At 34.1% G+C, this 69,545-nt stretch overlaps 10 protein-coding genes and 1 pseudogene across 15 annotated transcripts; 3 read left to right on the top strand and 8 right to left on the bottom strand.

The window, feature by feature from the left end:
* Positions 1–5,350: 5,350 nt before the first annotated feature.
* On the bottom strand, positions 5,351–5,996 carry LOC119634204. Its single transcript, XM_038028237.1, has 3 exons — positions 5,923–5,996; positions 5,610–5,733; positions 5,351–5,550 (listed from the first exon to the last, which is right to left on the bottom strand). Exons 1-3 carry the CDS (start codon positions 5,994–5,996, stop codon positions 5,374–5,376), a joined length of 375 nt encoding a protein of 124 aa, XP_037884165.1. The 3' UTR covers positions 5,351–5,373.
* A 4,055-nt stretch (positions 5,997–10,051) lies between these two features.
* LOC119633698 (sodium-coupled monocarboxylate transporter 1-like) lies at positions 10,052–25,206 on the bottom strand. Of its 2 annotated transcripts, XM_038027383.1 has the most exons (11): positions 23,977–25,206; positions 15,875–15,987; positions 15,628–15,777; positions 15,396–15,555; positions 13,193–13,258; positions 11,938–11,989; positions 11,802–11,869; positions 11,570–11,724; positions 11,249–11,507; positions 10,488–11,179; positions 10,052–10,431 (listed from the first exon to the last, which is right to left on the bottom strand). In XM_038027383.1, the coding sequence occupies exons 2-11, from the start codon at positions 15,985–15,987 to the stop codon at positions 10,287–10,289; spliced, it is 1,860 nt and encodes a 619-aa protein (XP_037883311.1). In that variant the 5' UTR covers positions 23,977–25,206; the 3' UTR covers positions 10,052–10,286. The 2 variants fall into 2 exon arrangements, with proteins under 2 accessions (XP_037883311.1, XP_037883312.1); XM_038027384.1 differs by lacking the exons at positions 15,875–15,987; positions 23,977–25,206 and having other exon boundaries at positions 10,056–10,431; positions 15,632–15,647.
* Positions 25,207–25,283: 77 nt separating this feature from the next.
* Positions 25,284–29,503, top strand: LOC119633145 (metallophosphoesterase 1 homolog). Of its 3 annotated transcripts, none has more exons than XM_038026463.1 (7): positions 25,284–25,484; positions 25,624–26,097; positions 27,313–28,561; positions 28,621–28,787; positions 28,855–29,061; positions 29,116–29,252; positions 29,312–29,503. In XM_038026463.1, exons 3-7 carry the CDS (start codon positions 28,134–28,136, stop codon positions 29,465–29,467), a joined length of 1,095 nt encoding a protein of 364 aa, XP_037882391.1. In that variant the 5' UTR covers positions 25,284–25,484; positions 25,624–26,097; positions 27,313–28,133; the 3' UTR covers positions 29,468–29,503. The 3 variants fall into 3 exon arrangements, with proteins under 3 accessions (XP_037882391.1, XP_037882390.1, XP_037882389.1); XM_038026462.1 differs by lacking the exon at positions 25,284–25,484 and having other exon boundaries at positions 25,493–26,097; positions 27,313–27,692; positions 27,761–28,561; XM_038026461.1 differs by lacking the exon at positions 25,284–25,484 and having other exon boundaries at positions 25,493–26,097.
* Positions 29,504–29,597: 94 nt separating this feature from the next.
* On the bottom strand, positions 29,598–35,136 carry LOC119633025 (sodium-coupled monocarboxylate transporter 1-like). Its single transcript, XM_038026216.1, is given in 13 exon segments — positions 29,598–29,689; positions 30,653–30,789; positions 30,791–31,339; positions 31,403–31,661; positions 31,729–31,883; positions 31,954–32,021; positions 32,082–32,133; positions 32,945–33,010; positions 33,069–33,228; positions 33,293–33,445; positions 33,495–33,607; positions 33,679–33,681; positions 35,104–35,136. Coding segments are annotated over 13 exon segments (1,803 nt in total). The 3' UTR covers positions 29,598–29,634.
* A 1,949-nt stretch (positions 35,137–37,085) lies between these two features.
* Positions 37,086–39,223, bottom strand: LOC119633146. Its single transcript, XM_038026464.1, is given in 3 exon segments — positions 37,086–37,584; positions 37,659–38,606; positions 38,608–39,223. Coding segments are annotated over 3 exon segments (1,866 nt in total). The 5' UTR covers positions 39,211–39,223; the 3' UTR covers positions 37,086–37,269.
* A 2,368-nt stretch (positions 39,224–41,591) lies between these two features.
* Positions 41,592–44,720, bottom strand: LOC119633143 (ATP-dependent RNA helicase WM6). 3 transcript variants are annotated; one of them, XM_038026457.1, is made up of 8 exons: positions 44,562–44,720; positions 44,090–44,361; positions 43,813–44,033; positions 43,569–43,752; positions 43,394–43,512; positions 42,507–42,638; positions 42,040–42,442; positions 41,592–41,845 (listed from the first exon to the last, which is right to left on the bottom strand). In XM_038026457.1, the coding sequence occupies exons 2-8, from the start codon at positions 44,286–44,288 to the stop codon at positions 41,832–41,834; spliced, it is 1,272 nt and encodes a 423-aa protein (XP_037882385.1). In that variant the 5' UTR covers positions 44,289–44,361; positions 44,562–44,720; the 3' UTR covers positions 41,592–41,831. The 3 variants fall into 3 exon arrangements, with proteins under 3 accessions (XP_037882385.1, XP_037882384.1, XP_037882387.1); XM_038026456.1 differs by having other exon boundaries at positions 44,090–44,340; XM_038026459.1 differs by lacking the exon at positions 44,562–44,720 and adding an exon at positions 44,500–44,519 and having other exon boundaries at positions 44,090–44,340.
* A 775-nt stretch (positions 44,721–45,495) lies between these two features.
* On the bottom strand, positions 45,496–47,000 carry LOC119633144 (chitinase domain-containing protein 1). Its single transcript, XM_038026460.1, has 4 exons — positions 46,673–47,000; positions 46,449–46,614; positions 45,759–46,362; positions 45,496–45,695 (listed from the first exon to the last, which is right to left on the bottom strand). The coding sequence occupies exons 1-4, from the start codon at positions 46,934–46,936 to the stop codon at positions 45,554–45,556; spliced, it is 1,176 nt and encodes a 391-aa protein (XP_037882388.1). The 5' UTR covers positions 46,937–47,000; the 3' UTR covers positions 45,496–45,553.
* A 6,096-nt stretch (positions 47,001–53,096) lies between these two features.
* LOC119633360 (putative uncharacterized protein DDB_G0271606) lies at positions 53,097–58,298 on the bottom strand. Its single transcript, XM_038026882.1, has 4 exons — positions 58,118–58,298; positions 56,053–57,566; positions 55,804–55,990; positions 53,097–55,737 (listed from the first exon to the last, which is right to left on the bottom strand). Exons 2-4 carry the CDS (start codon positions 57,508–57,510, stop codon positions 53,381–53,383), a joined length of 4,002 nt encoding a protein of 1,333 aa, XP_037882810.1. The 5' UTR covers positions 57,511–57,566; positions 58,118–58,298; the 3' UTR covers positions 53,097–53,380.
* An 889-nt stretch (positions 58,299–59,187) lies between these two features.
* On the top strand, positions 59,188–64,517 carry LOC119633361 (chitin deacetylase 1). The gene is made up of 5 exons (XM_038026883.1): positions 59,188–59,526; positions 62,751–62,987; positions 63,062–63,533; positions 63,607–64,129; positions 64,189–64,517. Exons 1-5 carry the CDS (start codon positions 59,298–59,300, stop codon positions 64,465–64,467), a joined length of 1,740 nt encoding a protein of 579 aa, XP_037882811.1. The 5' UTR covers positions 59,188–59,297; the 3' UTR covers positions 64,468–64,517.
* Positions 64,518–64,559: 42 nt separating this feature from the next.
* LOC119633362 (U6 snRNA-associated Sm-like protein LSm7) lies at positions 64,560–65,192 on the bottom strand. The gene is made up of 2 exons (XM_038026884.1): positions 65,005–65,192; positions 64,560–64,948 (listed from the first exon to the last, which is right to left on the bottom strand). The coding sequence occupies exons 1-2, from the start codon at positions 65,020–65,022 to the stop codon at positions 64,637–64,639; spliced, it is 330 nt and encodes a 109-aa protein (XP_037882812.1). The 5' UTR covers positions 65,023–65,192; the 3' UTR covers positions 64,560–64,636.
* Positions 65,193–65,521: 329 nt separating this feature from the next.
* LOC119633879 lies at positions 65,522–67,144 on the top strand (annotated as a pseudogene).
* Positions 67,145–69,545: the final 2,401 nt, after the last annotated feature.

Below are 69,545 nucleotides of genomic sequence, written 5' to 3'. Positions count from 1 at the left end.
TTTTGATTATAAAATGTTGCTGTTACTTAAGCTAATAAATAACTTAAGCCAAACGAACAAACCGTATGGAATCAATTTTTATGTGTTTGTATTCACTTGGCTTAAGTAATCTACCGCTCATTACGCATAAATTATTAGATATAGAAACAAAAAAAAAAAAAAATGAAAGCACCCTTCTCAAGCATTGAAGCATAGTTTTCATATTCAGATGACGAAAAGAGAAAACTCGTACGCGCCCCGATAATAAATGCTTCGTGGCATTTTACACTGTATTGAAAATTGAAAATAAAAGGAAAGAGAAAACATATATGAAAAATGTACTGCAAGTGAACACAATATTGATCGATTCAGTTCGAGAAACAGACTAAGGTGACTACTCGATCGGAAGAACGATTATCAATTAGTAATATTCACCTGTCGCGTAACAAATCGTAACTGAATGCTTGAATTTTTTTCGGGTAAAGTTGAAAACACTTCGGTAGAGTTAGACGATATCAGTAGAAAAAAAGCATGCATTACATACAAATACAATAAAAACTAGAACTAATATCACAAATATACCTCTATATGTATAAACACATGTGTAAGTAGATAGAACCTTTTATTTTTCTTTAAAAAACAATAAGTATAGCAACAATAGAACATACATAATAATAAATAATAAACACAGAAAAGAAAAAAAAAAAAAAAAATGAAAAACTCATCGAGTAAAATAAATGAAAACAAAAAAAAAAAAAATTATAAAAATTAATATTGAATATGGAGCGTGAACCATCATCAGATGGTTACATGTATATATCATGGTAACGTTGTTAAGAAAACATTTTCGAGATATGACGGTTTTGTTAACAACAACAATAACAACAATGAAAACATACCACTTTCAACAATAACTACAACCACGAAAGTGTGTTACGATCAGTTGAAAACTTTGAAAAATTTTATGTCAAATTAATGAACGCATATAAGACTCGGTAAATGGAGAAAAGCTATTAAGCGTAAATAATTCGCTAAAAACAAAAGTCTTCAACCAAAATATATTAATTTACGATTAAAGTCGAATCTTTTGACACTTAATTACTTAACATTATGACAATCTAATTAGAATTGAAATCAGTATACATATATCAGGCATTGCAACATAGTATTGATGAGAGAGATAGGAGACAGATGAATATGCATATGTCAGATATTGCAACATAATGATAAGAGATTTTTGAAAAAAAAAAACGCAAGAATATAAAAAATTTATTTTAATTTTAAAAATTTGTCTTAATCAAAATTAACAAATTTTAACAATAACAATTTTAAATAGCTGAAACCGAAAGAAGAAAGAAGATCTGAAAGTTATGAAAGTTGTTTGGTGAAAGGAAAAGCGTAAAATATTTAAACTTAATTTTTCAATAATATGTCTCTCTTAGATGTTAAAGTAATTAGAAATAAGAAAATAAAAGTAAAAATATTATATTATTAGAGCTTTGGTGTCTTGTAAGAAAGAGTATTCTATTTATTTGTCCGTGACTGTACCTAGGTAGCAAGCTTCAATTTTCCTTGTCCTTGTTTACCACTTCGTGACTTTCACTAACAGACATTCCCCTGGTAGATAAGCAAATGATCGCGGGTGCAGTTTCGATAGCCGTCAAAAACGTTTGCATCCAAGGTTTTGCTTTGAACTTTTGCGACCCTGTGTGTTCCAATAACACGCGCTATTCAGCCTAATGAAGGAACGTACGCAGCTAAATGCTAAAATATCTTTTCGTATTTGGATAAATAGGGAACATCCCACCCTCCTTTGGCAAGATCAAAGAAAGAAGAAGAAGAAGAAGAATCAGCACACGTTGATGTTTTCGGTACGAGAGCGCAAAGTAATGTACATTGAGTAGAATGTGTACGTATGAAAGAAGCAGTAAAGGGTGTAAGCTTGGATTAATGCTTAAAGCCATATACGTCGATTTTGTCGCTTATTTGGATCCTTCACATATCCGTCCAAAATCAAAGTGCAATTTGCATGTTTAAACGCGAGCCCTCGACTGCGCAAAGCGAAGATTTCGGATTCTGGTGAGTGACGAGAGTGTTTTCAGCATCGTAGATACTACGTATCACCAGACGTGCTATGCCATAGCATACAAAAAGAATTCTCCAAAAATAAAGGAGATTTGTCCACTAATCAAGCACTTTAATTGAACCGCTCGGCTTTCTCAGCGCTTCAAGACATTCGTCCTAGATCTGTTTCACACATTTCCCAACATTCTATCATGACTCTCCGTCCCTTTTCCTCGTCCCTATATACGCCTTTGAAACAATTTGCTGGCAGCGATCTTCCCCGAACGTATCCACTTTCAAGTCAACCGCATAAAAAGAGTACTTAGTGTTTCCTCGCTCATCTAGCTATGATTCTTCTCGGCCACCAACCTCATTACGTATAACACATCTCCACAGTAGTTGCTCAACAGTAAAAAGAAGAATAATTGTCGACCGTGACGGCTTTAATTGCACTCGTTATTCAGGCTGACGGATAAGCGGGCGCAGTGTGCGCTTTCGAATAATAAGCGCGAAACATTTAAATGGACGGGTGGACGGTCGGATGATTATCGGTAAAATGGCTTCGAATCTTACGCTTTTTAAAAATATATAAACTCTGTGGGATAGGTAAAGTGCACTTCTCAGCATCAAGAAAGGTGAAGTGACAGCGAACTCTCCTCTATCTTATGGGAGTGTGAAATTTGCAATGACACTTGTTCTGAATCAACGAATATGCTTACTCGCTACAGATCAAATTATTCACTTTAAATAGCGCTCAAACTCTCCCTGCCTAAAGGGTAACATTTCATAATTCGTTTACTTTTGTCACTCGTTGTTTGCACAATTGTTTCTCACTATAACCATGAATTGTACGGTACGTCTCAATGCATTGGAATCGATGTAAGCTACAGACGATTCAATATTCGGTTTTATCTAAAATTAACTAAACTTTGTTAAAGAGGAAAAAGAGCACATCTGTGCATAGAATGCTTGTTTAGTGTTACGGTTCTCATCGGAATATGGGAAATGCAAACGCAAGCGATGCTAAGTAAATCTCATCAGTCATTCACTTATCATCGAAAATCTTGCATTTTCACGGAAAAGAGCGAATAATAAAATTGACAGCAGCCGCGTACATGCATATGACTACGAAGCAAAAAAAAAAAACAAGCATAAACATTGTAGTAGGGCAAGGGCAACCACTTCCTCCAAAGGCATTCCGTCATTTATTTTCACGATCAAGTCTCAAAATGGTACTTTGTTTCCCTGTAAATACAAACCATTCATGGAAGCCTTACTAAGGGAAGCGACCCAAGGCCTGAACTGGTGCAATACAAATATAGCGGAATTTAATTTTTTTCTCATAGATCTTGTAACTCTTCATCGGTTTGCGTTCTGAACTGTTGCTAAATAGTATTTTTTGCCATCTACAAGGTCACTTTTCATGAGAATCCTTATGTGAGGTGGAGTTCAAAAATATGGTCTACGTGGTCCACGTATAAGTTTATAAACTAACATTAATAGCACTGGTTCACCGCTGAATTCTAGAGCTGCTGTGAATCAACAACACATCAACACATTAAAGATAAATTCGATAAATTATTTTCATTTATTTAGAGAAATACAAGAAATTTGGACTTTTTGTGATAATAAATCATAAAAACCCTCAGCATAGCTTTGTCTATATCCCTGGTAGTGAGAAATAAAATCCAAGTTCATCGTCATTTGTTATGTCAAATTACTGTTATGAGTCAAGCTTAGTTGGTAAGACATTAAAAATGGAAATTTACCGCCGCATTAAGGGTTACTTCTCCCACCAGTAGTCATATAGGAGCGGACTCCCAAAATTGGTCTCTCCGATGGTACACGTTCACCTTCATTTAGTATATCTAATGCTTATACTCAACGCTCTTTCTCGAGAAACTTTAAATATTTCAATCTTTCTTTCATATAACGATTCTTCCAAAGAAAGAGGTTATAAGGGCAATCAATGGTGGTGAAAATCATTTTCATTTATGTGAAAATCTGTTACTGTAGTATATTTCATTAAAATGTCCCAAAAGCTTTCGATTTTTGAGTTGAACACAACTCATTGGTCAGATGGATAGGTAGACTGACAGAATTAAATCGATACAGAAAACGATTTTCAATCATTGGTGTAATAAAAGATGGGTCCGCCATATGTCGCTCTTGATGTTACACACATTCAAGTAAGCTTAATGTGCCGCGTGTCATAACTTTTCTATGATCAGCCACGAAGGGATGGTGATGATCAGGAAGGGTTATAGAAAGAGTGAGGTGAAGAAGGGGAGTAGTGTTTGCGAACATTCGACTTGAAAATAGAAATATCACAGACCCCAGTTATATAACAATAAATAAGAGGAGAGACAACGACTTTAATTAAAGTCACACAGTTACACTTCTATTGAAGTGAGAGATATCAAGCACGCAAGTCTGTTAAAGTGTGAGAAATCGAGATTGCGTTTTTTTTTTAGATGAGAATTATGCTATACATTTATATTAGACATTAAGTTGGATTGCTTAAAAGCAAGCCTCACCAAACTCAAGTGCGCAAAATTAATCAAAAATTCCAAAATGTAATTAAACACATGTTGATGAGAGCATTGCTGGTGTGTGGGTGAAGACGCTAAGAAAGACACAGGCCCGTTGAAAGATCTGATTGGTGCGCATATCTTTTTTATATCCGTAGAACGCTTGCGCTCAACACAACCGACATTACGTCGATGATCAAAGGTGTCCAGAGTTTTGGACACCCGTCGCCCATGAACACCGGAACCTTAGAATCCTACCAACCAGACGTGCGAGTTATACTCTAATTTTGGCTAGATATAGGCGGCGCAAGTGGCAAGCACATCAACTCATGCAGACAAAATATAAAAATGATGAAGCCTATGGAAAACGAAGAGAAGATAAAGAAATATGAGAGAAAGAGAAAAATCGAAATAGTGAGCAAATGAGGAAACCATAGTCGTATACGGGTGAATCCTGGCTGGGTTAGGCTCTGATTAAACGTGTCAATGAAACGTCTGAATCCATTTTCATGACGATATTCTACTTTCTAAGGCTTCTAAGCGCTTCTGAATACCTTTTAGAAATTTGGAATTATTCTTTAGCCCACTATATATATCAAATCTATATATCTCTTTATATCAAATTTATATATAACTCTTTAATTTTAAATACGGAAATTTTATTACAAGAATAACTAAACTATTTAGAGAAAAAAATTGATGAATGAAAAGTAGTGAAGCTGCCAGATCTTGATTTGATGTGTCGACTATTTCCTTGAAGATGAAAAATTTATGTTCTTGAAGTTTTTCCCAAGTATGTTTAGTTCATGTGATCATAAGTATCATCATTTAAAGTTTCCCCGGTTTCGTTTGTGTTATTGGCATCGAAAGACATTTGAAATTCTCTTTCGAAATTTTCGAGAGCCTTTCTCAAAATTCCTTCAACTGGCGAATAAGTCGAACGTGATCGTAAACGTGCTTTCGCTATTTCCAAAGACTACAAATGCATAAGTAATACATACGCGTAAAAAGATGAAGAATTCATTTTTTCGAAACCTTTAATAAGTTGTTGTTACGAGCCAAAGCCTCCTCATAGGATAATATTTTAATTGTTTGCTGCGCTGATGATTTTTCCAGACTGCATGCATTTTGTTTAGCCAACTTATTCTCTTCACGTTTTCTTAATATGGAAAGAAGGAAAGTCTTTTAGTATGTTTTTTTTTTCTTTGAAATTCTAAAGGTTCATTCTAATAAGCACACACATCTATGTGCACACATGTATTGTCTGAAGACTTCTTGAAAGATTTTTTCAAATCGAAGCGACCGTTACACGCAGCACTGTAAGTGCATTACTAACTTACTAACTTACATTATATCCAATTGTTTATCGACCTCTGACTCTAGTGCTGAATATTTTGAATGTATTTCTTTAATAATGTCCATTTAATTGCTAGCTTAACGTAAATCCGCGCACATTTCATGATACATTTGATGCGTTACTTAGGAGACGGAAAAAACATACCGCTGCGTGTTGCCCTGGATTTGCTGTTCTATGCAGTAACTTGCTGTAATTCACAGTTTTTGTTTAAATGAGAGTTAGTAAATTAAATCAAAAATAAAATCAAGGGCTATATTAAATGTCCAACAACATTTGTGCACCTCCGACAAACATATTAATGTAATTTAATAACAAACTCTTGCTCCACCTCCGACAAATATTTTAAAGTAATTTAACAGTATAACCTCATGGAGTAACAGAAAATAAGTAAGAAAGTTATATGCGGCGGGGGCCGAATCTCGCATACCCGCCACTATGCTTTTCGCATTCTACTCTCCAAATTATTTTACTTGATACCCATATCTCTGGCATTGTTAAGAAAAAATTAACCACGGTGTCTACCATATTCATTTTAGAATTAACCTATGTTTAGGCAGATAATATATCTTCCTTTGAGGAGTATACAAAATAGTGTTAAACGTTTTGCGTTTTCAATAAAGTGAAAAAAATTAAATTTAATTATTCGTAACTTTTTGGGGCTAGAGAGTAAAGTGCAAGTGCAAGTAACGAGCAAAAATCCAAAAATTTTTCTTTAAAAAACCGGAGTTGCGTTCAGTTTACCCTCCACTGCGCGCTTCTGCTCAGACCAATTTGGCGCATTTTCAATATCAATCTGCGTGCAGAAACTTCCAATATTTCTACCAAATTTGAAGTCGATAGCTTCATTTTTGCGACCAGGAGATTGCTAAGAATCCACACCACACAGATGGACAGATCAATGGCCATATCAACTCCGAATTTCACGCCGATCAAGAATATATGCGTACTGCCGACCTTTTCCCTTTTGTTGCTACAAGATCACCCATAGGAAAAGAGATGAAAATTTTTATCCATGTATCGAAGCATCATCTTTCTTATCATCATCATCATCATCATCATCCTGCCTGTGTTGCAAAGCACGTTTTGCACGTTTTGTGTCCACTAAAGTTAAAAATAAATAATAAAGGCAAAGCTTTTTGTGCGGAAGTATGGAATTCAGTATTTTTTACTGTCTTATGCAAAAAAACCACATAAAAAGGGATATATTTTCTAATCATCTTCTAATCATTGAGAGATTGCAAGACCCCACAGATATATAAAGAGCTATTCACTGTATTAATTTTGAATAAGTAATCATTACATCTCGTGTAATTAAACATCAACATGTTAGTAAGGCAAATACTGTCACATCAATTTTTATTTATTTGTGGAAATAAATGAAACGAAAAAAAAATGATTGTAAAGCGAATAAGACCGATTTACTGTCTGACACTGTAAGGAATTTCTCTTGAGGATGAGTACTCGCTTATTACAATTATACGCAATTATAACGATTGGCCGAAAATATGCAATATTTTAAAAAACAAAATTTTTTCCCAAAAATATCACGATTTATGCAACATTTTTCCACAAATGCACGTTTTGTTTCTTCGCGGCTTGTTTTTGGCCTCATGTAAAGGAGAAAACATCGTCAGGATGGCGTGAGGAAAAAGCAACATTTTCTTAAAAGAGCTTAAGTAAAAAGTCTCTCTTTTTTTTTAGAGAATACAAAGAAAAATTATCTACCAATCCATTCAATCTAATAGACAGCAATTACGATAAAGATTTCCCGGCAATGAAGACTGAATGAATAAGAGATTCGACTCTAAAGTCAAACAATATTTTAGTTAAAAATCAAAAATTTGCTAAATACCCTCCTAACATATCTAATTTCGACGAATTTAAGCTATCCCAAAAAGTATGGAAAACGCGGTTAGAAAAGCCAAGACAACACACAACAAATGCTCTCAATATTCTCTCGCTTAACTTGCAGGTGGAAGACATCTCTGCATTTTCATTGGAAGAACTTTTACATATTCTTAAATCAAAAAAGAAATCTACGGCAGCTGGTCATGATGGTATTAAATACGAAATGGTAAAAGTTCTTTCCACTTCAAGCCTTTCGACTATAAATGATCGCTGGATGACTAACATGACATGATGACATTTCTAGCTTCTCATTTATAGAGTATCCAAATTTACTTTTAGGAAAATTCAAAGTTCTGCAAGAGTTATCATCCATCTTCATTGAACTTCTGTCTATCAGACAGGCAATCCTCTTTACAACGATTCTTTTTAAATTATATTCTCAAAAACGACAAGAAAAGGTAGAAAGCGAAATGGAAAAAAAAGTAGAAAGGACAATTAGAGATAAGAAAAGCAACTACTTTATTAACAAACAAATTATAAATAAAATTAAAGCAAATTATAATTGAAATTATAAATACATTGGATCAAATTATAAATTAAATTTACAAATTAAAATTTAGAAATATGAATACAAATTATAATAAGGGAGGCAAGTCGGGAATACCTTCCGTGCAGCTTTTAAGTGGCGATGTCATTAGAAAAAAAAAAAAAAATAGAAATATAGCAAATAGGGATCAAATTGAAAGTAAAAACCAAAACCATCAACCAGCTGCCCAACTATAAATAATAATTCATCAGTTATCCTTAGGGACAAACAAATTACCAATAACAACGGTAATATTATCATCTCCCACAATGAATCAATCAAACAAAGATGAGTCGGTTTATCATTAGCACGCGTAAGTGATGAAGTAACTTCCTTCGAAAATGGAAACGTAAGTTTAAAAAATTCAATCTGGTTTTTTGTCCCAATCTTTGTTATCTATAAGTTTTTTTTTTCCGCGAAATTTTGCATTTTCATTGCATTTTCAAATCTTAAGTACAGTAGAGTTTTTTTTGATGCTAGCGCTTTAAGAGAAAAAAATTTATTCTCTGGCCAAATTTATAATAATAATAATAATAATAATTTTACAAGTTAGCCTAAAATTAGACTGCCATAATTTTTATTATCAAATTAAACAACGCCCTCGCTAAATTCCCTGTTGAAAGTCAAAGCACAGAATCGCTTATAATAAATAAATGGTTAAAAGCCTAACTTAATAACTTAAACGGTAATATCAATCAGCTATGTTAAATGACCAACTTAACAGGAAACAAAGATTCAATTCTGTTAAATAACAGAGAAAACAGATTCAATTCTGTTACATAACAGACAAAACAGATTCAATTCTGTTTAAAAAAATGTAATTTACCAATCCTAAAATTATGTTATTCTATTCTTATAATTTTAAATATTAAGCAACAAAATTTTCTTTCGCCTTAGGAGTCGTTTTTGTGAAAGCCAAGGCTCGTTTTCGTTGGACTGCATTGTTCTTAGATAGAAAGCCAAGGATTTCACCAACATCTGAGACTACCGACTTTATTAAAAACTCTATCGCACATGAGATTCGAACCCACGCGTATCAAACTATTTATTTTGCATATGATTAGACACGTTCCGCATATGAAGATATGAAATTTCTCGTATAATTAGGTTTTTTTTTTTTTTTAAATAGACTTAGCAGGTAGTTATCTATCTATCATCTTACTTGCGGGGCAGAGCAGTGTTATCTTTACAAATTTTGTTGTTTTAATAATAAAACTCTTATCAACGAAAAATGACGTATGTTCGCCCCTTTTATTAGAGTTTGATTTTTTTGAACAAAAAAGTACCAACAGTTAACAGTACCTCACAGGTATTTGCATAAAATAAATCGATTTCAGGTCAATTGATTGAATTTTCTTGCGTTGACCTGTCTACAAACACTACTGTAAGAATAATGCCATTCTTACAAAATAACCTTACACGTTTTAATATAATTTTGTATATACATCATCTCTTAATAGCATCCAACCACATTTCTTTTAAATTAGGAAAGAATTATTTAATCATAATCTATAAATACTACAGAACTATTTTATGTGATAAAAATAAATTCTTAATGAGCTGTGAAATGTGTTTTCAAAATTTAGTGGCAACATATATATATATACGTTATGAAATGTATGTAAATTAGAAAATTGTGAAACTTTACAAAAAAAATTTTTTTTTTTTAGTTTCGTTTTTAAGCATAATCGTTGGTTTTTTATTTGTCTATAAAACAAAATTATTTAAACTTATCAGTAACTAATCAGTAATAACATTAACCTATAGTTTGTTTTGATAAACTAATCAATAAGGTAAAGTGCATGAATTTGAACTGACTTAATTATCGCCGCTTAAACTGGCGGATTGTACAGATTCAGACTACGTTTGGCAAAACACTTTATTTAGGAATTTTTTGTTTCTATTCAACATTTAAATTACATTAATATTTTCCACTATTATCACTGCTCTCACCAGTTTCACTACCGCCTTTTCCGCGACCATCATTTAACAGATGAGTAGCGGTATTTTCTCTTGTCATCTCGTTAGTAATACTAGATGGCGGGAAGCATTCTTTTGGCAAATACCTGCAAAAAAAACTCAATCATAATTAATGCTTTAAATGACTTATTTAACCAGCCACCTATGTAGAACGGGAGATATTAGTTCAGCATCTAGTTTTTTGAGTACCGTCGGTCCGGATATAAATGATACTATAGTCCCTACCAGAACAGTAGTGAGAACTCCAATAGGATTAATCCAATGAAAAGAGAGCCTATGCAATGGGAATACGTCCGATTCGTCAATGTAAACATTGTCGGGCATAGTGACGTTTCCCGGGCAATCTTCCACTGATATTTCTAGTTTATGGGGTGTTACATAGCCGTTAGCAAAAGCGATTTGCGAGCCGAAAGATATCCAACCAGATATACACGCACCAGCAATAGCACCCACTAGTGCACCAATACTGTTGCTCCACGGCACCAACATGCCTAATGTGAATAGACCGCAAGTAGTACCGGCCGCAATTGCAGTGACGGATGTGGCTACGCTCAATATGCCACTTAATTGCTCCAACACGAATACCAAAGCGACGGCTACAACTCCCAATATCAAAATACAGCCCTTGACTAGAATAGTCGAGCTACGTTCCGTTAATTTCAGACGTAAACAACCTTTCACTATATCCTCCAGCATCACCAAGGCGGTAGAATTTAACACAACTGACAGCGAGCTTAGAGCAGCACCGAACACACCAGCTATAAAAAGTCCCGGCACACCATAATAATGGCCAACGGTTTGCATTACAAAAACCGGCAAAAGTTGATCATCGTGCTGCAAAATAGTCGTTCGCTAAGTAATTCCAAAAATTTATAAACATTTCTTTAACATAAGACCACCTACCGTTATTAAACCAGCGCTCATGGGATCACATTTGGTATAGAACTCATACACCAAGAGGCCGGCAAAACAACAGACTGATATGAAAGCTATTATGCCTATAGTAAAAATAAATATGGACCATTGAGCCTTTCTCAAGGATGGTAATGACATATAACGTTGGACCATAGTTTGATTTACCGCATTGAAAGAGGTCCAATAAAAAAAGCCACCAATCAGAACACCCCATAACGTTTGCCGCTGATACATGGACGGATTAATGCTATAGTAAAACTTCAAAAATTGAAATCAATTAATTAATATTAATGAAATGAATACACTTACTCGGCAAATATTAGACGACCACCCTCGGAGGCCGTTTGAAAGACGTCCCCAATGCTGCCCGCTTTGAAGCAACCAATTGTCACGACTACCATCACAGACACAAACATTACTAAAATTTGCCAGGCATCCGTATGAACGACTGCCTTAATGCCGCCCTACGCCCATAAATAGCATAACATATCAAGGAAATTCAACAACAATTTAGGTCGAAGGATCTTTACAATATACCTACCAATATTGTATAAATCACACATATGATGCAGATTACTGTGCTGATTACGTGCACATTGATGCCAGTAACTGAAAGAATATACAGACGAGACATTGTGAATTGGTATAAAGCGAAAAAAATTGACAAAGCGCTTTACCTTGGTTGAAGGCTATCGAAGGCACGTAGAGAACGATTGGTAAGAAGAACATCTGCAAGGAAAATCGAAAGAAGGAAAAAGACCATGAAGAACTACAGTTAGCCGGAGATAGCGGAAGACGATCTCAAGGAAAACTAATATAGGAAGAGTAAGCTCTCACCTACAAAACGTCCCTCATCTGCCATTATATCTGATACCATTTGTGGTACGCGGATATGTTAAGATTTTGAAAAACTTGAGATTTTTTTATTATATCGATCGATTCTCGATATAATTCTCAGTTTGTCTGTCTGTCTGTCCGTCTGTCTGTCTGCCTTGTTTCTTCGTTTCAATCTGCCGATCACTATTTTTGACATATTTCGATCAAATTTTATACACTTGCATGTTTTGGCCCAGTGGCAAACTCTATTGAAAATGAAATTAAGCGAACTGATGTGAGGTATTTAAGCTTGGGGCGCGTCTCACTTTAGCATTTTTTTTCCTACCTTCGAAAATCGTTCTAAACGCATTCTATTGAATCACTTTCTATCATCATGTTACTCAGTATAATTAATTCGATGTTCACTGAAGTCTGAAGCAATCATTCTAGCGATCGACGAATTTCATAGTAACATTAGTAGAAAAAATATAGAATGCAACCATTTTGAGGAAGAAACGTTAGAAACAATTTAAAATTAAAACTTATATGTATTTAGTGTGTAAGGTGTTAAAAATGTAGAGATGAAAGTTCTATTGATTCTAAATGACAGGCCACCCGTAAAATGCGAGAATATTACATGAAAACGTCATGAAGAAGTTTTATAAACAATTGCATAAATAATATTTTTTAGGACCACCCAAACGGCCTATATAGGTTAATATTAGTAACTTTACAAAACAAACATACTCATGGTTAGCGTAAGACTTTGTTTCGATTTACTCGGCTTTTCAACCCCGTCGACTGTCGTTTTAATGCTCGTGTCCTTGTAAAAATTGAAAGACAAGAACGAAACTTCGTGTCGTGACTCCAAATTACGTCCAGTTGTCCATAGTTGGACGCATAAGCCAGTGCATAACCAGTCAAACGGGAGCGACAAATATGAAACTTTTCATCTACAGAGAATGCTAATGTAAAACTCGCTTCAGGGACTTATTGAGAGAAATTGAAAATTTTTAAAGCATTTAACAATTTTTTTCGTATATGGGGTTTTGAGATGTAGGATAGTTTAAGAATAATATCCAAGGAAAGTATAATTTTTCCCGCCGCATTACTTACCTCGTCCATTACAAACATGATTGAAGCCAGGCTTCGTATTGCAGGACTAAATCGCATTTCCAAGTACTAAAAAAAAAAAAAAAAGAAAAGAAATCCAGATTGAGAATTATGAATAGCAGCCTACAGGTTCAAACCGATGAAAATTTGGTTTGTATGCAAGCTAGCAAGTATGTACGTAGGCATAAGTAAGTGAAAGAGTAAAATTTGCAACATCGGGAGGAAGCTTCAGAGACCCTATAAAGCCTATATATTTATATTAATTATCATATTCTGAATCAATCCATGCATCACTCTCTGTTCATTTTGCCATTTTTGTAAGGACTCGAAATTTGGCAAAAATACTAAGATTTCTTACACGCAGATTGCTATTGAGAACATGTCAAAATGAACATGGATGAATGCATGCAGTGCGAAATAAACTAAGAATACATTTCTTTTCAAAAACAAGAAGAAAAAAAGCTCAAGTCTTCGGCTCTTTGCTCATAAACTACAAGATATAAAAGGACAGATAAATGATATGCAAGAAAAAAAAAAAAAAAAAATGAAAAACCGGTCTGTGCCCACGCATTATTCCAAAGGCTCGAAGATATAAGTGGTGGATATAAAAGTTTCGACCACAGCCGAGTATAAATTTCTTAGTTGATATTTTTTTTTTTTTTTTCATTTATCAACACTCAATTAAAGAATTGCTAATAACAAGTACGTAAATTGATTGGCAATGGAAATGATATCTTTGCCGAGTGCTTGGACAAAGTCCAGTCCATTTATTAGCAACAATAAGTGACAATTTACAATAAAAAGAAGAAGGGGAAAAACAAATTACATCACGGCTTAGACCAAACCTTTTGGTAATCATCGCTCTCTTGTTGTTGTTTTTTTACTTTTATTTTTGTTCATTTATTTATTTTTTTTTTTCTAAATATCGCATAACGTGAAACCGTTTGTCTTATCAAATAGATTCGCGAACAATTCAATAGTAACGTGCTGTGTAACGGCGTGAATATGCGGTATATGTATATAAGCGAGAGATCACACATTTTATCTTGAACATTCAAAAAAACAAATGTAATAACATAGGACAAAGTATTTTGAGGAGAGAACACTAAACTGCGACAAATTAACATCAATCCTAGGGGATGTAAGAGAATCAAGAGAAACTTTCAATATCAAAATTGATATTTCAGGCAATATGTCGAGGCTGTTCTGGTGCTATTTCGACGCAAAGATTGATAAGCTTAGGAAGAGATCTGGTTTTTGTATGCCGTGGTTGCTTCAGATATAACTCGAAACGCAAAATTCTTTTGGAATCAATGATTGGCAACACAATAGTTTCTCTTATATGATTGCACACGTGGTTTGTCAAAGAATCAAAGGTTAAACAAGGCCAACGTACGACATATGAATTCCTTCAAAGTGACCAAAGAAGGGTTTGCCTAAGAAGGGTTTGCCTATTTTGTCGTATGAATGCAGTAGTGCTGAGCTACTTTTCCCTATCTATATAATACATATGGTTGGCCATACAATACATTGGAGCTATGAAGAGATAAAAAATTTGCGCAAAATTGACATACAATATATGAATTTCATGAAAGCAAGTAAAGAAGAAATTCGTTTAAAGTAAGAACTTCAACATTCATCTCCTCTGTTGATTGAATGAATGATCTTGCGGTTTCAACTTGACAATACGCTCTCATATATAGTGCCAGTGCACATATTTGGGATATAATTGGATAGCAACTGCAAGCGTGCTGGTCTTGATGCACTCTATTGCTAGCATGCTATAATATACTCTGTTTTCATTATGTGAAGCGTATTAAGCGTATAATTTCCTATAATGACATAGTTGTTAAACAATAGCTAGCTCTAGCTGCTGAACAGCCTTCCACCTATTTTCAATGGTTGGGGCAAATTAAATTTACCGTTAGACATGTCACACAACGCACTTTGCTTAACCAAGTTCGTAAAAATAATAACAAAATAGTTATTAATATTTTACGGTGAGTCCAAAAAAATGTTTGTAATCATATTAGATTCAGTTAGAAATTTTACTTGGTCATTTAGAATGATTGATAACCATTTAATTAAACATGTGATAAGTGAAGAAAAAACCACTTGCTTGCAAGCATGTTTGAAAAAAACCATTCATTTACTTAACATATTGTATTCGTTGAAAGAGAAAATTTTTTTTTTTTTACATACATACCTCATAGGATGAATTCACACGTAAAACGGAAAAAACTGGTAAGTAAATTTTTGATACAGCTACAGCCATAAATACAATAGAAATCACGATCATCCAATATTGAGTGCCGAAATAATAAATTTCTGATACGGTACCGAGTATAGTGACACCAGATACATAACTGCAATGCAAATGATAAGAAAATGTATACATTATTGCAGTAAGATGCTGGTGAATTATTTCAATTACTTACCTACCGACCAAACTCATCGATACCGGAAATATTTTTAATTTTCTTGAACCCAATAAATATTCGTTCATATTCGATGTATCAAAATCATTTTTCCTTCTCTTCTCCCCGCTATCAATATCTTGCTGTCCTAATTCAATAGCTTTTTCTTTTCTAAAATTCAAAAAATCGGGAAAGTATATATATATCTATATCTATTAAATATTTATGCCTAATATATAGATCGATAGATATGGACCTTGTTACTTACTTGTAAAATGCAAAGAAGAGACCGGTACCAGTTGATAAAAAAATCATTGCTGCAAACACTAAATAGTCAGCCCAATGGAAGTGAAATGTTTGAAAATCGATGTATTTTTTCATCTAAAAGATTAATGAAAACTCGAAATCTCAACATTTTCTAATAAAATAAAAACTTTTAACTCTATATGAAGCGAATTTTATTTATTTACAAGATCGCTTGGATTTGATAATTTTCCCCTTATCAACGCATTAGTTGGAACTATTTGTGTTTACCAAACTTTATAAATTAAATAAATGGCAAATTCTGAATCGATATATATATATCTATATCTATCGGTTACAAGCTATAAAGATAACAATGTTTTTTTAAATAATTTTTGGTTTATTTTTTAAACAAATTTTGACGATCGTAAATTTAACCGTTTACATTGATCGTTGTGACCTTGAGAATTCCGAAATCCTAACTGAGGCGACTGAGACGATTTAAAACCCTACAGAAGTATGTGTGTGTACTGAATTCAAGCAATCAATGGATTGTTGATGATGATCACAAAAAATCTCCTAACTTAAATCTTATACATCCGTATATTGCATATACATCATCAAGAGTCGATTGCATTTATTTACTTTCTTTCGCATCTCAAATGTGCTACAGACTATGCAAACTATTTATGATTTACTTATATTTACTTTATTTAAGTTAACTTTTTCAAGATTATGACTATCGACTCGATTCAGTTGCGGTAATGGAAAACCTTAATCTACAAATCGCTTTGAGAGGCTGTTCTTATAGAGTACTTTTCTCGTTTCTCTAACCACCTTGAGGACTTTGCGCTGAGGATTGGTTTGTGTTACTAAAATAACGACTACGCACCATCATACGTCTTTGGACAATGTTCTTCAGTTTTAAATATATATATGTTATATTATGTATACATATTATGTGCAACAATCAGAACGACTTGCGATAAACCTATCTTTTCTTATACCGGTCTAAGCGTACCTGCCCGTCTGATGACTGCTCATCTATATTTTGAAGTAATTTGGTACACCGACGTATTTTGGCCCAAAGACGAAAACTATTGCTCGGGTCACGTCTTGTTTTGAAAAGTCGATATATGAATAACTGTATTACGTGAAATGATGGACTGTTGCCGCCCACAAAGTTTTTATTTCTTTTAAGAAATTTTTTTCCAAATTTTAGGGAGAGAATAGAGATACCAAACATCTACTACGTCAGGCCATGGAGGCGAAATCACTTTGGCTAATGTACTTAAACAAATCGAGAAAATCCTGTTAGTCATGTTAACATAAAGTATATCACATTATAATTGTAAAATAAACGAGACTTCAAAAATTTGCATTTTTTAAAATAATATAAAAAATATGAAATTGATTTTCATATGCGGAGAGTAAGGTTATAAGCTATAAGTTCTAGAATCTCATCTCTGCTCATGAGGGCTACAAGTTTCGGGAACTAACACTTCAAAGCCAATTTATTGAGTATATGATATTATTACTTTTATTTGATCGTTTTGATCGGATTTTATATATATCTTGGATTTTATCACCGGCAGAAAGCTTCGACATTCCAATGAATAAATTTGTTTGCAGTTTTGCGAAATTGCGAAAGACTCTACAGAAAGCTGCTGGTGAATATTAAAGGCAGCTTAGGGAAAACATGTTTGATCCGAGTCTATACGTAAGAACCTAAGAACCTTTTGAATAGAGATGAATGATCTTATGGATTAGTAAAAAAAAAAGCTGGGTAAAATTGAAAAATTTCAAAGCCTTGCCATGAAACAAGCGCTCTATTGAAATCATCAACGGCCTTAAGCGTTGATACTTGTCAAATGTGTAAAGATGAAAGGAATCATACACAAACAGAACAATTTTAAAAAAAGATTCATCCGCCTGAGTGGCCGAGTAGGCGAGAGACTCGACGAGCAACTCAATAGTCGTGGGTTCAAACCTCAAGTGCGGTAGAGTTTTTAATAAGAAGCCGATAGCCCTAGATGCTAGTGCTTTAAGACTTTAGTCTTAGAATTTATTCTCTGGCTAAATTTATAATAATAATAATAATAATAATAAATAAAAAAAGATTCTTTTTCGCATTGTACTCTCCAAGTTCTTTTATTTGAAACCCATGTCGCTAGTATTATTAAGGAAAAATTAATCGCGGAGCCTTACCGGCAGATAATATATCTTCATTTAAGGAGTGAACAAAAAAATAGTTTTGAAGTCTTGTTTGCAGATACACAGGCGGATAGACATGGCTAAATCAACTCAGAGCTTCACGCTGATCAAGAATGCATAGGAATAAGAGTATACTTTAGAGATTCTCTGAAATTTCCTATTGGGTGTTAGTTATAAGTATGGAAAAAAACAAAATGACCATACCCACATCTTAGAGTGATGGATGTAAAAAGAAATGTTTCTCGATTCTTCATTTGAAATTCATGTCTTTCGTATATTATTCACTTCCTTCATGCGAGACACCGCCCCATATAAGTGGGTTTGAGTGAACGTCTGTCTGATAAATGTCAGTTTTTATTAATGCATCAATGCTCTCCTCTCCTTGGACGGAGTGCTTCTTAACATCGTACTGTCTTACAGTCGAACACTGCTGCACTCTTCAAGTCAGGTGACAAGCCGCTGGAGCAACTTTTTCAACTAAACCGCTTTGCAGCTACGCTGTGTACTCCCCGTTAGCCCTACTGCACCTTAGAACAACCTCAGAATTTCTGTTTTGTAAATATTTATAAAATTATTAAATACAATTTCACCCAATTATTGATACAAAGTTACCTAAAACAATATGTCAATTTGATATTGTATTCCAGCCCTACATGTGCATATAAATTGAACAAGATTGTGCGTCAACCAATCACTAACTCCATTAAGTATTAAAAATAGTTATGTAAACAATAAGGAAACAAAAGCAATATGACACACTTCCACATTCATTTCATTTTAATATGTTAAAAATGTGTGAAAAATCAACGAATGCAAAAAAATTACATTCGGCTTACAGTTCTTAATAAATAAATTTGATAATAACTTCAAGCATTTTTTTTTTTTTTAATTGATTTCATCATTGTGACCACTTTTAACAGACTCCGGCCACTTTTGACATTTTTATATTATTAAAGAGATCAAGGCCAGGAACAACGGACGGACATCAGCGTAAACTTACCAATCAGCATAGAATTATGCTGATATTCTATGTATGTATGTATGTATGTATGTATGTATGTATGTAGAATTTAGTTGGGTACATAATCCGTTGAGTGCAAGTTTTCCACAAATTCCTTTCATGTAAATTTTATTGAATATTAGTTGCACGGAGCTTACATTATTATTAGCTAACGCTATGCAAAGACATATCGTTATAAAAAAGTGCCGTTAAATCAATATAATTATATTTTTAAAAACGATGTTAGCTAATGACGAACACTACGAACCATATCTATATACCTTTTAAATAGATATTAAAGATAGCGCATATTCTATATTGAATATAATGAATCGTGGAAACCCATCATTGAAGTTCCAATGTATATAAAATGCAACAAGTACATTACGTTCACCAGAACATTGTTTACACGAGATGTATTTGCTAAGCCGCACTTTGTAAAAAAACTAAAACGCATTTCTTAAATTAACAAAAAAACCTCAACTTACCCCTTATATATGAGAGAGATTATATAAATATATTTGAAGTTTATTTTTCGCTTACCAAACCCCTTGTTCTAAGGTTAAATATATTTTATTTAAATACGCTTGCAAAAGATCAGGGGAGTAGATAAGAAGACGCGGGGAATAGATAGGTAAGCTTTGCAAAGCCTAAATAGATAAAATGAGCAACGGGTCAGAAGTAGTGTAAGTCAGATAAAACGGCCTTGTAACTAACTGTGCTCCTAGGCAGATATCTATCGTCGGGGGCAACAGGCGTCGACTAATTTCAATGGTTTATCTCAATTTTAGCTCTTGCGAAGATATTAACAAGTAAGAAAATTATATTCAGTCCTGATCGAATCTTTTGTAGCCATCATGGTTATCCTAATAAAGACGAACAAGTAAAAGAAATAAATTTTCATGTTCTATAATCGGTAGTAGGTGCGGCTGATTTTCTCTATTTTCGAAATAAAAGTTTTTGTCGGATATAGGTGTGGGCGTAATAGATGTGCCCGTTCTTCGATCATTCTTTTGAAAATTTTTACGCGATATTTTCATTTTCGCTAACCGGAAATTATTTGCCACAAATACTACAAAGTCCCGCAGACAAATGGGCAGACGAATAGACGGGCATGTTTATATGCATTCCAAATTTGAAACTGGCCAAAAATCTGCACAATTTATGGGGCTTTTGAAGCTTGTTTCTGCACGTTATAAAGCTATTGAAAAAACAATTAAATTTTGATACCCTATAAAATTAGGCGTGGTCAGTTTGTTAAATTTTTATGCAGAAATGTTACAGCAACGCTCATAGAATACCCGTTCAAGTTTTTGTACATTTATTTGCATTAGTTTATGAATAATGAGTAAAAAACCAATTTTTTATTCCCTTTAAAAAACAGAGGTGTTCTCAGTTTACGTGGTACTGTGGGCGTGCCCTTCGACCGAATTGTCTTATTTTTAATGCCTGCCTGCGTACGAAAACAATCACTGCTTTTAACAAATTTCAAGTCGATAGCTTTATTTTTACGGCATTTACCGACAGATGATTGGACGGATAGACGGATGTGTTCAAATCGTTGATGCTAATCAAAACGATTGTTACGAAAATCCCAAATCCAGTTAATGTCAGCTAAGTAATTTTTGTAATAATAAATTCGCTCAAGAAGGAAAAACCAAATGAGCATTCGCAGGCGCCTCATGCAGCTGCAGGCCGGTGAAAACGATTAGCGGAAAAGCAGGCTGGGATTAGAAATAAAACCATAAATTTAGGTAGGGTAACATGCTTGTAAAAATGTACATAAATAGAATATTTGTGGAAGGGAGAGTTAGTCGGGCAAGAGCATTTGAGCTGAGAGTACGGCCAAAAGAAATTATAAATAATCCTACATGTAAGAAATATAATGTAAATAAATATTCCTACTGCTGTGAAAGACAAAATAGTAAAATAAAAGAGCTTTGAAGTGTATTTCTCTTGATCAAATTATCCACGATCCAATGATACGGACTGTAGCTTAGTAATGCGAATTTCATAACAATATATATATACTTTGTGGCGTCTTTGATGCTTCTTACTGAGCGTTGCAAACGTTTTGACAAAATTAGTAAGCGACCGCATAGGTGAACATTAGTAGACCAAATTAGAATTTTAACAAAACAAAACATGAGTACCTCGTAAGATCTATTAAGCAAGTACGCCTATCCTTCAAACGAAGTGATAAAATTCATACACATGAACTATGATATGGACTTAACAACCGCAAAACACTTCGATATACAAATTAACGTAAAAATTAAAAAATACTTCTACTAAAGTGACAAGCAACAGCGCCAGCATTTAAAAGATCAAAAATATATGGAAATAGAAATTTCATTTATACCGTTCTGTTTTTATTGTTTTGTTTTTTACACCCATCAGTGAAGAATGCGGAGTGTGTTGATTTTGTTGAAACTTTTGCGACATGCAGAAGGAGGCATCAGAAACCCCTCAAAATATACGTGCTCTTGATCAGAATCAACTCCTACAACAACACTGTGATACTAGATCGGTGTGATCAATTTTCCCCATTTTTGTACGAGAGCTGAAGCATCGTCCAGAGAACGTGCGATCAAATTTTTGTACATTTATCTGATACAACGCTTTTTTGGTACTTTTGAAAAACAGAGAGATTCTCAGTTTACGTGATACTGCGCGCGTGTGCTTGCACCAATTTAAGCCATTTTCAATATTACTCTGCGTGCAAGGCCTCCAACGTTTCTGCTAAATTTGAGATTGATGGCTTTATTTTTCCGGTCAGGACAATGTTTACAACAGACATTACACAGATGGACAGACGGACTTCCTTAAATTGATTTAGAAGTTGATTCGGATCAAGAATATATATATACTTTGTGAGGTCTCCCATCATAATTCAGTGATTCAGTGATGGGTAAACAAAATCGGCCGCACCCACACAACATTATAAAGTATAAAAATTTAGTTCTTTCGTCCTTTTCTTTAGTCTTTCTTAAGATAACGGTGATGCGTATAAAAGATTCGTTCGCGAACTAATATATTTTCCGTGTTTTTTTTTTTTAATTTAATGCTTTTTTTTAAGTAATTCGGCATTATTTTGCTCATAAATCCCAAAACAATTAGCGATTTGCGTTTATTATGACGATCTAGTAAAGGAATATTTAAAAAAAATGAGAATAAATTTCCTAAATCTACCACTCGCTGGTGTTACATATGGAAACTTAAAATTGCAAAAAAATATTCTTCAATTATTTTAAAAATAAAATGAAAGTGTGAGAGATCTCGTAAAATCAAAAAAAAAATTGTTCTCTTTCGACGGCCTCTCTTGCCTCTGCAAGAGCAGCGAGCCAAGACTTTTTATAATATAATTCGAAATCAAGTAATCACCGTTTTCAAAAAAAAATTACTTCATAAAAATGACACGTAAGTCCGCCGGCCATAGAACTGAAATATCTTATTTCACTGGAAAAATGCAAACAGTGAAGGTTAGGAAGCCTTATTTAATGCACCAGTTAATATTTTACATCAACCGGGGCAAAATTGAACGAGAAAGTGTTAAAAAGCGTGAGTTCGAAAGAAATGCGTTTAAAGTGTTAGTTTTAAAAAGATTTTCCGTTCGCCTCTAACCATGCAGGCTTGGAATTAATCTCGTCCTAGCTAAATCATCCAATACGCTTAGAAATGCTTATATATTATACATGCATTTATGTAAAAAAATTATTAATTAGTTTTAGCGAATCATTTGCTTGTCAACAACAACAGCTGTTTTTCTTATTATTGACTATAAATGAGTGACTGAGTGATTAATAGTCGCATGTGTGTTCATTGTGATTTCACTTTCAACTATATAATCTGCCATACATCTGCTAATCTTTATATATTTGGATGTTCACTTCGGGACCCTTTACCCTCTGAACATTTCCATTAATTCTTCAATTCTGTGCCGTTTCATTCAGCGATCATCGTTAAAGTCCTGCCAGAGTCTATTTTTTATCGCGCTCTTCGCATATGCTAAGTATTTAAGTTTAAGAATGTATCATATGAAGGCTCATCAGGAACAAAGCAGTGCATCTATAATTTTGTAACCTACATCTATTCTTAACTGCCTTTGCTAAGTTTACTATCACGCTTTTTAAAGCTTATTTTTTGGATTACTGCGGTGATCATTTTGTTAATCCAAATAGGTTCAACTTTGTTACAAAAAAAATTGTTCTGATTCAAATCGGAGAAAAATATAGATAATCTGCGCAATTCTTCAAAGAGTTTATTATCTAGCCTCTGTATTCTCTTTCATTTGTAAAAATGCTCAGAATGAAGGTTTTCAGTTTGTCCCGCATTCGGAATTTTTCAAAATTGTAAAAAGGCACACCCATCATAAAACGGACACATGGACTTACAAACATATTACACAAAAAAAAAAGGTGGACATTTTAACACGCTCTGCTGCTTATAGAGAGTTCCAAAATTTAAACGCTAGCTTCTTCTAACATTGGGTCCGTTCAATTTAATTGTAAGCATTCGTTCGGTAATTTTCTCCTCAACACCCGACATAATGGAGACGCATTCTTCACAATGGAAACTTTCAATTTAGTACTTTATTTATAGTTTGAATCCCAAGATCTTCTCTTATCAGGAATTAAAGTTGTGTGCTTCAAAGCAACTTGCGATGAAGCTATTGGAACGTGGTATGTTTCACAATTTAAATAATCTATATATATATATATATATATATATATACGTACATATGTATATTCGTAAAGATCAACCTACTTAATAATCATTAACATAATATATTATACGGTTATTGCAACAGAAGAAGTATTTTCGAAACAGCCGCTACAGTATAAGTGAAATACTTGACATTTACGTGTAAATTAAAATGAAGATTTACATAAACCCATTCAACGAATGTTTACCTTTTAGACTCGGGTTACGTTCAAAGGGATTAAATTGGAATTTTTAGTGTTTGTTTTATTTATTAATGTTTGGAATCCGTAAATGCACGCACACGCAGCCACTTTCCTATCGGAAATATTTATAATTTATCACGTCGTTTACTCACAAAAACAATCGATTAAACTTTTACGCGGTCATACGAAAGAGTGGTCAAAAAGAAAACGAAAATTGCCAACGGTTACCTATCATCGAAGTAATAATTCCAGGGCGAGTTCTCGTTAAAGCAAATTGTTCATTGTAAACGTCTTTTAATCTAAAACCGCGTAGAATTTATTATCTAATTATTTATTAAATATTGAAAAAATAAAACCAAATACAATAAGAAAAAAAATACGAGAGACAATTGACAGACTTTACAGTTATTTGTTTATAATTTCTATTATTGTTATTATTTTTATAACAATTTATTAGTTTGTACTGCAGTTGTCAGCGTTATATGTACGTATGTAGTTGGTGATCATTTGATTGTTTATATTTTTAGAGCATTGTCGTTAGATTCCATTTATTCTTTTTTATTTTTACTTAGTTCAATTTATATATAAATATAGGGTATTGCAGGGCACTGTTTAGATGTGTTGAACATGAGACATGCGTTCGTTATCAGCTCTGCAATCAATTCAAAGGAAGATAGAGTGCGCAGATAATAAAATTTATTCACATTTGTAACAATCAAAAAGCTCGGGCATAGAAACGTTTATTTACGCGTTTTCAAAACTATTACGTATTCATAATATTGAAATCGAAAATAATGATGATAATAAACGAAGCGAAAATTACACCACACACAGCTATAAAACCGCAAGGAAAAAAGAATCGAAAAGCAGGAAAAAATCACTTCGAAGCTTAATAAGCGCCGGTTTAACAAGAAAATATAACGAACGAAATTATATATTTATACATTTATGTATATATTTATACATATGCGTAGTAGCATCGTGTGCACATATATATTTTTGAAACGATCTCTGTCTTCTAAACAAATCTATTTTAGCTTTCCTTCTGTGAGATTTCTACTAAGTTATTTAAGCAATCAAAGAAAATATGCGCTGAACTTTGCGTTACTGATCAACGACGATCTGCTGAAGAAATGACTTTTTCCACAAGTTTTTTTTCTTTTCAAGTTCTCATTACGAAATCATCCGCAGTCGCTTTTACCGATTTCAATGTGCCCAAGCCAACAACAAGAAATAAACTGGAAATTTTTTAAAATGCAATACAATAACGTTAACGCCGTCTGCTGTTCGCAATTATTTTTTTCGATCATTTCTTTTTATTTAACATAAAACACACGGAACACAGAGATGGCAATAAAATCTTCGATTGTTGATTCGTTCAATAGCAGGAGAAGAACAAAACATAACACACACCTGTAACTAGAGAACTGAAACACATGATTCTGAAACATATGTTTAAGCAAATTTCATTTATTATTTTTCAAAGAGTGATTAAAGCATTTCAATTTTTCAAAGTGAGAAAGAATTTTTATTATTTATTTCGGAAATGAGAAGAGTGAAAATTAAAACCTTTTACTCTTTTCTTTTTAGAAAGGTTTTCAATTATTTTGTATTACAACGCCTTTATAATTTTTAGTATTCCTATATTTTTAGTATTATTGTTTGATAATGGTGGGGAGAAAAGTGTGCATAGTATGCAAATATTATAGAGGTAAATCTGTTGAAAACAGATGTGTATTTAAAATCCCTGCAAATAAATTACAAAATTGGCTAACCATATTAAACGCTTCAAATGATAAAAAAAACTATTATATTTGCGATAAGCATTTTTTACAACAATATATAAAACATACCGCCCGTAATACTGTATTGGCCATAGATGCCGTCCCAACACTCCACCTAGACACTTATAAAAAGAACAGCCCATTAAAAAGCAAAGTGGAAGTAATGGAACAGGACGACAACAATATTGCATCAACATCAAAAAGCTTAGGGAAAACCTTGGATTATAATAGCCCAAATATATCAGAAAATACAGAAAATACAATACAGTTTCCGGAAGAGGGAAACCATCAAAATGCAATACAGTCCCCGGAAGAGGGAAACGCAATAGTGGAAAATTCAATTGTAAGTAATGAAGATGAATTACTTGTTTTACAGCAACAACCACACTCGATACACTCGGTACTACTTTTACAGCAACAAAATACGTCTTACCACTGAAATGTAAACAGTAACACGTGCATGGCAAATGTAAACAAAAATTAGAATTTGCAACAATAAAATACACTGGATTTAAAGCTACGACACACACACAAAATTAAGAGACTCTGAGTACAATTTACAATGGGCTACATTTCTTATCGAGTCCCTAAAAAAAGGGCTGAGAATGTGAAACGCAACTTCTGAGAGTAAAGTCAACCTTTTGTACATTTCTTAATGCATTTGAGATTTTTCGAATATTTTTTAAACGAATGTGATATTGCTGGTTGATGATGAACTATAAATTATAAAAAAAAGGTTAAATGATAAAGCTAATACGCAGAACTAAGGAAATATAAAAAATGTTTAATCTTTATTTATGTAAAGAATTCATATTGAATTTAAGTCTCTCTTTGAAAGTAAATTAAAATTTTACAATAACAAACACCTTAATAGTGCCAAGTGATCGTGAGAGAGAGGGGGAGAGAGAGAGAGCATAGCAAGCAAAGAAATCCCTTAGAATTCATGTACTCATGTTTAATTTAACATTAAATGTGCTCGAAACCAATAATTTTTGCTTTTTGCGCTTCTTGTTGCATTCATATTGAAATCACTTAAAAAATGAAAAGAACATGTACTTCTAACTTAAGTGCAAATATAACAATTACTATCGTTATAAAAAAAACAAAACGTTGAACAAACTTATAATTGTGTTTTAAATGAAGACAAACTTAAGCAAAAAGCGAGAAAAGCATCTGAGTTTTTTTAATTAACAAATATTTGCTAAGCTTTAAATAACTTTGTTTTAGGTTAGGAGGGTATAGATACATATAGTTAGATATGCGCAGAAAACTTGCTTCATTCTACAAATCACTTCTTAATCTTTTTAGCTTTTCATCAATTGCTTCTAAAAATGAATTACTAAGTTTGAAAAATTAGAAGTAGAATTACAATTCACCTTCAAGTTAAATATGTGTATTTGTGCAGTTAATTCTTAATTTATTAAAATAATTTTCTAGGCAAGCTCTGTTAGTCATTTTTACCTAATCGTTACATAATTTTTATAAAAAACGTCTTTTTTTACAACGTCTGTTAATACAACACTGTGCTTGTTTTTCCTCACTTGTATTTTATTTTTAGCTTTTGCATTCATCACCCCTTTTATAACTAAATGCAGCGAGCTAAGGTGACCAGATTTCGCAGTTCTAAATTCGGTGAAATAATTATATAATGTTTTAAATAAGCTTTTGCTGCATTTTGATGCAAAGACCATGAATTCGGGACCAAAAAGGAACTTGTAAAAAGCCACTTCAATTTGTGTTATTTTTCAAAAAAATTACTTTAAACCTTAAAGAAGCACAGAGTACACAAAAAGCAACAATATGCCGATACATTTACTACGACTAATTCTAACATTGAGTATTTAAGGCAAAAACGATAAAAAGAGTTGGAAATAATTTGACATATACTGAAATTTTTACTCAAAAGGGATTGACATACTTGCTGGCTGAAGAGTTTTTGTACGTCTAATAGTAAACTAGCTATCACTTTAACTTTCAGTTGCTAGAAATTCTTTTCCATTTTTCAGAAATTCATTTACATTCTTCAGGAATTGCATTTTGGAAATAGAAAAGCATGACATCTAAGTTCGCTTACCTTTTGACTTTATTGATCTCGCCAAACATGCAAGAAAATTGACTTTCGACAATAAAATCGCAGAACACAAATCATAAGATATGAATGCAAAAGAAAAGAACAAAATTTGCATCACTTTTTTTTAATCCTGAAAATAAATGCAAAATGATAAAAATTGTAAAAAAAATAATTCCGCTCGTAACGTAAAAGTAAACATGAAATACTTTTGAACAGCTGTTTTAGTCGATTCATTTAGCGGCTGGTAGGACTTGCAGTATTTGCGAAAATTTTGCCGAGTACTCTACGAAAATATAATAAAAAACAAAATGGGTTTGCGAAGGAAAAAATTGTACATTTATTTTCTCATTGTGTTCGGTTCGATATTTTATTGTGAATTTCTGGCCGATTATATTACGTTGTGGAAATGTGAATGGCCACCACTTCCACAAGATAAAGATGTCCCAAGTTTAAGGGCTATGATTTTAGCCGATGTTCACTTACTAGGACCTGTAAACGGCCATTGGTTAGATAAATTGTATCGTGAATGGCATATGAGACGGGCGTTTCAAGCGTCTTTAACTATACATTATCCCGATGTTGTTTTCATTTTAGGAGATCTGTTTGATGAAGGTTATTTTGTCAACCAACATTATTTTCGAGAATATATTCGACGCTTTCGTAGCTACTTTCATACACCTCAACATATACGATTGATAAGTATAGCCGGGAACCATGATATTGGTTTTCATTATAGGTGTAATTCATGTACATATGAAGGTCGTTGTGTGTGGATATTAAAGTTTGAATTTGTAGGATGCAGCCCTATGTCGTAAATCGTTTCAAAAGGCATCTCAATTATACCGGAATCCACTTATATACCGTAAACAAAGTACATTTTATCTTAATCAACTCAATGGCTATGGAAAACGATGGTTGCAGTTTCTGCAAAAATGCCCTAAAAGACCTGCATAATATAAAAGGTATTGATATGAAAGACATTGCTATATAGCATGTGAAAAAATAATATTTCAACATGTCCTTTTTTAGATAAGTTGGATTGTTTACGAAATGTACACACTTGCTCGGACATGGAAACGATTCAAAATCACCACTATTATAGCCGACCTATAATTATGCAACATTTCCCAACATATCGTATATCGGATAAGTCGTGTACAGAACATGATTCCTTAGAAATAGAAGAGTACCGGGAAAAATGGGAAGTTTTATCGAGGAATTCCACAGACTGGTTGGGTATACATACATGCCAATTTAATTTAATCCAAATACAATCGTCTGTATTGACAGGGGAACTGCTGCAACCTCGTTTATCATTTGCGGGCCATAGTCACCATTATTGTCATTCAATCAATCGTTGGGGCGTGGATGAATATACCTTAGCCTCATTTAATTGGCGCAATAAAATTAATCCAAGTTTCCTAATGGTTATTTACAATGCGATTAATTTGCTTTTGACTCTAACATTTCCAATTTTTAATTTTAGGCTACCTTAACTTCGGAAAATCATTGGGTTTCCAAGTGTAATATGCTAAAACAGGAAACTGTTGTCAATGTGTATTTATGCGCAATTTTTCTCCTTACCGTTGGATTGGTGAGAGATACTCACAGGTGGTTTCTTCAGAAAATTAAGCTCCTTTAGAACAAAAATTCTCCCTCGTTGTATTTATTTTATTCATATAAAGCAAAAAAAAATAAAAAATAAAATAGAATAGGAATGACAGGACACTTCAAGTTGCGCATGTCTTTCACATTCAATGCAATGCCTTTTATTCATAATACCTTCTGTCGACAGCAATAGAGGCAGTTTCAAGTAACAGGCTCAGTGTTATCTTGCGGTTTTGCCATAAACTTGCGAAAGAATCTGAAAATATTTGCAAAGCCTTCAGAGGTTCTTTCAAAAATCTTTGAGGAAAAATTTATTTAATTACGTAGTTATTCGTTTATGACAATTTAAATACATGGTGGCTACTACACATTTCGATCCTCGTAATCGGAAAAATATTTACTACATATTTCAAAGCCCTTTGAAATGCTATATGGTATTACTCTTTGCCATAAAATGTAAAACAATGACCAAGGAATCCCTTTTTGCGTTTCTTCCCAACAAATCTATTGTCGGTCATGCATAATTGGGCATCTTAGGAAGTGAAGATTTTACGCTTTAGCTTCAAACAAACAATAATGAAAGAGTCAGGGAAGATGTCTTTAAATATAAAATGTCCTGTCTCTAAATGTTTTGCCAATAATTGGTTACTAAGAAGCTGTGACCGAATCAAGTTTAACAATATTTCTCGATATTTTGAAGCATATTTTAAAATGAGCGAAGATTTTTTGCATTCGTGATAAATCTCAAATGAAATTAAGCTATTTATTTGACTGGGCTCATGTATGAGGCACCTTTAAGTTACACAATTATTTTTGCGATATGCACTATGGCATGTGCGTATAAAGGGAACATGCGAATATAACATTCAGACGTTCATATTCACCCTCTTTTGAAGTTGGAGACATGTGAATATGTCCAGTGATCAAATCTTTAATTCCCTCTATTCTTGTTACTGTTCTTTTGTGTGTTATTTCTTCTCTTTACCAAAAATTGTTAATTTGCGTTTATTACCTTTTCAATAATCTGCTAAATAATATTTTTCTGTCAAACATCGTCGAAAAATTTACCGAAATAACACTGATAATTGTTCATTTCTAAAAGATCTTTGATAAGTCTTGCAATTGTCGGTCTTTTAAAATGTAAGTCGGCATTTAATAATGTAGAAATATAGGGAATCAAATTGATTGAAATTATTCCGTTTGAAGTGCTTCAAGTTACCTGTGGGTAAAAGGTGCCAGATAGTCCATATTGATTTCTTCTAATTTCGTTGGTTTTGTTGCCAATGATACAATTGCTCCAACGAGAAGGGTAGTGCCCACTCCAATAGGATTTGTCCAGTGGTATGACATTAAAAAAAACCGGATTTATGTCGGTTTGTTCTTGAGGTTCCATTAGAGTAGCATTAAAAGGACATTCCGAGACGCTAAGAGGGAGTTTGTCGCGTACGAGTAAATCCATGTAAGAGGCAATCTGTATACCAAAGACAATCCAACCGCCCATTAAATAACCAATTATTCCGCCGGTTAATGCGCCTATACTGTTCGTCCAAGGGAATAACATTCCGAGTGTGAACATACCGAATTGGGCACTTGAAGCGAGACCGGTCAGCGACGTGGCTACGCTTAAAATACCCTCCAAATGTTGAAAGAGGAAAGACAATGCAAGGCCGACAAGACCTAAAATAAGTACAGAGCCTTTGACTAGGCGATTTGCCGTTTTAGGAGACAATTCTATTTTTATGACATTCTTCACGATATCCTCCATTATGACCAAAGCAGTGGAATTTAGAACAGTCGATAGGGAGCTTAAAGCAGCTCCAAAGACACCAGCTACAAATAAACCTGGCATGCCGGGTAAATTTCCGACCGTTTGTATTACATAAATTGGGAAGATTTGATCGTCTTGCTACACGAACGCATTATGAAATGTTTACTGTAAACTCGTTGGACTTTAGCAAAACAAACTTACCTCTATTAATTTCGCTGAAAGGGGATCGCAGTGTGCATAAGCCTGGTATACTAACAATCCACCAATGCATAAAAAAATGATGAAAAAAACAATGCTTGCCGTAAATACTAGAATACTTAGACGAGCTTTTTTTAGCGAGGATAGTGATAGATATCTTTGCACCATTGTTTGGTTAACCGAATTGAAGGAAGTCCAATAAGAAAAGCCTCCAATTAACACGGCCCATAGTGTTTGCCTCTCCAGCAACGATGGATTAACACTAATATTAATAATATAAAACTAATTACCTAACCTTAGCCTTAGCCTTTGTGTCCCTTTATACGTACTTAGCAAATATGAGGCGACCACCTTCAGAAGCAGCTTCACCAATCGGGCCGAAACCACCTCCATAAACGATTCCAATAATCACTACAGTTATAACAGTCCAAAACATAACAAAAACTTGCCAAGCGTCAGTGTAAACAACGGCTTTTATGCCACCCTGCAGATGCATGTGGGGATGATGTTAGTACTATTCGCGACCAATTACTGCAAACATTCAAAGAACTTACAACAAGAGTATACGCGACACACAACGCACACATTATCGTACTAACAATGAGTGCATGAACACCAGTTACTAAAATTAAGGAAAAGAAATGAAATGAAAACTTTCTCGGGTCACGATATAATTGATTACCTTGCTGGAAAGTTATAGATGGAACATGGACAACCATCGGTAGGAAGAATATCTATAAATAGAAAATCAAACAAGTTGAAATGTTGTAATGCGATGAGGTCAGCCATTTAATATTCTATCTAGACCACTTCACAAAGACTTGCTCAAAGTACAGAAAAATGCTTCCATTTAAACCATTTCCGATTCGATTTGTCCTTGAACGAAAACATGCCAGTCCGCGAGATGTAATCGAAATAATTCAAGTTGAACATAAAACGAACATCAATCGATTGGTATCGGTCGGAAGGACAGACAATCAGGCTTTAATTCAGATTTACAGATGTCTCAAGTAATTCGAGATGTCGCATACGTCCGTCCAAAGTAACATATTTGCTACTACAAGCCTCTTAGCGTATATAAATGATGAAAAATAATATAGAAACGAATTTGACATAGATGGGAGCTGTGATCGCCGCCACTTCCCTATTCTCCGTTTCTCTTTTGCAAATAAATTTAGATTTGAAATTATGTATATGTGTATATATATATGTAAATATTTTGGATGACGTCTTTATTAAAGAGAAGGCGACGTTATCGCAACTCTTTCGAGCATAAGGCAGCTGCTGTGAAGCGCCAACATGATAATCACGGCTTCGCCGTTCATCGCAACAAAACATTCTACGTTAGGGGTAAAATATTACCTATCATATATATTAGGGCAATTTTGTGTGTGCATTTACAAATTTCTAATAATTCTCTGACGGTTTAACCTGATAACAATTAAGGGGCCAAATTTGTTTAAGAGTCACGTAAGCAAGAAAAGTGTAAACTTATGCATTGTACCGAACCTATTAGAGTTAAAATTAAGTTGAATACGTTCTCACCTCGTCCAATATAAAGAATACGGAACAAAGGGTTCGTACAGCGTTATTAAATCGCATTCCCAGGTACTACGAATGATATTAAGAAAGACAATTGCAAAAAACACGCGGAATTCAACGGACAAACCTCGTAAGACGAATGCACGCCGAGTACATAAAAAACGGGTACATAGATGTATGCCACGGGAAATGCCATTGCAATTATAGCAACAGCAATCAGCGAATACTGAGTGCCATAATAATAAATTTCTGATACCGTACCCAATATAGTGACGCCAGAGACATAGCTGTAACGTTATTATTTTTGAAAATCATCAACTAAAGAATGCGTAGATAATTAATTGCACTTACCTGCCAACTAAACTCATGGCGACTGGCAAAACGCTTAGTGTTCGTGAACCAAGGAGATATTCATTCATTTTCGTTGAACCATAATCAATTTGCTCAACATCACTTACTCGTTCCTTGCCTCTATAAAATTGCAGTTTATATAAGAGTTTTATTCTATCAAAAAAAAACAAAATAATTATAATATGAATCGTGCGTCGAATACTTGTAAAATTTGGCGATATAAAATCCGGTTCCAGTTGATAACAAAACAAGCGCTATGCAAACCACATAATCGGCCCAATGGAAGCGAAACGAACTGAAATTAACCAGATCATCCTAAAAGCAATTTTCGTTAAAATAAATAATTTATAATATAAATCATTAATCTGGACTTGCCGAATATTTACCATCTAAATTTTTTTATATCAATATCGAATAAAAATTTCAATTTTAAATTGTTATTAAATAAACAACAATATATTTTTCTAATAAACAAATATCAAAAATGAATTTGAAAATAAATCAGAATTTTCGACAACTAATGCTAATCTTAACAAAAAAAAAAAAAAAAGAAAAAATTTTAGTTTATTTATTTTGTTTTTGCAGTGCAAAAATCTGTTATTATTATTTGAAATACCCAATCTCATCCTACAGTGCTAACGTGTTTAGACGTAGTGGACATGGTGGCATAAGAGGCAAGAGATTATTGCCGAGGGATTAAAGATATACAAAAAGTTTCTTGCTGAGTTGGACAGCTTAACTTGGTCGTGTAATAACATAATTATACACACTACACCACTTATGGCACAGGGTATATTAAGTTAGTGTCTTCGTATGTAACACGCGGAAGGGCTTAAGATTAACCCAACTTTTATTATACCGATCGATTCTGATTTGATGTACGCTTGTATGTTTGTCCGTCCGTGTGATGTCTGTCCATGTAATTTTGTGTTCAAGTTACACATCTAAATTTTTAAGATAATTTGTTAAAGATTGGTATAATAGCGTATTTTGACCCAAAGACGAACGCTATTGCAAATGATTCGGATCGGTCAACTTCCACATTTTTATGTTCTTTAATAAAAATAAGAATTGTTTTAGACAATATCGTGTATTGAATGATCGGCCTTGCCCGTCTATAATGTTCTTATTGCTTTCAATTATAAATTTTTATACTTATATATAAGTAAGTAAATAAGTTGAATGTGGCTGTCAGATGTGGGAATATAAGCGAAGCTTCATAGCATGTTGCCCTGGCATGGATAGTATATGTTGGACATTTTACGATGGGAAATATTGTATGTGTCGTTCTACATTCGATAAATATGAATGTAATGCAATTGAAGAAATCGATTGCTTAACTAGCAAGTCAGAAAATTATATCTGTTGCGACCCAAGTCATTTATACTGTAGTGAACCACTTGAAGTGTGACAAAATTATGCCACTTCAGCATAACCCTTTTGATAAAATAAAATGTCACACTTCACTTCGCATGTAAACAGTGATAATTCTGTTTATATAAGAATAATCTAGTGTATGATAAGGATAATTAAGTAAGCAATTACAATCCTGTTTAGAATAAGATAAGAATAATTTAGTGTAAAAATTTAGTATAAATAGTGCCGAAAAAAATAAAGAAAATCAGTGCTCATAGAGCAACTCAACCAAGCGTTTTACTCGCTAAGAACACTAGGCGTTCAAATCCGCCTGAACTATTAAAATTAGTGACCGTCTTATGCCGAGACACTTTGGCATTATAAAAGACGGAAAGACTTGGCGTACTGCAGCCGAACAGCTTAGGGCCTAAACAGATAATCTAAACACATCATACCATATCAAACATTATCGCAATACCCACAACCATTATTCTATAAACGAATGAAGAAAAGGAATAAAATAAATTTGCATACTTAAGTGGGTGTGTGTGGTGATTTTCGTTATTCTTGCAAAATAACTTAATCGAAATTTATATCGTTTATCTGCCGTAGTTTATGAGCAACGAGCAAAAGACAGAGAAAGATCTTTTCTGTTTTGGTGGTATACACGTATACACGTGGGAGCTAATTGCATTATTGGTTGACCATCAGCGGTAGCTATTTGTGGTTGCAACTGTTCGTTTGTGTTCTTAGGACACTTCTTGATAAATATAGGTCCGTTAAGCAGAAGAATCTTGTGTAGAAAATGAATTAGTTTTTATACCCGTCATCGAAGAGCGAGGGTTGTATTCATTCATTCAAAGCGTTGTTGACTTCAACTTTGACAGAAGCGTTGGAAGTTCTTGCACGCAGGTTGCTATTGGAAATGTGTCAAATCGGTCGAAGAACACGCCCACAGCACCAAATAAACTGAGAACATCTCTGTTTTTCAAAAGGAACAAAGGATTGGTTGTTTGTTCATTACTCCAAAGCTATAGCATGCAAATGAAAAGAACGTTCGTACTTTGGACAAATATAGAAAAAATTGACCCCGCCAACCCATTGTTATAATGTAACAAAATCTAATTTTTTTTTTCAATATCTTGACAATGCAGAAAGAAGCCTCAATAAACCCCATAAGTTGTCCCTCTGCCCAATTGCGTAGTACCTATGGCAAGCAAAAGTAAAGGTATCGCCTATAAGTTTGGAAAAAAACCTTGGAAGTGATCTTTTCAAAGGACACGCCTACAAATTGAAAATCTTGTCAGAAAACCGAAGTTACCTCAAAATCGTAGTTGCTTGTCTTTGGCAATTGCACTGTTTGAAAATCTTCCCTTTATTCCTCATATGAGGAATTTGCAATGCTTCTTAAAGCTAGTTTGCGTATTTAATAGGAGCACAGATAGTCCAAATGGCGTAAGGCTGTTTTACTAAAATGGAGCAAGGCGCTATATAAGTATACAGATGCAATAAAAATGGGTTAAATAAGAGATGAAAAGAGTGGTTGGATAAGCGTCACCAAAGTAAACATAGCAGCTAACCCTCTTTGGTAATTTGGTTTGTTACTAGCAGAAGCTATATTGAGGCAATTAGTCTGAATTTCGGCTGTTTTACCGTATTAACTGCTATGAGTCCAATGGGATGCAAGTTGACCTGCGCCATAGCAATCCTCTGTCCATTTTCATCTACTTGGACGTCAGTGACATTTAAATCGAAACTGTTTCAAATATGAATAAATTTTGTTTCCATGCAGAAGGCGCCTGCTTTACCTTGCAACACTTCAAATGCAGCAGAAGGTATTCAAAGAACAATGACATTTTGTGCATACCCTTGGTTGTTGGCTGGGTAATTTTAGCCTTATTAAGGAAGTGTGTAGCTACAATCGCTATATGCAATTTTTTGTGTTAACGGAGCCAATGTTGATCTGTATATTTAGGAGCTAAATCATAAGACACGAAAACACGAAGAATGACAATGATGGGCCTTGTAATTAGAAATTTGTCCCCTCTACTGCCTTACACATTTATCGCTGACTCGAGAATCTGATAAAAGAAAAAACCGGCTTCTCTGATATATGTAAGATATTTTCTTATAAGCAAAGAAAGGCATACAGCATAATACATATTAATTGTATGAATTTACATCATGTTGCAGTTTTATTTTTTCGTATTTCGATACTTTTTATTTATATGAACCTGGCGACACTTCGTTAACTTCTATGTATGTATCCCTACACTTTTCTGCTGTGACTTTTGACTCGGGTAATAAAAGGGTACAGATTTGCAAAAACCAAAATTTTATTTACGCTAAGTATTTATCTTAAAATCCGATGAACAGATTTTTAATGAAAAAAATAAAATAAATAATAATGATTTCTCCTAAGAGGGTAAAAGACTGACAATAATCTTTCTTTCAATTTTTGCATTTAAACGAAAGTTAATTAATTATTCACGAAGCAAAACGCGATTAATCTTCTACTTCAATAGGAAATGCATATTAAATTCAAACATAGCTTTGTTTAATTTTAATTTAATCAAGAAAGAAAAATTTCATTTCATTAGAGGTTCCAAAAGAAACAAAAGTTAAGTTTCTTCGACAACACCCAAACTAAGTAAGATATGTGGTATATCTGCAAATTGACTATCGATAAAGCGCACAATTATTTCCTCATCATTTCGGCCGATTACCTCGACGTTCACGGTCTGATTTAAAACTATAACCGCAATCGTGTCTGTTGCCTTTCGACGACGCATTTCATCGCTGGCGGTATTATCGATCAAATTTGCTAAACGAAAACGCACCGCACGCGCTGGGTAGCTTTGCATTACCTGTTCAGTGCACTTAGCTAGACAGCAAAGCGGTACGGTTTCTGTGTTTCCGAAATCTATATAAAAAACCTTTAAATAAATTAAAGAAATTAATAAATAGTTTTCAGTTTCAAATTCCTCACATTTCCAATTCTTTTAGTTACCTTGTACATTTGTCTTTCCTGATCAATATCAATCACTTTGGCTCGGTACCAATAACCGTCTTTTATGTATTGAGATAGCAGCAGATCATTTATATTAGGTGGAATAATTTGTTTTTGTAATGCGGGAACTTCATTATCGGGCCAGGAAAGACAGTCACGTTTTATTGCGTTAGGATCTCCGATTATGGCGTAAAAGCTGACCGGACTGATAACATGAGTAACTGTTATTTGTAAACTGTATCCTTTAAGCATCAATTGATCCGATCTTTCCTCGTAATCCCTATTTAAAGATTTCAACACCGAAATCGGTAATGGCAATGGATCCCGGTCATCAAGCTCATTTTCGATAGATAAGTTATCAAATGGATTTGCTGTTACACTACTATAAACCCGAGAATCCAATTTATTAGCTAATGGTTCTAAGAAAACTAAATGTAGAACTTGATCGATTCGGCATGACATCCGAAATTGTACAATTTTAAATTCATTGGATCTCAAAATCATTTCACAATACTCTTGATGAGCATTAAAATAACCATTCATATCAGAAGTGCCCTCCAATATGCATTTAATTGCCATGGGCGGAATGTGTTGGTACTTCGGCGGCAAGCTATAGAATGTAGTGTGCTCATTTAAGGAAACAATCTCACCAAAATCGATCAATAATGCGCAATCACTTTGGTCAGGGCTTTTATTAGGCGCCATTACCGCTCGCCATACACATTCTTTTCGTTCTTCAGTGCCTTTCTTGTTTTGCGTTATACAAAATACATTGTTTGCAACAAGAGGACGTTTAATGGGTTGTAATTCTATAGCACCACTCAGCTCAAATAATATCTGGTAATCGCTCAATTCACAAATATAAAACACCAGCTTTTTGTAATTTTGAACGTATGTTATTGAAGCCTCAAATTCAAGGCCGGCTTTGAAATGATCAAGATTTTTTTTTAGGCAGCATTATGCTTAACACATCTTCCAGAGAAGTATTATGCGACTGAAATTGTATTTTATGTAGCGGCTTGAGGTGGTTCGTGCTAACAGTACTTCCAGGACTGCTGGCATTCGGAGTTGCAGCTTTAATTGCCTTCCCCTTAGTACTCGCGATTTTATCCAAATCGTGGCTCGTTTCGTTGGAACCTTTCAGTTTACGGTTATTGCAGCACGCCACATAACGATCAAGTTCTTGACCCATCCAAATGTTACTCCATTGAAAAAAATCCTCAATCAATCGGGTTTGACTAATTCCCCCAGAAACTTCAGCGGTATTAAACATGCTATTACCCAACGTATGCAGTTGCAAATGTATATTGAGCTTTCTGGCCATATTTAATATTGTGCCCATCTGAGACATGTATCGATCAAAAGCTATTAAAGCAAATGCACTAGCTCCATCGTCCCTTGCATCCTTCGACCCATTCGACCGACAACCAAGGAGCAGTTTCTGCGATCGTTCGCTATCAATCAAGAATTTGCCTAAGTTACTAAATAATTGTTCTACTTCTTTTTGACACATTAAGTGCATTGTTTTTATTTGCTCCTCTTTGTTTTCCATTGAATAACGTAGTTACAAAAAATTCACGTAGTAAGAACACTCCAAAAATAACTTATGAGTACTTATAGTTAACTAAAATTTCTTGCGTATTTTCTTTTCACTATTTCCGTTATTCCGCGAAAAACTTCAAAATTTCGAATCCGTATAAGAGTGTTGCCAACCTTATTTATGTGGACAGCTGCAGGACTGTCATAAATAAGGAGAAGAGACAATCTTTTATATATCACAAGATTATTGACATTAAAAACATCATATATTTCAAATAACAAAAATATTCGCTTGCATATCGCAACTTTTTACTCTTTTGCTGCGTAAAAGATTTTTTGATTTCCATTATGAGCGCTGCAATACGTTCAATAACTCTGTATTTAATATTATAACAGATTTTATTACTCTAAAAAGATTAGCTATAAGAAAGTTTAAAGTAAAATCTCTTTTTATAACTACCTTACTCTTTATGATCTTTCGACATATAATTTTCAGTATTGCGTCAATAATTCTATTAGCTTTACGTTGCTTGATGATTGCGTCGCTTTTAAATTAAACATCCCCAGCGGCTTTTTTCGCTCTGCAAAACTTAAAAATTCAATCCGAGGGTAACGCTAAATAAAATAGACTCAAGATCAAACCCAATGAAGCGTTCAATCGATGTATATGATACGATAACGAATGTCAAAGGAACTCAAATTTTAGAGGAAGGAGTTGAAAAGAGTTAAAACTAATTATGGATCATACATCTCAAAACAAATAGGACGGACATATGCGTCTTGAGACGACACTTTGAAAGCTTTCTAATGTGAGTAGAAAACACTTAGGCTTCTAATCTACTGTACTTCGCCACTCTCTTTTGTCCTTTTTTTTCTAAACTTATTGATATAATAATAAGATACTATACAAAAAAAATTTTTCTATAAAAATTTTATGCTTCTTTCTTAATATTAGAAAGTTCAAACGTGACGGGTTGCTTTTTGTAAACTTGCACCATTGTGCCCATATTTCATATATGATTTCCAGCATATACATTCCGGAAAGGCACACTACATTTGAATTTTCAACATATCTGCACAGCTGTTAATGCCAATATTTGCAGTTCTCAACTTAATTGATTCTGAAACTATTACTAAATGAACAATATGGATTTTATTATTATTATTATTATTATTATTGTTATAAATTTAGCCAGAGAATAAATTCTAAGACTAAAGTCTTAAAGCACTAGCATCTAAGGCTATTGGCTTTTATAAAAACTCTGCCGCATTTGAGATTTGAAACCACGATCATTGATTTGCTAGTCGAGACTTTTGTCTACACGGCCACTCTGGCGGATAATATGAGGTTTACATGCCTTTAGGGATAAAAGACACAACAACGAAGTAAATAACTGTTCGGTACATTTATGAATAACTAATTTATTAACTTTCCTTTTTCTGGTTTTCCTCGTAACTACATATTGTTTGCCTACATTTATTCCGGAATCAATTTCCAATTACCGCTTCTGGTTTTACTGCCGGTCGACTTTACCTACGGCATCTGCATATATCGGAAAACTTCAAGACTTAAAAAACGGTTTACAGTGATCCCATACATTCACTGTGTCACTTTTGTCGCGATTTCAATGTATGGATAAGCTTGAAAAAAAATTGAGAACTATTTTTCTTCTTTCAGACAATGAAGCAACGATGGGTGCAACTTTTCAAAAATAACATTCTACATTTCAAGAACGGATAGGAACTCTTCGCTTCGCTTCGTTTGACAATACTTACTTCTTCCAAAATTTGTATGAATATGTTTACATACCTTGCTTTTCGACGAAATATATTTCATTTATCTAGTGTTCTCATAAATGGATGCTTCACGTGCCAAATCAATTACCTCCATTTTTAATTTTATTAAATTTGTATATCAAAGCACTTCATTAGCTCCTAACTGCACATATTCAAAACGAATTTATTATTTTTTGTATTATTTATTATTATTAATATTAAAAAGATATAATATTATTATTATTAACATTAAAGATATTATTATTATTATTTTAATTTTAATTAATTGAATTCTTAGACTAAAAAAAAAAACATTGAGCACTAGCAACACAGGCTATCGGCTCAACATTAAAGATATAACAATAATAATATTAGAGAAAATCTATTTGAATATGTACAGTTAGGAGCAAATGAAGTGCATTGATATTAATATTTAGTAAAATTTTAAAAACGGAGTTAATCGATTTTGCAAATGAACCATCCAAATTCCGGTTGGCCTTTTAAAAGCGTTAATGCCAAGGTAACTATTAAAACTGATCTCAAGGAAAAGATTGCAAGTACAAATCACACTAGCAAGTAATTTTAATATTGAACTCTAAAAATAAAATGCCACAAAAGTTTCTCTAATAGGAATAATTATTAGCCATTTAATTTGCATAAATTTGTTACCAAACCTAATGAATTTTACAATTTGCTTTCGATTTTAATTTATTATAAAAAAAAAAATTGGAACTTCCTTAACATAATTTTTTAAAGTAATTATTTCAAATAAAATGAAAAAGAAAACTTGTGGTCTTCGATACGGTGTTGATGGAAGAAAAGAGAAATTATCTTTCCTTTGCGTATAAAACAACCTCTTTATCGGCCTTCAACTATTAAAAGAAAGAAAAAAATGAAAGGAATTGTTAAATTTGCAACTTTTAAAGTAGCCACCACTTAATTCCCAAAAGACTTTTTATATTCGGTCGACAAATAAAGCACGGAAGCTTTTAATCGGCCGTTATTTTCTTATAAAAAAAAGATTGGCTGTTGGCAAGTGGTGATTACAAAAATTGTTATTCCTTACTGTATGAAGACAAGTCAATTTCGTCTGGCAATTCCGTGATGTTGACGTCAAATCTGTCTTGAACTTCATTTAAGATTTTAGCATCAGCTTCGTCGGAGACAAAGGTTATAGCTAAACCCTTAGTACCAAAGCGTCCAGCACGTGCCACACGATGCAAGTACGTGTCAGAATCTTCCGGCATATCATAATTAAAAACGATATTAACACGCTCAATATCCATGCCACGACCAAATAAATTGGTAGCGACTAAAATGCGTTTCTGGAAATCCTTAAATTGCTGATAACGATTTAGGCGCTCTTCTTGCGTCATCCCACGGTGTATTCCTATAGCTGGGAAATTTTGTTCGGTTAGCAATTGAGCCAACGCCATACAGCGTTGTACAGACTTTAAAAAAATTACAACCTGCAAAGAAGATCAAAATGAGGAGAACATCATTTATGTATATGTAATAGATTTTAATATTTACCTGGTTAAATTCCAGGACATCCAAGAGTTCAAAAAGCTTCTTATTCTTTTCATTTTCTTTTAATTTAACATAATGCTGTTGCAGGCCGTGCAAAGTCAGTTTGGCTTCGTCGTCTACGTAAACTTCCATAGGCTATGTTAGATATGAATATAAAGAATAGAAGAATATATAAACACAATTTTAAATTTCATCTGATATGTAATAATATGTAAACAATGGCTTTCAAATAGAACCCATAACGTAAACACACACTTATAGATATTCTACATACGACCACACTACCACCAACTGCTCTCAAACACAAGTGTTCACTCAAACGAGTTTAGCACTCAATTAATATCCAACCACATAAGCCTAGGAATGCGAGTGTTGCACACACTGTAAAAGTCCGATAATTGTTTTGGGGCAAACTCGGTCTTTCATTTCCAAAGGAGAACTTTTACGTATAAATATGAAATGTTGGATAATTGGATAGGATTCTCCTTAATATTGCATTAATGCAGCTGCCGCACTTTGCTTATTATTTTCATGTAATTTATTCCATTTAATTTAATTATAACACGAATGCTCGCAGATTATTATTTTATATTACAAAACCGTAGTCTTATTACTTTATAAGCATTCAAATGCTGTTGAACGTTTGAAATCCCGTTTAATTATTAATATTTGATAATAGGAAACAATTTATCTGCATTGCACGATTTTGGCGGCGAAATCCACAGTCAACATGGGAAAAGTGAGAATGAAAACAATGCTTTGCTTGATGTCATGTCAGGAGAAATGACTGAGCCGAGATAACGCTTAGTGGTGGTATAACTATGAATTTTTTGTTGTACAAGTTGTAGTAGTAGTAGTAGAAGATTTATAATGGACATCATGATATTTACATCTTGCATAAATTTTTTGCATATTGGACGAATGTCCTTGCTAAGTGTAGCGGAAAACATCATAACTTGCTTTCCATGCGGTGTACTGCGGAATATCTCCTGAACATCGCGACGCATATCTGCAATACAAACAAAAGCCATTAAATTATTCTTGCGAAAAATTTTTCAAACTAACCCAATTGTTCCAACATTTTATCACATTCGTCAAGGATAAAATGTTTCAAATGCTTCAAGTTTAATTTTTTATTACGTATTAGAGCCAAGATACGACCGGGAGTTCCTACCACTATATGTGGCGTTACATTCTTCAAAGTTTCTTCGTCTTTCTGAATTGCCAAACCTCCAAAAAACACACCAACCTTTTCAAACAAAATATAAAAATAAGAGATAAAAATCCCAAACTATAATTTCGTGTTTACCTTTACTGAAGGCATGTACTTTGAGAAGCGCTCATATTCTTTGCTAATTTGGAATGCAAGCTCGCGAGTATGACACATAACCAACACGTAGACGACATTCTCAATGGGTTCTAGTTGTTGCAAAGTGGCAAGGACAAAGACAGCCGTTTTTCCCATACCAGATTTGGCTTGACAAAGGATGTCCATGCCCAAAACGGCCTGAGGTATGCATTCATGTTGCACTGCAAGCATCATATACATTACTTACGAAAATATACACTTGCTTTATCTTTTTTACCTTCTGAGGGATGCTCAAAACCACAGTCAACAATAGCTCGAAGAATTTCTGGTTTCAGCAGGAAATCTCGGAAACCTGAACTATGTATTGATACGTAAGTACCCTTTAGGTCTTTCTTAGGAGCCTCCTGTGTTTCGGTAGCGGTAGTTTCAGGCTGCTCTTCGTCCTCGTAATCTAACAAATCATCATTGTCCGCCATATTGGTTTAGCGTTCTAAACTCACTAAATCGTTTGAGAGTAGCAAAAAAGAACTGAAACCAGAACACAATATACTATTATACATAATTAAATTTGTTGCAAATTTTATAGTGGGTTAAAATTGTTTAGATACTACTCTTTCATTTTTTCAAGGTTTAATAGCCGACATGGACGCCATTTTTAAAAATTGAGGTTAGACAAATATCACTGACCTTTTCTCTAATAGCACCAATTTTCAGAATTAAACTTTAAAATGATTTTTAAGAAATCTTACCGATAATTTTATCACTAGATGTTTTATATTGTCTTAAATCCACTCTTTTACAATTTTTTTGGAAAATCTGCACAAATTTAAGGAGATTCGCGTGTTCGTCCTCTTGTCGGCTTGTGTAAAATGCTATCGTTTGTATAAGCAGAAGCAGTGCTGCCAATTTGTAGAATTCTCAAAAACTATACATTATTATTTTGCTGCAATGTAGACAAACCCGGGCACAAAAATTTATAGAAGAGGAAATCAAAAAACGAAAGAAAGTGCAACCAAGTCATTAAATCCAGACCATTTTAATACCGTTTACTCATTAATTTGTCGGCTTATTTTATACACAGACACAGCATAAAACCAAAATTATATAAAATCTTATCCTCTTTGGAAAAACCAATTTCGACAAACTGTGCTGACTTCAAACAGTTTTCGCTAACATACCAAATTTCAAAAAATTGTTGAAAATAGTTCCAATAAGCAGAATTTGAATTTGTGTAGTTTGTTTGGAAGGTATTTTTATATAGATTCCGCAAATGATGTACACAAAAATATTTCACATTTTTTAATATGGACGGAGTAGGCCTTCAAATCCAACTATATCTGAATTTTAATTATTTAACGAGTTTTGTTAAGGCGTTAACACAGGTTTGTTAACAGATTTGGTAGGTATCTTTGATAGTTACATTGGATTTTATCTGCCCACGCTTTCATTTTAAGTGGATAAACAACGCATACATGGTTACTTCATATGTTCATATATTTATGTTCATAGATTTACTAAAAACACGAGGTATCTCACATTCGTAATGATAAAATTTTGGTTTTATTCCCAAACCCTTATGATTTTAATCGATGTAAGCATCATATTTGAGACGAAATTTGTTGGTTTTTGGATGCCAGCAGAACAGTTGAAAGCAGTTATTTTCTCATCTAATAAGACTTTTAAAGTTTTATAAGATTTATTGTTGGAATGTGTGTTTCCTTTCGTTTCTTATAGGAATAATTCAAAATAAATCATAAAAATAATCTAAACCTTGTCCTAACTCCCATATTGAAATCCCAACTCTCATTTCTTGCGCCAGCTTAATACGTTCATTAATAGAATACAAAGTAGGATAAAACACGTAGTGTCGACCAGAGCTTGTCCTGTTTAGTAGCAAAAAGGAGTACATTAGCTACATTTTTTGCAATCTAGTTCATTTGTATTACCTAATTTCGAAGAAATTTTCCTCATCATGCTCATCGTAAGATAAACGTTTTTTAACGTGTCCCAACAATTCCAAATACTGATGAGCCACTATAGGACCTCCGCCGTCTGGCGTGTAATCGTTGCCATACATATTGATACCTAGTAGAATTTTCCGACGTTTCTCATCAAAATCACGACTATTTGCAGGAGTGAGATTCTCAACTGTTTGTCTAATCCAATAGAGCGGAGCATTTGCACCTGGTCGATGTACGCTTGAATAATCGTACGTCATTAAGGAGAAAGCGTAAACATATGTATACAACTGATCCAATTCTTTATCAGTGAAGGCATTAGGTAATTCTTTACGCATTGGTGGTATGACTAGTACAAGCTTCAAATTACGTTCCTGAAGAGCTTTACTTATGTCCACAGCTAAATTAACCAAGAACTTGTTATCTACGCGCCCAGTCAATTGCGACCAGTACTCCAAGACGATTCCTTCAAATCCATGTTGTAAACAAAGATTAATAATAACTTTGCTGACTTTCGTCCGTTCCGTTGATTTACTCAGCATCAATGAAAAATCCCGATCACTGAATTTCTCGAAGACGAAACGAGGCAAAACTTAAAGAATCACAAATTTTTCAAATTCCATCACGTTGACCAAATATTGAAATAAATTGAATTGAATAAATCTATCTTTAACTTACTGGCATTATCCTGACGCCTGAACTCATTTAGCCAATTAGAATCGATATCTTGTTCACCAGCTATGGTATATTTGCCATTTTGTTTAATCAGTTGAAACCACACAGGAGAGACGATATCAAATTTTTTGCTAAATATTTTAGCCACATTATAACCATGTGAATTCCACTGAATAATATAATTCGAAATTTATCTCTTTCATCGATTTTAAACCAAACTTACTCACTGGTGTTGTATAGCCTAAAACAGTATTGTTAAAGTTACGGATCGATGTATCCTTAAAATAGGCTTGACAATTTATGAGTATCTCTTTAGCTGAAGGCTCCACATCGATCAAATTTAAATCGTGAACACTTTCATTTTGAGCGCCAGACTTTATTTTCAATTGTTTTGATTTGCCTTTTGCTTTGTTTCCCGGTGCAATTGTACTTAATGCTGCGCAAATAAACAAAACTAATAACGTAAAGTGAAGTACCACCCTTTTAAACATTATTTTTAAAATTTTTCTACAGCTAATAATTTAATATTTAGTAATGATCCTTCTCTCCTGCTCTTTTCACCATAAACCGGCAAATGCAACAGCTGTTAACCAATACAGATTAAACCTTTAAATTATTTTTAATTGTAAACAAATATGACCAAATTCAGACGCTTACTCTCAGATATTTTTTTTTTTTTTGGTATCTTGAACAGAGATGGACTAAGCCAATAGATTTGTGGTTTATATGTCCAAGACTCTCAGATATGACCAAATTATTTTTGAATTACTCTCATATATGCCCTTCTTGGCCGTTTTTATTTTTGTCATTTGTAAACGTAAACAAGAAATCAGCTGATTTTAGTACCGAATTTTCAACCGGCACCACCTGACAGAAAATGTAACTTACGGTAAATCATTACCACAATTTTTCTAGAATATTTAAAACATTGTTACCAATAACAACATTTTAGTATTTAGTAATTTTGACCATTTTGCATATACAAGTTTTTGAATATTTTAAATTTTTCCGCCGTTATTGTTGTCGTTGTAAATGTATTTTTTACAAATTTTGTAACTAGTAGAATTGTATGAATTTATTTGCGAAAGCTTCGCACTCAAATCGTTAGAAATAGCGATTGTTCGTCAGAAAAAATTGCTGTGAATGAAACTGAGATATCTTAAGTTTAGAATCCGTTTGGCAGCCGTGAAAAGTGGATATCCTGAGTAAATGCGTAGATGTGGGTGACTCAAAAGTCTTAATAAAAGTTGAAGCCTAGCTAAATTCTTTTTTGGTACTTGGACTTGAACTTACAGTGTTGGCATTTCAATAATTGACTGTAAATTTGGACATGAGAAAGTCGGGCGCAAAATGAGGCCGCGTATTAGCAATTGTGAGTTTGGTGTCTCAATCGCTAGTCAGTGTGTTTGTTCATAATAATGATTATTACGTAAGATCATCCTGAGACGAGGGAAAAATGAAAAGAATAAGCAGAGGAAAGGAAAGTACTACCTAATCAATATAATTCATCTCTTAACAACGTTACCATTTTTTTAATTACGGTACCACGAAAGGAAGCAGCGAAATGACCAGGTAACCAGAGAACAGTTATATTCAGAAAAAACAGTATTTCCTCTCTAGTTTATATTCAAATAAATAAATAAAATACTTAAAAATGTTTCAAGATCTCAGTGGTTGCTTCGAATATTCTCTACGATGTTTTTCGATACTTTTCCACGATTTATTCTCATTTAATAGAACTATTACGGTGCATTTCCATCATTTATTGAATGCAACTTTGTTCTGTCGATGGAAAAAATCAGCTAACGGTTTTTAGTGAAAAATCAAAGCCATTTCACAAATGCAAAACGTTAAGGTAAATGAAGTATTGTGTAATTAATATTTATAAGTTACTATCTGATTTCTTCTATTTTAGAATACAAAAGGTTCACCATACGTAGAAAGAGAAGGAGAGAATGTATATTAACCCTTTGCACTCGAGGGCTCCGAAGCGGAGCCATTTAAAATCGGTCTTCAAACTCGAGGCTCCGCTACGGAGACATTGTAAATAATTTGCAGTTCTTAATATAAAAACAAGAACAAATCGTATAAAGCGGGTGTCTCGCTTTTGATGACAAATAACGGTCGCGGATTGTCATACGAATGAAAAAAAACTTTGAGTGCAAAGGGTTAAATTGGTTAAGTGAAAGTAAATATATTGTAACGAGTCTTCTTTGGCAGGGTAAGCTCAAGGCTTCCCAGAACTCCTTCCAAGAAATTTATATAAATAAAAAAAAATAACTTGCATTTCCGGATTTTTTTCTTGTTAGTTGGGTTTATTATAACTCGATGAGCGATTTTTAAGGGGAGTGACAGAAAAAAAACCAGCGTGTTGACTCGACCCTTGTTTTCAATGCTTTCTGTTCATTTCGTAAGATTAGTTTTCACGTTTTAACGGTATCGCGAGCTTCTGCAAAAGAAAAGGAATACGCCGCGGGTGTTATAGCAGCCAACCTCGGCCTGTAGGGCCACTCGTCCCTCCCTAACCGAAAGGCGCCCTTTTATAGTCGCGGTCACCAGCGCTGTCCGGTTACATGCTTGGACTTGTATGTGTGTTACCATGATATTCTTCTGTACCTATTCTTACGTATACGGCCTTAGGTCTGGTCGAACATATTTGCCTGCATCTACTAATACTACCTTAAGTATGACTCGTGTGATCTTGTCGCTAGTGTTAGTTTAGATACCAAATTGTATGATTTTACAAACCGTTATGCCTGTCTTCATATGGTATGGTATCATATCAACATGCATAATTTTATAAGCTCTTCTTTTTTTCCTCTTTCGCAATGCTGCTTGCTTGATTTTGCAAACCGTGCAAAATGTGGATAATTCAATGCTACAGGCAATTGAAAACAACTATTAGTATGTTGCTCAACGGATTACAACATGTTTCCTTATTCAAAAACTTACGTATATTGTTTGTATGTGTTCTACTTATGTATATATTTTATTGCTGGGCACATTTTCACCTAGCAAATGCTGACTGGCGTATACAATTTTTGTCTTTTTTTTTCTTTTATAAACATTGAGTTGTCACGGTTTGTGCGGGAGAAGGATGATCGTATGATAATCAGTAAAAAAAAAGACACGTAGGAGACAAACCAGACTGACTGCTTGGGATCTACGGGTAGACATTTGTGCGGACGGACTTGCTATCAGTAAAGAAGCAAAACACTTCCTTACAATATTATTATTTATTTATATTATATAACTTATTTATTTCTTCTATTTTAGATAAGAAAAAAATGAAGTCCAACTCTCCGCTCATCGCCTCGTACAGATGAAGACTCACTGTATGCAAAGATAAGTTTGCATTTATCTTTACATATGATTATGTAAAATAACTTCATTTGTTTTTATTTCATTTTAGTTTAAAAAAAAAAACATACGCCGTATCGCTTCAGCGGAGTGCGATACTCTATCGGAAGTCAACTGATCTTATTAAAAAAGCACATCTTCTTTTTTAGCTAACTATAGTTTTTCCTATCCTATATTTTTAATTTATTACGTTAACGTTAATTCTATATTTTATTGTAATCTCTATGTTTTTACACAAACAGACACAATCAAAGAATTTGGCTCGATTTGCCTTCGAATCTAACTAATTATGGTTAACTATTTTGACTTGTTTTCTAAACTTGGACTTGCTCTATGATAGAAGATTTTCCACTATATATTAACTCCGAACAATTAGCTACATCCCTGGCATTCGATGACGGGGAATATAGCTTCCACCTGGCGTGTTTGGTCTTTAGATGACTATCAATTTATACCGTTTATTTGGGGCAGTGCCCAACTTTCATGTAAGAAGACAATCACTATTGTATATTAATGTATTTATTTATTTGCATATTTTAATACGAAAGATAAAAGTCCATTTTCGCCATTTAAATTTCTTGATGAATCTTGATTCATCCATCACCACCCACAAAAAGAATTATATATTTATAAGTTGTATTGACTTTACAGAAAAGGTACATAAGTATAAACGCATGCTTTGAATTGGAATAATATATAACATATATAATACTTTTGTTGCCAGCTTAAAACAGGACAAAGGACATTTTGCGGAACATTCATATCAGCTATGGAGTATATCTGCAGTGCCTTCACGGTGATCGAAAATCAACTCGGTATGTATCAAAAAGAGGCAAATATATTTATAGATTTCATTACGTATTTGCAAGTTTAGATAATACAAAAAATCATTGCTTTTGTATTTTACATTTTGTTTTATTACAATTTTTGCACTAAAGCTAACACTACGAAGGACAGGGAAGTCGTCATCTTCAGAGTGCGTTGACGGCGTTCAGCACACATCCTTTCATCAAATCCCGCGGTAAAAAAACATTGTTAGACGCGAACATCGATCTGGGCGAACAAAGCGGTCTCGACGTAAAGGGCATCGTATGCGATAGAGCCAGCGAAAACCGGAAGACAGTGGAAAGATTTAGAAGCGGGGTGTACATGAAAAGAAGGAAGGATGGCATGACACGGGCTCTTCGACCACGCTATCCCAATAAAATTAAAAGACGAGTATCTGAAGGAGGCAAACAACGCCGTTTGTGATTTCTGGCTAAATAGAGGGGTCGTACCGTCAATTGTCGTACCACGGGAGTTTCCCGACTTCATCAGCTTTTACAGCGATAGAACTCCTGCTTTATATTTATATTATATTATATTATATTATGTTAATGAGCGGGGCTTTGTATATACTATATCTCTTAAGTATATAATATTGTAAATATAATGAATGTTATATTTGATACAAATAATGTGATATATACTTAAACTAATGTAATAATTAATATAATTTTTAATATTTATTTTATATATTTGATGTACATATAGCTTATTGATAAGTATATAATATTGTAAATATAATGCATGTCATATTTAATATGATTAATATAATTTTAAAGTAAATATATCAATGGTGTAGGCCTACAGGGTAGCCAGCCATTTCAAACAATTAGCAATGCGCCTATCACGGTACCTCATGGGTGGCGTGGAAAACCGTATTTGAGTCGTAATATTGACTACACATTCAAACATGAAAATTGTTAACGAGATACGAATAAATTAAGAAAATAGTATTTAGTCACTCTAAATTTGAATTAATGAAGAATGATAGAATATGTAACAGTTCGAAATCTCAACGAGATGATGATCCTTTAATCACTTGTTCTATGCAACATTGTGAACGAGGTTTGTGTAACATGTATTCGCAACGATAGACTTCACAATTTTCTATAGCAGCTTCTATAAGTTTTTTACGATATATACTTGGCTTTTAGCCGTAGCACTTGGACCATTTCTGGTAAAATTGCTGCATTTAATATTTACGTGCTTTGAGCAGTAAATTTCGTCATGAAAAAATTACACGTGCCCTAAAACCTTTGCGCGCCTTTTAAGTAAGGTGAGTGTTCTATATATATATATATATATATTGGAAATATCCAATTAGTAATTGTCATTTAGTTCTCACTAAAATCTTTATAAAGATAAATACCTGGTTATATCGACGGCATTTATAACACAAATTATTTTATACCAGTTTGTGTGACAATCTCTTTTCGTTACAGTGATCTATTCCGCTTTCTGTTATATTGATCTGTTCGAAATCGTTGTATCCTGCACCACTTGCAGTAAAAAATATTTTAGGCTTTCGCGGATATTTGTAACATCCAGATGGACTCACGATAAACTAGTTTTTTATTATATCAATCAATTTGAAATCATCGTCCATCTTATTTTGACAAAATATGATACACCGGCCCGTTTTGACCAAATTCGACCAAAATTGTGCCTTATTTTGAAGAAATTACCTGAAAAGAATTTTCAATTTTAATAATCGATCTGCGAAAGATGTTGGATTATAATACTTGAGCGTACTAAATTGATGTGAAAAGTTTGGATTGAATTGGCAAATTTTTTGAGTCTCACATTAAACTGTTAGTAGAATATGTCCACTGATATATAGCAAAAAAGCTTCATTTTTGCAGTTAGGTCGACGGCAAAGTTAAGCATACCATATCTGGACTATGAAAACCTATTTTCTGGACCCAATCCCATGTAAGCCCTCTTATGGAAAATACGTAGTTATATGGCAAAGTTTTTATCAATTTTGTCAAATTCGGGCAATGCCGCTTTTCGTTTCGGTCGCCTCCCGTATAAGAGACTCCGTGGAAAGGACAGTTCATTAGAAAAATAAATGAAGAATTGCACTTGGCGAAGTGAATGTGTAATGTAATATTTTTACACGTTTTTAAAAGATTTCGATAGATAAACCATGTTTGGTTTTTCGCATAAATTCGTTCAACGAAGATTTAAAGAATCATACCATACTCAGGTTATAAGGTAAGACAACATTGGCAACGTTTAAAGCATAGCTATTTTTTAAATTTGAATATATTTGTACAAACATACTTAGTTGTTTATTTCCGACTGTGCAGTGTTTACTAAAAATCTCGTATCGCATACCACTGCTTCACATATCTCAGTTAGAAGACCGTACCGCATAGAAATAGAATTAATATAATTTGTAACTAAATAATGTTATAATTAGGCGAAGACTTAACAATTATGCATAAAGTAAAAAACATGAAATATTACAAATACTGTTTATTGTTGTTGCATTCAAGCGATTTGCTTGCAGAACAATGTGGCAAAATGGCTTAACCAAGGTGATCCAAGATGATGTCGTTTTTCAATTTGTATTTTTAACTTGTATATTCAGAATCGACAATAATAATTTGAACGACACTGGATCATATTCTGGTTGAGCTATACGCCTTGTTCCAAGAAAGCATTTTTTCAAATATTTATAAATGAAACAATAATTAGAATTGGTACTCAAATCACAAAAAAAAAAAAAAAAAAAAATACAAGAATTAAATATAAACACGCATAACACTGGCATCGGCGGTTGTATGAGTAGTTATGTTGGATGAAGTGTGAACGCTGCAATCGGGAAAGCTACGTATGAGTGCATGGTGTTTTAGAAACTTTTGTGATTGCGGCTGTTGCTGTTGAAGGAGGTTAGAAGTTTGACATGGCTTACATTGTTGTGGCTGGTGTTGGTGGCGGCGACCACTTGTCGCTAACTTTCGTCGTCTTTCGTAGAAGCTGCTTATTCGATTCAGTTTCGATTGACGTTCGGCGTGGTCTTCGGTAATCAGATCATTGACAGCCATCTCTAATGTTTGCCTCTTGCCATTCAGGATTTCTGACAATTTTTTTGTAGTAATTTGTGTATTTGTTAAATTTTGTTGTTGAGTCTTAGTAATATTTATTTTAGATATAAGACTGCGTTTGATGAATTTCAAATTACGATCTGACGTAAGCGCAGCTCCACTCACAATGATTGTCTTTACATTCTGAGGACCTACCGTGCCCATGCTCACATGCGCTGCTGTAGCGAAGCCAGGACCAAATTTGTGTTTCAAACCGCTACCACAAGCATTACCAAATGGGCCTGCTACCGCACCTCCACCAGATTTAGTACGACTTCGTATCATAGCCGGCATCGCTGGTGTGCTACCATTGGTCCAACTCACATTTATATCTTGTTTTTGCTGCTGTTGTGAATTGTTGCAATTTTGGTGTTGCAGATTATTTGAATTTGATGATGCGTTCGTAATGGTTATACTGCCTATTGAGAATTCGTTGCCAGTGTTACTATTACTACCACAACTGTTAGCATTGGCTAAAGCTGCAAAATAAATCGGAAGTTTGGAATGGGTGAAACGTCCGGCTGCGGCACCTGTCAACGATGGGCCCGTCGACCCTTGGCTTACAATACCATTCAAGCTTCCAGTGGCTAGAGATACTAAGCCTGTTAAGCTGTTGTTAGCTTTGCGAGTGGTAAGTAAATGTTTGCGAAAAGTGACCGCAACTCCCTGAGGTAGTTTGATGAGACCAAATGTATTAATGGCAAGAGGACGCGGTATGCCCGCGTACAAGAACACATTGAAAAAGAAGTCTTCGTGATATTTAAAAACAGGCGTTGTTGATTCCCGCTCGTTTTTAATTGTTGGAGGGTTGACGTTACCTAAAGGCTTAACGCTTTCCACCAAGTTGTAATCGAAATCTAATAATTCATCCCAAAACGTGTCAGTCTTTACACAAGATGTTGGAGTCTTGGGAGCTACTATTGATTCTGTCTGACGGTGTTGTTGCTGTTCATAAGTTGATGCTGCTTGATTGAGAAATTCTGCTATAACTTGTTGCTGATGTTGTTGACTCATTACAGTTGTCGCTTCGTTCGTTGTTATTTCGTATATTAATTGTTCCTGTTCGTCATGAGCAGGCATCATATATTGGCGTTCAACTATATGATGATGATGGCCCATAGCAGGTTGAGGAGGGTCGACATCATCCGTCAGAGATGGAACATTAAAAATTTGAAATTGGGCCGTAACATCAGCGGGCAGGGTAACGTAATCTTCTTGTTTAAGCTTATTTTGAAGATTAGCAACCAAACCTGTATTGGATTGATTCGCTAAACCTTCACCACATAGCTCAATTATTTGTTTGGTGTCCATTAAAGTGGTATTTGCGTTGTACATTTGTTGCGGCTGTTGCGATTGTGGATTCTGCTGTATAGCTGCAATATTCATGGCACTCACAACATTATCGTAAGCGTTGGCCGTTATTTGATGTTGTGCATGTTGTTGTTGCTGCTGTTGCTGCTGCTGCTGTTGATAAATTAGTTGTTGCAATTGCATGGCATCAATGGGTGTTTGATATTGCGCACCCAACGTTATGTTCGAGTTGTCATACTGGGCATATTGTTGTTGCGGCTGTTGATTTTGTTGAGAAAACATTGTAAACTCCGCTGAAATGTTTTGTGCATCTGTCGTCGCTTGAGGCAATTGTTGTTGTCCAACATGGACCGTTTCATCAAAGCGCATACGTTTTGTAGCAGGCTGATCGAGATAAACGGCGACCTGTTGTTGTTGCTGTTGATGATGATTATTACTACCAGTGTTGTCGTTTAAGTCATTGACATCAAAATTCAAATCAGTCTCAGCATTAAGAATTTCGTTAATTAATTTACTATCAAGCATATTGAACTCTTCCAGAACATGCTTTAACATGGCACTGTCATCCGATGTATTATGCATTATGTGACCGTCATCGTTGATCGTACTTTGTGGTATTTCCAAAGTGGCGGCATTTGTGCTGTCATTGTTTAAAAGAGTGCAATCGACCTGGTTGACTGCCGCTACTGGTTCCATTTTGATACCTGTAAAGCAATTTTTACATTATAGTTTTCTGTGAGAACAAGATTAATGATTTTTTATTTGCTCACCCGTAATTGATGACACCGCTTGATCCAATTCACTAATTGGTGCCTGATATTGATTTAAACGACGATGCTGCTGTTGATCCGCTGTTATCATCTGTGTAGCTTGAGCGGATGAGGCTTTAAGATTCATTATATCTACTGAAGCGTTTTCTACAGCATCGTGGAGACCAAAGTGCGATTGAATTTTATTCTAAAAAAAATAACATATATAAACATATATTTCTATATATTGAAAAACTGTAATTTTTTTACCCTTTTCTTATTTCCAGAAGAATGTTCAATTATGGAAGAATTTCTGTTGCTGGTCACAACATTTAATTTCTCTTTATTGTTAAGAGCCAATGGTGAATACGTTGATTCTGTTAGAGCTGCTAAGCTGGGCATTTGGCCAATCATCAATGAATCTTGATTTGACGTAGGCATTTTAGGTGTCGGTGGCAAAGAGTAAGACGAATTTGATGAGCTTGACGATGATGATGACGATGAGGAAGACGATGACGATGATAATGAAGATGAAGAAGTGGATGAACCAAATAAATTATTAGATGTTTGCATTACTGTTTCCGGAGTATTGCCAATGGTGGTTGTTGTGTGTATCTTTAAATTGCGGCCGCTAGGTATCACATCATTGACCGCTATTTTGGCTATTATTTTTGATTCGGATGGTTCCTTAGTTTTCGCCGATAGGGCGCAAGAAATGGATGCTGCTCCTCCAATTGTTGACATTGAGTTTGCGTTGTTGTGGTTGTTGTTATTGCTGTTGATGACGCTACCGATGTTAACATGGTTGGAAGAGCTTTTCTTGGAAGCACCCTTTTTAGAGGATTGTATGGTTGAATTAGAATGCGACACTCCCGTATTGGCATTAGACGGCGTGATGACAGAGGAGTTGTGGTGTTTACTTTTGCTGCGAGATCGCCCACCGCTGCTGCTACCACCTGAGCTACTCCCAGCCTTTGTGATGCTTTTCTGACGCGAACTAGAACTCGGTGGGGCAATATAGGTGGTTGCTGATGAGACAGTTGAAACTGAACAAGAAGAAGCATTTGAACAGGTGGACATAGTGCCAGAAAGATCCGACGGTGAATCTAAAACTTCAGTGCCAACTGCTGAGCTTTCAGCCTTCATACTATCTTGGCTATTATCATTAAAAACACAACACAAGTCGGTAACTGGTAATATTTTGGTTGACACACCAGTCCACACAGATGCGTGCTGCAACTGCATATGGTTATTGAAACCTATTTTTGTATATATGCCCATGCAAATGTTGCAAACCACTACATCTAAAGCTGTCTGCTTTGGCACTATCCCATAATAATGCATGTCAATGCCATTTAATCGTTGCACTTGTCGAACTTGATGTTTACGTGATTTGCTAGGAGATGAATTACTACCATTACCAGTGATAGAGCTTTTACAGTGCGAACTGCTGTCGCTTTGACCACTGCCCGTGTTATTTTTGCCTTTAAGGTGTATCTTTTCAGCTAAACGTATCTGCTTTAAAATCTTATCAAAATCGAAGAATTGATTCCACTTTTGTCCTTGATATCTTGCCAGCACATGGCTGCCCGAAGGTAGGATTTCAAAATCTTCATGTAGCTCGGAAGAGTTAATACTTGCTTTATAAGAATTATTGCTAATGGATGATATCGGAGCCGAAGGCTTTGGCATTTTTTCTGAATAATTCGGTATTTCGTCTAAAGGCATTGTGAAAGGAATCTATGCCGAGCTAAATCTTATTATCGGGCGTTAGCGACACAGATCTAAAGCAACATACGAAAAAATGAAAAAAAGCAGCTGCTTTCAAAGGAAACAACACAAAAATATTTAAAATACAAAAATTCCTAACTGAAAAGCGCTGAAATACGCAGTCGGACTTGTTAGAGTAGTCGTTGTTTCATAAATACACATAAGGTTTTCATTAATTGTGGCAACGCAGGTTCAGCTGTTTGACAGCTGTTTGCCTGGAAAATAAGCGACGTCGTTTCGTTTTCCCTGTTTTTTCCTTTCAAACTTCTCAACTTTCGCTGGCAAATGCGCAGCAACACACATATTTCAACGACAGAGATATTGATTCCGCAGAAGTTTATCCAATATTTTTTCTTTTATTATATTCGTAAACCCCATTCTTTTCTTAAAATTACAAAGTATAGAAGTTTTCGTTGCACGGCCTTCTCAAGATTTAATTTCTGCTTCCACGCTGTTTCTTTTTTTTTCAACTTTATATTATCAAAGGCAAGCGTCGCCGTCGGAAAAAAACTAAGCCATGTTTTTTTCTAATCACACAATATATAATTTTTTTAATGAGCCTTACCACACGCAGCCACACGAATATGTACTTGGGAATCAGATGAAGACGGCCGCTTAAAATTATGCTGCCATTTCGTTTGTCATTCTACTTTGATGAAATTATTTTGCAGCTTAGAGTGTAATTGCCGAAAAACTAAATATTCACTTTTTTGCGATATATTTGTTTTCCAGCGGTCGGGAATTGTGTGTAATCGTTACATGTGCAATGATTACTTTTTCTCTTTGCTTTGTTTATTCGTATTTTCATCTTCGCCAATATTTTCAAAGCCTACTCGTTCACAGAGTTGTATCTAAAAACAAATGTAGTTAATAGCGGATAAAATTCAAAACCATTGTGTATTTTTCAAAGTGTTGCTTAAGAGACTTAAAAAGACAATGTTGATGATAAAGAATAGATTGAAAAAGGAGTGTTGAGACCAGATCTGATTTTTTATGAGTTGAAGATCGTATCAAATTATTGACAGTCGTTATATTTAGGAAAAAATTAAGTAGTTATATCACTTCGAAGAAGAAGTCCGTCGTTGCAATTTCTTCCTCTCCAACATTTGTAATAATAGGAGATTCGCTTCTATGCGTTTTAAAGGAAATGTTTAATTTAGTATTATGAAAGGTCCGTGGAAAAAAGTAAACACAAATATAAAAGGAGACGTAATAAAAATCCCATGATATTATACTACGGCAAATTTAAATTGAAAAACTATAGATTTGGGTTACCAAATCTATTGTTAAATACGTTACAAGTTCGTGAAAACTGAATTAAAGCAACGAATGGCCAACCTATTAAACGCGAACTTGTTTGGAAAAATTCTTGCAAGAATTTGCGGAAAGAAAATTAATGTCCAGATTAACAGAAATTGTTTTCAATCATCGGAGTTCTACATGATCAAGCGAAAGCTTTTAATTACTTTCATAACATTTCAAGCTTTTCCTGGGGAATGCTTTCATTGAAATTTTCACTGCTACGCCTGCTTCGATGTTATCAAAGAGAGTCAATATAAAAGTATTGTGATGGTTTAAAAAAGGTTTCAGTTGCAAATTTAGTTTCAAATCGTTCAACTCGTGAAATCAAGTCTCGTAATTTTGTGTGCTGAGTGAAGGAAAATTATAATAACACAAACGTTTAGTTAAAACATCTGCGCGCAACTGGTTTGACTTGTATTACCTTTTACAATCGGCAGCATAGAATGTCTTATAACCGTCATGAGAAAATTGCAGAAAGTTTGGCTTTTACAGTCAAGGTCGGCGATTGTCACCTCCAACAGTTTTCCTATAGATATAAACAATTGAAAGCGAAACCGTGTAACACATGCACCCTTTTACAGTGTTTTAATAGACAACAACGTTCATTCAGATTTATTGATACGCTAGTGCTTGCAGTGCTTCTGATTTTAATAATGAGTGCGCTTACAATTGGTAATTTCTCTTAAAACACACACGCGTATATTGCAATTTGCTTTCTTTATAGGATTTGTGTTGCATTTTAATGAAATTGCTTCGCTTCATTTTTTTTTTATTTTGCACGCAATCATATCAAAGATAAAATGTTTGAAAATTGAGAAGACATTTTTACATTCACCATTATAGGACGGACGTGCGCTTACCGCACTATCTCATTCTCATACTCTTTCTGTAAAATCAAATTAAAAAGAATTAAATTTCATCGAAAGGCTATACGTAAATATTCTTGAATTCGCAGCCTTCGAAATAACTCTGATTTTATATAGCATGTGCGAGCAATGCGCATTTAACAGACAATATTGAAATTTTGTTGAAAAGAACTGTCGGCTTTTAAAATTACGATAGGTCAGGAAAGCACATGTCTAAATGATTTTGTGATTGAAAAATAAAATTAAAAACATAAAATCGAATTCAGTCGATGTGTACAGACTTCTCACAACGGGTTTGGAAAACAACAAATGTAGTTACATACTTAAGATTTTAATAATTTGAATATGGACTGGATTGAAGATCACACCAAGAAGATTCGATTTCATAAAATAATAAGTTGTACTTATCTACCCATTGAGATTTTTCCAGAAGAATGGACGCCTGAAACGGTGTATGCAAATTTCAGATTCAATTCTGCAGCAAGTATCGAATATGCCGCGCAAATTTTTCTTAGGCTTATGTGGAAAGTTAAGAATAGCTTCCAAATTCTTCTCCAATATCATCAAAACTCTTCTTAATAATGCGCATCTTGTGTCGATTTACCATACGCTGCCTTTTGAGAGAGAAAAGCACTTTTGGTATTGTAGCTATATTGGTAGGCTTATTGCATGACATAAAAGTCATTTTGGGGCAGCGATTTAACTGGTTTGCTTTGAATGGACTCTCTAAACTTGTTATGAAAGCCGCTTGCATAACTTTTTCATTTAGTCGAAGATCGGTGAAAAGTCGCTTTTATTTTACCAATTTTTTTTTTTTTTTTTGTTTTTTTAATTCTTATCCTGCGATCTGTTAGTAAAGATTAGTCTTTTTTAAGTACTGATTAGCTAAAACTATTTAAGTAGAAAATACACTTAAGCTAACCCGCTATATGTTTGAAGTTGTTATTGCTTTTATTAATTTACCTGTAGAAATAAATTCAAACGCTGATGTCTTAAAGCTCCGGCGTCTACGGCCATCGACTTTATTGAAAATAAATTCTACCGCGCTTATTTTTCAATAAATTAAATTCATAACGAAAAACTACAAATAATTTTGGAAATATTTTTTCCCGGGTCTAACAGATACATGCGCTTGTCCGAATCAATTCAAAATGTAATCCGATTGTTTTTCCAAATCGTCGATTATTTTCACAGCGTAATCCTGAGAATAGAAAGAAAGTGTTATAATAAATTATTGCTACCCAGCAAAACAGGTGCTGTACTTATCATTTTTTAAAATAGGTCATTTTCAAATTTGTCTTTAGGATTGACTGTTTGAGTTTTTCTGCAAAAACAAAAAAAATGAACCTAAAAAAGTGAGGATTTTCTTTTTCAGCCTAATACCGGCACCATAGTGCGACATGTTATTTATGATTTCTAGCATTCCAAGAAAACTCAAACAATTCAAGGCCAAACCCAGTCAGATATCCGCGATAATGAAACAAGTAAAAGACAGAGTCGAATGTTGCGTTGCCACCATAAGTTTAAACCGGGCGAGGTCGTGTATTCAAAATCAACGCATTGTACAATTTTCTTTCCACTGTAACTTAATAATGAAAACATGAGAAACTAAATGAACTTAACCCTATTATACTAAGTAATGTGTTCAATTTTTTCGAATTAAAGACAATGCATCTTTATGTATAGAATTTTCAAAGTAATCGCCATCATTCTGCTCTATTTACCTTACGCCGAATAAGTGGAAAAAGTCAAGAAGTGAAAAAAATTAATATTTGATCATTTCCATAAAATAAATTTAGAAAACTTTATCTTTATTCTGTCTTTCATAATTTGTGAGTAACGAGCAAAATCTCGAAAATTTTTACTTATGCAAACAGACATGCTTTCAGCTTGCTCTTCACTGTGAGCGAGCCAATTTCGCCCATTTTCAATACCAACCGGCATGCAAAAACTTTCTATGTTTTTAATAAATTCGAAGTTGATATTTTAATGTCTGGGACCAAGCTGGCGGACAGGCGGGCATAACTAAAATTGAACGCTAATCAAAAATATATTCACTTTACAGGTTCTCTAAAGTTTTCTTTTGGGTGTTGCAAAGATCATGGCAAAATAAGTATGCTATAAGCCGCCAATATGTATCAACACGCATCATCAAACAGCAAATAAGCACATTTCCTCCTTACGCGAGAAAAAATTATTAAAATTCTGAAACACCGCGTAGTGTTTTTATCGTATACATAAACATGTTGACAGTGTAATAACGCCATTTTTCCGAATTCCATAGCACGCTGACATTTATGAAGGAAGTACTTATATCACATTGCATCATACATGCATTAGAAAGGATGAATTTTCCAAAAAAAACAAAAGAAATGGTTTACCTTATTATGAAGTTTAATTCGATCAATCAGCAAATAAGCATACATCCTCCTTATACGAGAAAAAAATTATTTTTTCAAAGCAAAATTTTGAAACACTGCCTAGTGTTCTTTTTACCGTATACATAATAAAAACATCAATAAAATGTACTTACTGTTAATTTCTTACAATTTTCTTATGTTTTTTAAAGTTCGTCTCTTATATGCCTAATTTCTAAATGTTAACTTTATTTAAAACAGTAAAAATTATTAATGCTTTGTTCTGTTGGACATTTCTTTGCACTACATAAACAATATTTATACAATTTTTTTTTAATTTTTATAATTTTACTTTTTTAATAAGTATTGCTATTTTTTTGGTAATTTTTAAATTTGTCAAACACACTTGTACAATGTTTTATTTGCTTTGATTTCTCTTTGAAATCCATTAGCGGTTTCTTTCTTTTACATTGTTTACAAAAAAAACAACAATTTTTGCATAAATTGTGATCAAAATACCATCTAGGTTTTTGCATGACCGTTCCTATAGATGACTTCAAAAATACATGTACCTTCTGACTTATCTTAGCACTGATGTTCCACGTTCCTATGAAAATTCTAACATTTTACACATTTTGCAACTTGTTAAATAGTTAATCGCTTTTTCTCATAGATGCAATTCGAAATGAAACGCAAAAGAGCCAAGTGCAGTGTTTGGAAGGTTCTCACTTCTATCGGGATCCTAATCGCCCGGTCCACAAAATCTGGACGAATACGGAGTGCTCCAAATATTACTTGTGTTTGGAAGGTGAAGTATTTCATTTTAAGTGTTCAGAAGGCCTTAATTTCGATGTGATTCGTCAAATATGTGATTTTAAGCAAAACGTTGAAAATTGTCACATTACGGCTGGTATGCGAGCAAAATAAAAAAATATACATATATCCACAAAAGTACATATTTAAATCAGTTTATTATTAAATTAGAAACTCCTATACCTAAGCCGCTTTTGGATAAGGCTACTTGCGCAGAGTTGGACTATTGGGGTTGTGCTGACGGCACCTGCTTACCAACTGAATATTTTTGCGATGGTTCGCTAGACTGCCCTGATGAGTCTGACGAAGGTTGGTGTGATGTTGAAAACGATCCCAATGCCGCCGGACCGTGTGATCTCCGTTATTGTCGTCTACCGGATTGTTTTTGCTCTAAAGATGGTACTCACATACCAGGATTTTTGGATGTTCGATCAGTGCCCCAAATGATTCTGTTAACATTTGATGGTCCCGTGAACTTTGAAAATTGGGAGTTATTTTCACAAACTCTTTTTAAGGGTAATAGGCGGAATCCTAACAATTGTCCCATTAAAGCTACATTTTTTGTGCCACATTCTTACACAAATTATCAATACGTTCAAAAGCTTTGGAATAACGGTCATGAAGTAGCAGTGCAGTCTGTTACGTACGTAAACAGTATAAACGGTATAAAAGCCATAACTACAATTGATAATAGTCTTTGTGTGGTTTTATTTCAGGCAGCGTAGTCCAGAGATTTGGTGGTCAAAGAATGCCACTATTGAGGATTGGTTTGATGAGATGGTAGGGCAAGCTAATATACTAAATCGTTTTGCTAGCGTACGTATGGAAGAGATTAGGGGTATGCGTGTTCCTTTTTTAAGAGTTGGTTGGAATCGTCAATTTCTAATGATGAAGGAGTTTGGTTTTGTGTATGATTCTTCCATGGTTGCGCCTTTTTCTAATACTCCTCTATGGCCTTATACATTGGATTATAAAATGCCTCATACTTGCACCGGTATGCAACAAAATTGTCCATCTCGCAGTTATTCCGGCTTGTGGGAATTAGTTATAAATCAATTGGAATTTGGCGATTATACTTGCAGTATGATTGATAACTGTCCCGTTTATTTAAATGGAGACGATATTTATCGTATGCTAACCCACAATTTTAAACGCCATTATTTGAGCAATCGCGCGCCGTTTGGGTTATACTTTCATGCCCTTTGGTTTAAGAAAACAGAATATTTAAACGCTTTCCTAGTAAGTGAACAAAGTTCATGATGCTTTTCATTTCATCATTGAATGCTTATATTTTACAGAAATTTCTGGATGATTTAAAAAAATTTCCGGACGTTTATTTTGTAACTAATCAACAAGCCATACAGTGGATGAGACATCCAATAGCTAGCAATCAACTGCATCAGATTGAATCCTGGAATTGTAAGCCAAAAAAGTTGGAGCCCCATGAGCTCGCTTGTCAAATAGCGAACACTTGCAAGTTACGCAGTCGGGTCCTGCAACAAGATCGTTATTTTCACACGTGCAAAGAGTGCCCGGCGCAATATCCTTGGATACGTAATGAGTTCGGTTTAGATTAAAAAAAATAGGCTTAGTTAACCCATTCGTCGTTAATCCATTCATCACCTATTTAATCACGTTTCATTTAAGGTTAATTACTATGGAAAGTTTTACTTTTATTATTTGATAAATAAACTATTAAAAACACTCTTTCTTCTTTAAATTAAAAGGTGAATACCGGAATTCAAGTTACTGCGTTATAAAGGGATTGGGTATGGCTTCCACACCATCTTGCGGACATATTAATACTAAAGCTGTACCGCGACAAACTACTAGTCCCAAATTACGCGTCTCTTCTGAAGGTTTAAACGGCTCATCGGGGTCTCGTAAATATTCGATGGTATTGTCCAACACCAAATTTAGCAGGGCATCATAACCTTTTAGAACTCCCGAAGCTTCACGGCCACCAGCAAATTTTACGCGAATTTGTTTTTCCAAATATTTGGATAAGTCCAGTATAGATTCTTTCCGTCGCTTCTCTTTGCCATCATTACTACCTGACTAAATGCATGCGTGAATATGACAAGTACGACTATCTTTAATGATAAATCTCTTACTTTCTGTTTATCAGCCATAAGATTTATGCAAGGTTTGTTAATAATTCTACAGCTCCAAAAGTAATTGTATAAATCAATTAAACCTTTTTATTTACAATGTTTTATTTATTAAAGGTTAGCGGCAGAACAATCCACAGTGTTGCCAACTTAAAATTTACTGATATTCATGTTTTTTTCTCCGTATGCAGTCTGCCGTAAAGTCACTGAATAACCTGAATAACCTTATTTATAGGAATCTCAACTTTAATATTAGTCGAGAACCGAGCATATTAAATGATCTTAAATAGCATTCATCAATCGTATAAATGTTTTTATTCCTAAGCTAATCCTAATGGCCTTCACTAAAGCCCTCTATAAAGCCTTTTACCATAAATAACTTTTATTTCTATGCCCTAACTGAGGCACAACTACACGTCAGACATAGATAATAGAAAAATGTTTTCATTTTGTAAATAAACCCTTTGCAATTTCCAACAGGGTTACACTCAGTATTTTTTTTGTTTAAATGCAATTGTGCGACACATGTCGTCGGCTGTTTGTTGGTGTAAAACAAAACAATTGGTTGATCAAAGCAAGTTGTTTGTATACAAAGTTGTTTTACAAAATTTGTGGAAAAAAATTTGAGAGAGGTTTATTATTTAATTATTAACAACACCACAGAAACAACACAATTAATGCCCAAGTCAAATCCAGTTTGTATTGTTTGTAAAAATGTGGAGTCTCTGCTCTGGCGTACGGCCGACCAAGGGCAAATCTGTCAAGATTGTTTTCAATTACGCGAAAGCAAAGATAAAGAGCTTCCAGAAAACAAAATTGTGGAGATCAATGAGGATAATAAAATTAAGACAAGTAAAGAAAAAGATAATAAAGAAACAGCGGGCGAAAATAAAAATAACGCAGTTGAGGAGAAACGATTAAGAAAAAGCCACCAGAGCCACGAGATTTAAAGCTAAATTAAGCAGTGCCAATACGAACGGCAGCGGGGAAAAAACAGGATCAAGTGGCGCCAGTACGAAGATCTCGTGTAAGGGGCGTAACAGACGTAGTTTATTTAAGCGGACTCCTTTCAAGACGCTTTTGGCTCAAGCTACAACATATTCTGTGGAAAGCGTATTCCATAAAGTAAACATACATAAATTATCTTGCGTTCATATATTTACGTTCATTTTTGTAGGGGTCCTATCTGCAAGTAGGGAATATTGTATCTTTAGTGGATAGCGAAAATAATGTATATTATGCCCAAATACGCGAACTGCTCTTAGACAGCTATTCTGAAATGTCGGCATTTTTAACCTGGTTAATACCTACGCAAGAAAGTCCCGATCCCAGGGATGGGTTTGACGCTGCGACTTATTTAATTGGTAGACACTTTCAGAATTATCTGCTGCAGGCAAAAGCTAATAGCTAATAGATTGCTTGTATATATTTCTGTTTTAGGCCCCGACGAGGAATTGTCACGCAAATTACCCTGCTTATAATTTGTGATGCATGCGCCTAGTAATTACTACTTGGATCGCACTACACCCTTTCCTCTTCCCGGTGATATGGAATTTGATTCACAGCCAGGCGGCTATATATGGACAACATTGCCTGAAGTGCATAGAAATAAATCGACGGAAATTTATTAAAAAAATACTTTAATAAACTAAATGCATAAATGCTACAAACAATGGGGAGCATATGAAATTCCATTTTAGATTCTTGCCCCAATCAGAGCGGCGGCTGCGACCATGCCAACACCGAGGAAGACCGACACTTCTTCAAAAATCTTCTTCTCCATTGCATCTCTTTTTATTTTCCTTATCCAGTTTTCTATTAGTAAAACACGAAGTCCGTGGCTTGTATTTGAGAACGGGAAATCACATTCAGCTTGTAATAGAGGATGTATAAAAATTTTATATAAAAAAGAACTGCCATTTCCCACAGTGGGTAGCAACCAAAGAATCGTTAAAATCTTCCATCCATAATAAAATGGAAACCAACAAAAGAAGACATTTGTAAGTACTTCCCAGCATGCAAGCACAATCCCATAAAGTACCCAATTGAGAAAATCGTCTAGGTTTTTAGATAATAACGAAGCAACTGCGGGATAAATTAATCCGATCGAAAGAAAGATGAAACGCAAAAGAAATATTGCTAACATTTTATCAGTATTGTAAACGGCGCTGAAGCCAAATCGGCAAACTATTGTTAAACATTCACTTAAAATTGATAGCAAAGAATGAATATGTAAAGAATTAGATGATCTTTTCTACGCCCACAGTGTGTGTTCCTCATCTCAAGAACTAACTTCCTTTATTAGGAAGTTTTGACATTATTATTTTGAATAACTCTGCTTTTAACTGAAATCTGTTTTATATTTTTACTTCTTAAGTATATTACGTTCATTTTAATTGTCTGAAGCTTGTAATTCTCTACTGTGCGTTGCATTATCATTTATTGATATCGTCAACGTAGACAATGTCAAGAACATCTTAAAAAAATAGAAACCAAAAATATATAAATAAATAAAAAAATAAATGGATTATTATTGTTCAATCTCGGGTTTTATAAATTTTTTTATTCATTTTTTTCATGATCAAATTGCAAAGTAAAATTCATGTTGGCATGTACATAGAAAGGGGTAAAAATTAAGGTTCGTAGCTGGCAGTATGTAGAACAAGTCATTTTATGTTTAGTTTCCCAAATTATTCATGGATAGAAGTTTTCCACATATGCGTCAAAGAAGTATTGTTAGCTACTGTAATTACCATTTCGCTCCCGTCATGCGATAACGTTTCTTCATTTAGAACGCATTCCACTCTTCATTCGTATCAATATGGAATTTGATTGCAATCCAAGTGATTATAAATGAATTACAGAAATAATCGAAGGATTTATTAAAACTCTAGGTTATAAATTAAATGCATCAATGCTACAAACAGATGAATAAATTTGTTTTTTCTTTCTTTTTTATTTCTTTTAGTAATATGTTTTCAAAGTTTCGTTTTATTTTTATTTTTTGGTATGTTGAATGGAGATGGACTAAGCTTTGTGGCTTATATGTCCAGATAATAAACTGTCGTAATTTTTGGTCACAATTATGTACAAAACGTAACAAAAAAAAAGCGGCCCTAATAACTGGAGCCAGCATGTTAAGTGTAATTGTGTATGTGTGTGCAATTGTGCTTGTTGAGTTCTTGAAAGTTAGACAGTGTTGCAAACTTTGGCTGAAAACGAAAAGGAATGCTATGGTAATAGAAGATGATTAAACGCAAAAACGAAAGAAAAAAGGGGAAAGAAGAAGAAAAAAAAAAATTTTAAAAGGATAAATTAGCTTTTGCAATAAAGCAAGTTACTTCCCCGAGATGACGTACATTTTTTGCTGCAAAGACATCGAGGACACAGCCATATAACTTGAAGAAGCTAAAGGGATCTCTAATTAGATGCTCAGCAGACTCAACAACATTGCAAACTTCACAAACATCACATGGTATAGCGCGAATCATTTTTAAATAAACTTTGTCATAAGTATGACTACTCATGAGTCTATAAAGAATTTTGATTTCCCAGGAATTAAAACAAGTTACAGAAAAGGGTTTGAATTGAAATGTGGGATTTAATTTATAGAAAAGGCGATTGGATTTAAAGCGCGCGATTTCTTTAAATTCGTTCGTGGAAAGTAGCATGATGCTATGAAAAGATTCCGTTTCAGGTTCATGGTTTTGATGATGATAATGTCAACAGCAGAGTTATAGGGAATACGTCTGAAATTGACACCTTTCTTAACTAATATACTAACACCACCATAGCCATCATTTCGGCATTTGGTGGCTGAGGCATAATTCGAAACTTTAACTTCAAAACAATTTACCGTATCTACCGCACTTAAAGCACTGCTTTAAAGTAGGTACAAAGTACTCAACCGACAGAAAACAATAATTAAATTTTATTGACTTAGGGAGGGTTCTCCCTTTGAAGCCAATTTTGATGCTGATTGTGGGAATCCACTCATCTTTGTTGTTGGGATTTCGACACTATATTTGCATGGGATGTTTCGAATGACTCCAAATCTCTCAGTGAAAGACCTCGGTATGTACGCCTTTAAATTCTTTTTAGTAAATTCATTATTCGTAACAAAATTGTTGGCATTGGCAGCAGAGCTGAAAAGCAGTTTGGCTCTGCCCCTGCTGACAACTTTTAATTCTTTTAAGCCGTAAATATTGAAATCCTTCAAGTAATCATAAAAATAGAGGTTGGAGTTAATATTGATGCGATTTCCTTCTGCGTCTGCGCACGTTTCGACAAAAACGAGGAAATGCAATCGTACAAATTGATCTCGCGATTTGGGGCGGCTGTGGCACCCAAATCAGAGGGCTTGTCGAGAGTCTGTTTACTAAGCGCAATTAAAACGTTTGCGTTAGCTTCTCCGTTAGCAGATAAAAGAATATTATGGAGATGGGCTAATGTTGTTCTGGTTGTTGTCACGGGGAACACAAAAAAAGGAAAAAATCACAACGAAAAAACAAAAAATTGAATATATGTATTGCTTCTTAATTTTT

Source organism: Glossina fuscipes, unplaced genomic scaffold (assembly GCF_014805625.2).
Source record: "Glossina fuscipes isolate IAEA_lab_2018 unplaced genomic scaffold, Yale_Gfus_2 2, whole genome shotgun sequence".
Lineage (NCBI taxonomy): Eukaryota > Metazoa > Arthropoda > Insecta > Diptera > Glossinidae > Glossina > Glossina fuscipes.
The sequence above is the reverse complement of the archived record's forward strand: the minus strand, read 5'-3'. Positions and strand labels throughout refer to the sequence as shown.

What these genes read in the sequence shown, in the direction of transcription:
- LOC119633143 (XM_038026457.1), bottom strand. Translation starts at nt 44,288, where the DNA reads ATGGCGGACAATGATGATTTGTTAGATTACGAGGACGAAGAGCAGCCT. An exon ending in TTTTGAGCATCCCTCAGAAG is followed by an intron (nt 44,034 to 44,089) that starts GTAAAAAAGATA and finishes TGATGCTTGCAG; the next exon opens with TGCAACATGAATGCATACCT. An exon ending in AGTACATGCCTTCAGTAAAG is followed by an intron (nt 43,753 to 43,812) that starts GTAAACACGAAA and finishes TTGTTTGAAAAG; the next exon opens with GTTGGTGTGTTTTTTGGAGG.
- LOC119634204 (XM_038028237.1), bottom strand. Translation starts at nt 5,996, where the DNA reads ATGGACATTATTAAAGAAATACATTCAAAATATTCAGCACTAGAGTCA. An exon ending in GATAAACAATTGGATATAAT is followed by an intron (nt 5,734 to 5,922) that starts GTAAGTTAGTAA and finishes TTCCATATTAAG; the next exon opens with AAAACGTGAAGAGAATAAGT. An exon ending in GTAACAACAACTTATTAAAG is followed by an intron (nt 5,551 to 5,609) that starts GTTTCGAAAAAA and finishes ATGCATTTGTAG; the next exon opens with TCTTTGGAAATAGCGAAAGC.
- LOC119633361 (XM_038026883.1), top strand. Translation starts at nt 59,298, where the DNA reads ATGTCTTATAACCGTCATGAGAAAATTGCAGAAAGTTTGGCTTTTACA. An exon ending in AATGAGTGCGCTTACAATTG is followed by an intron (nt 59,527 to 62,750) that starts GTAATTTCTCTT and finishes TTTTTCTCATAG; the next exon opens with ATGCAATTCGAAATGAAACG. An exon ending in AATATTTAAACGCTTTCCTA is followed by an intron (nt 64,130 to 64,188) that starts GTAAGTGAACAA and finishes TATATTTTACAG; the next exon opens with AAATTTCTGGATGATTTAAA.
- LOC119633144 (XM_038026460.1), bottom strand. Translation starts at nt 46,936, where the DNA reads ATGTTTAAAAGGGTGGTACTTCACTTTACGTTATTAGTTTTGTTTATT. An exon ending in TTTTAGGCTATACAACACCA is followed by an intron (nt 46,615 to 46,672) that starts GTGAGTAAGTTT and finishes TATATTATTCAG; the next exon opens with TGGAATTCACATGGTTATAA. An exon ending in CAGGCGTCAGGATAATGCCA is followed by an intron (nt 46,363 to 46,448) that starts GTAAGTTAAAGA and finishes TGATTCTTTAAG; the next exon opens with TTTTGCCTCGTTTCGTCTTC.
- LOC119633360 (XM_038026882.1), bottom strand. Translation starts at nt 57,510, where the DNA reads ATGCCTTTAGACGAAATACCGAATTATTCAGAAAAAATGCCAAAGCCT. An exon ending in CTTCTGGAAATAAGAAAAGG is followed by an intron (nt 55,991 to 56,052) that starts GTAAAAAAATTA and finishes TATTTTTTTTAG; the next exon opens with AATAAAATTCAATCGCACTT. An exon ending in AGCGGTGTCATCAATTACGG is followed by an intron (nt 55,738 to 55,803) that starts GTGAGCAAATAA and finishes ATTGCTTTACAG; the next exon opens with GTATCAAAATGGAACCAGTA.
- LOC119633145 (XM_038026463.1), top strand. Translation starts at nt 28,134, where the DNA reads ATGGGTTTGCGAAGGAAAAAATTGTACATTTATTTTCTCATTGTGTTC. An exon ending in GAATTCCACAGACTGGTTGG is followed by an intron (nt 29,062 to 29,115) that starts GTATACATACAT and finishes CTGTATTGACAG; the next exon opens with GGGAACTGCTGCAACCTCGT. An exon ending in TTAATCCAAGTTTCCTAATG is followed by an intron (nt 29,253 to 29,311) that starts GTTATTTACAAT and finishes TTTTAATTTTAG; the next exon opens with GCTACCTTAACTTCGGAAAA.
- LOC119633698 (XM_038027383.1), bottom strand. Translation starts at nt 15,987, where the DNA reads ATGAAAAAATACATCGATTTTCAAACATTTCACTTCCATTGGGCTGAC. An exon ending in TCGATGAGTTTGGTCGGTAG is followed by an intron (nt 15,556 to 15,627) that starts GTAAGTAATTGA and finishes TTTGCATTGCAG; the next exon opens with TTATGTATCTGGTGTCACTA. An exon ending in TCATGTTTGTAATGGACGAG is followed by an intron (nt 11,990 to 13,192) that starts GTAAGTAATGCG and finishes TTTTCCTTGCAG; the next exon opens with ATGTTCTTCTTACCAATCGT.